General features: G+C 44.6%; 1 long non-coding RNA gene and 1 pseudogene across 1 annotated transcript; both read right to left on the bottom strand.

Moving 5' to 3' along the window:
• Positions 1 to 22211: 22211 nt before the first annotated feature.
• LOC142599291 (cyclin-dependent kinase 7-like) lies at positions 22212 to 53301 on the bottom strand (annotated as a pseudogene).
• Positions 53302 to 65426: 12125 nt separating this feature from the next.
• On the bottom strand, positions 65427 to 69434 carry LOC142599222 (uncharacterized). Its single transcript, XR_012832844.1, has 3 exons — positions 69327 to 69434; positions 68472 to 68531; positions 65427 to 65505 (listed from the first exon to the last, which is right to left on the bottom strand). It is a non-coding gene; the product is annotated as an uncharacterized LOC142599222 (long non-coding RNA).
• Between the last annotated feature and the right edge of the window lie 2655 nt (positions 69435 to 72089).

Raw genomic sequence — 72089 nt, 5'->3', positions numbered from 1 at the left:
AGATAGTGGTCAGGGCCCAGCACAGTGCAGTAATTTGTGTTTCCTTGGAATAGCCACAGCATTTTCCTTTCAAATATTCTATCACTTCATCAGGGTCCTGTAGTTGTTTGGGAGTGAAGTTCCAAACCATTGGGGGTGAGGTCTCTGGATACCTGCCCATATTGTGCCACGTGCCATGCCACCCCTGACTATTCAGCCTAGGGACAGATCTCTGGGTGGTATTCTTAAAACATTTTTTGCTAACCCTGAACAGGAGTTGAAACATTCAGGAGACCTAGCAATAGGAACATACTGGTCTGAACATCCCAAGGATAATCAAAATTCTCAAAAGCTACTGTAACCATCCTGAAGTGAAAAGGGGAGGTGAAAGAGTGGGAGAAAGTATCTCCCCTTGTCTTCCCCATAGATTAGGTGTGATTATTCATCAGTCCTGAGAGATGTCGTCTGAGGTACAGACATGACAGCAAGGCCCCATAAAAATACCAGCTTAGGCTCATGACCATTGATGTTATCATATCATAACTTGATATTGCACAGTACAGCAAAATGAGAATCCAGACCCCTCTCCCAGAGATGATAAATAGCATCTCAAGGAATACATACAGCAAGTAGGGGTTTAGATACCACAGCCATGTGACCAAGAAAAACACCATTGTGACCAGCAACTGTTTAAATAATATAATAAATACTTATAACAACTTTGTTTTAACACGCTCAGGTCAGATCTGTCGTTATCTCAACCCTTCGTGCCCCACGTTGGGCACCAAAGAAGACTGTTGTGGTTTAGCCCCAGCCAGCAGCTATGCACCAGGTGGCTGCTTGCTCCCCCCCCCAGTGGGATGGGGAGGAGAATTGGAAGAAAAAGGCAAAACCTTGTGGGTTGCGATAAGGACAGTTTACTGGGACAGCAAAGGGAGAGGAAAATAAGAACAGTACTTAGAATATACAAAACGGGTGATACACAATGCAGTTTGCTCACCCAACCGACCTGATACTCAGCCTGTCCCAGAGCTTCTGCTCCTCCCTGACTAGCCCCCTTTTATGCTGAGCATGGAATACCCCTTTGGCTAGTTTGGGTCACCTGTCCTGGCTGTGTCCTGTCCCAACTTCTGGTGAAAATTAACTCTGTCCTAACTGAGAACCAGGACACTGATTAACTACATTACAGAGTGGGCCGCAATGAAATACGTGTTATCCAAAAATAAATGAAAACAGTCTCTATCCCAAAGAGTAAGATGCTGGCCAAACCTACTGACCCAAGAGGTTTCAGAGATGCTATCTTTGGGTGACAGACTTCAAAGCCCACCTCTACGACAAGTTCTCTGTTAAAATGTTGCCATCAATGTGCAGCTTAACTATGCAGTCTCTCCGATACCACATGCTTTACTGTGGGCATGGCCCATCTCACCTCACCTCTGCCTCCCTCGACCACAGTGAGGGTCTGCCCAGGGGCTCAGGACCTACTGGCGTTGAAGTGCAAGCTGGTAACAAATTCCTGACACATTAAATAATCAGGCTGTGACAAAAAGCAATTACTGTTGCAGATCTTTTACAGATTTAGTTTATCATTAAACAAAAGCTCCTCCAAATGACGGGGTTTGCAGAACAAAGGTGCTTCGTGATTTTCAGAACAGAGACAACCCAGACAACCCAAGGTCCATGACCTCTGCCAGCAGGCAGGCCTTGAAAATCCTAGTCTATACCTACAGAGCTCTTTAAAAGTCCTGTGATCCTTCCAAGTCCTGGGTCCCCAAGAGCCCAATGGAAGAGCATCCAAAAGCCAGGCTGCTCTGGCAGGAGTTTGCTACACTCACAGCAGGTTCTGCTTTCAAGCCTTCCTCATCCAAAGGTTCGCACAAGTCAGGCAGCAAGCATGAGTGTGTACAGCCACCCTGACTCCCTCTCTAGTCTTACATCTCCTCACTGGATGAACATCATGGTCTGACAATAATTACAAGCTCTACACAAATATTTATGCTTTCCACAAATACTTGCAACCTACCCTCTCACACTAACCCACTGTGCCACCAGGCCTCCACAATGTAGAATGGCCATTTGCTTTGCTCAGTGCTACTCTTTAGGAGCTCAAGGAGCACGCAGTGCCAGCTTACCTGAAATTTGGAAACCTAGTGTACTTGAAAACAGACAGTGCAGTGATTTAAACTGTCTGGATGACAGTTGACCTGATTGGCTTCACAATAACAGCTGTGGAAAGCTGTGTGGGAATTTTTTCTGTTTAAAAAATATTCAAAGTACAGTTTCACAGACATTTATTCTGGTGGCAAGGTTGGCTTAACAGCCACCAGCTCTCCCCAGCCTTTCTCCTCTGATGGCCACTCATTCCTACCCTCACACCAGCACTTCAGTAGCACTGACAGTTGTTTCTGCTGCTGGGGGTAACCAAATAAAGCTACTTATTGGCTAAAAAAAAAAGGGAAGAAAAATGATATATCAGTCCTTCTCAGCTGCTGATTTACTATGCAATGGTAGAAACAGTTTTACCATTTCAACTGAGGTGACAGTACACAGGCAGGAGCAGAGGTGAATGCCTCACAGCAGTCCCAAATGCTTTGACCCTTCTCTGAACAGACATTTCAGCAGCATTTTTTTTTACCACCTCGTTTGAGACAAGAGCAGTAGGTTCCTGCCAGTTCAGAGGAACAATAATTTTTACATCCACACAGTGAGGAGCAGAAGCAAGCAGTAGTACAGTATGGACTATATAACAGCCCTCGTCAGTGCTAACCACTTTTCCAAGTATAGGCTGGCCTGGACATATTTGCACACTCCCATCTTATGCCAGCTTGGGGAGTACCTATGGTTAACAAGAGTTAGACAGGTTAACAAAACAGGGTAAAAGCACGTTTACCAACTTGCACGTGAGCTATCTGCTTCCTACAATGAATACTCCACCAACATATACTTAACATCTGCCACACAAGCAAATCTTGATTTTTGCAAGCTGTGATCCAACCTGATAAATCAGTGGAAGGAGATATGATGGTAATGTTAAGCACACACATAACCATTTACATACAAGACTGAGAAGTAAAGTGAATGTGTCCTGCCTACTGCTTTTGTAGAGACAGTAACATTTTTAGAAGGTATTTCCCAGAGACACTTCCAAAAATATCTCAGAGGTCACAGAAAATATTTTGTATAGCCATTAAAACAAAGTGTATCCCTGTGAGGAGTTTCAGGATCACTGCCCAAAATGGCCTATGGTATTTTAAAAATATACAAACCATTGGGAAGTATCAAACTTATCAGAACAAAGCACTCTTCCTTTTGGGAGACTTCAGCAGAAATGGTAAAAATCAAAGTGAAGAAGAGCACATTAAAAAAAAAAAGTGCATACTTAAATGAAACAAAGATTTAATAGCGTTTCATCTCTTCCCTCCTAAATGACTGCCCAGATGGAGTGGCTGGGGAGACTGCATGCCTTCTGGCCTTTCCATGGAGCAATGTGCCTTGCTGAAGCTTCTTTTCATGGGGGCCTACAACAGCTTAGTTTTTTCATACGCTGCTTGATTACTTGACTACCAGCATTATGTGGGCCATAAGGTTTGCAGATAATGTGGTCACTGAACTGTTAACAGCAAAGTCTATCAAAAACACCCAAACATCTACACTCACAACTACATGCAGCATCCAAGTATGCTGGAAGAGAAAAGCAGCCAGCCCTGCACAGCTAATATCCAGAAGTGAGTACATGCCTGCCCTTGGACTTTTATTTTCAGGAAAGAGCATAAAGCAATCAAACCATCTGGTTAGCGCACTACTCCATGAACACAAGAGGTGCCTGATGCCAGGTGTCCCAAGTGTTAGGAGCTGGGCTCAGACTATTATTAAAACCCCCCCGGTATTATGCATATGCATATTTTGCAAAAGTTTCTTCAACTAGTCACATGATTACACAGTGGTTTCTCCCTGTAAAGTAAGTAAATTCACCAAAGAGGCTTTATTTTGTCCTTTGACTTAGCTGGCTTTTTACTGCTGTTTCTTTAATCAAACTGATCATGTGGCTTAAGCCAAGAGCTTTTGTGACCAGCATACCAGTTAATCAACTGACAACCTATTTTTAGGAGCACACCTCTCCCTGCAAACTGTGCAAAATTAAAACCAACTTCAGAGAAAAGTCACTCCAGCGCAGACGCTGCCTGAACACTGCTTTCCAGTGAGGCTTTCCTGCCCTGAGCTGAGTTTTCAAAGCAAAGGGGTTGTGCCCTGCACCATAGGGCAGAACTGCCATACAGCACAAAGCAGTTCAAAACCTAGATGAGAAAGCAGTGTCTAGGACAGCTACACTGAGAGCTAAAATGCTGACAAGCTGCTGCCAGGTGTTGGCAGAGCCAAAGTTAAGCACTTGGCTGAACTGAGGATGATTAGCTTCTATCTCCATGCTCAAACATTACTAAGAAGTGGTGAATCAGTTCAGCATTAGAAAATGTCACTGCAAAATGCCTAAATTAAAGACTGCCCAACTGCTCTTCTCATGATGATTTTAGAAAAATCAAGACAATTGTTTAGTCTGACCTGAGCATTGCAGTATATTATATCACCCAGTTTCCCAGTAGTATATCTATTTTCCATTTATTAAACTTAGCATAGAACATCTGGATTTGCCAGCAGGATGAGATGGGCAATCCATCCCTCTGGTTACTTAACATCTATCATTAAAAACAGCCAAAAAAAAAAAAAAATCCCTTTTAATTTGTCTGCTACAGTTCCCAGGCCCTGGTTCTTGGTGAGGCTTTCTTTACTAGGAGAGCCTTTTAAATACCTGGTCTTTTCTTCCCACTCATCAGAGAAGGAACCCAAACCATTTACCCTCAGTCTCTCATTTGAAGGCTTTAAGACATTTCCTCCCAGCACTATAAGTTGTTTTGGGTTTTTTGGGTTGTTTTTTTTTTTCCCCTTGCACCCCTCAAATTTCCCCAGGCCCTCCTACAAAATCACGGCCACAGAAACAGCATTATCAGCCCAACTTCAAACAGCCCAGAAAGTCACCTTGCTCCTCTCCCCTGCGTGCAACCAAAGACAGGGTGAGACTGCCCTGCAGCACCCCATGCTGAAGGAGCAGCCTGTCCTCGATGCACACCTTGTCCATACAACCAGCCAGCTGGCTGCATTAAAAAAGTGTATTTTATTTGCACTGGGGCCATGCCATCTGGGTTACACCACCTTCAATAGTACTCTCCACTCTGCCAGCCCTTCTATCATCTGTGAGCTTTCAAGAACAATTTTAAATGTACTCTTGGGTTACTTGTGATTGTGCTGCTTTTGGCTGGGATAGAGTTAATTTTCTTCACTGCAGCTTGTATGGGAATATGTTCTGGATTTGTGCTGAAAACAATGTTAATAACACAGGGATGTTTTAGTTATTGTTGAGCAGTGCTTACACAGAATCAAGGCCTTTTCTGCTTCTCACACCGCCCCGTCAGTGAGTAGGCTGGGGTTGCACAAGACGTTGGGAGGGGGGACAGATGGGACAGCTGACCCAAACTGATCAAAGGGATATTCCATACCATATGACATGATCAGGAATGGCTGGGGGAAGAAGAAAGAAGGGGGGACATTCAGAGGTGACATTGATGAGATCCCCTCTCAGTCTTCTCTTCTCCAGGCTAAACAGACCCAGCTCTCTCAGCCTTTCCTCATAGGAGAGATCCTCCAGTCCCCTAATCATCCTCGTAGCCCTCCGCTGGACTCTCTCCAGTAGTTCCTTGTCTTTCTTGAACTGGGGAGCCCAGAACTGGACACAGTACCCCAGATCTTGTGGCCTCACCAGGACAGAGTAGAGGGGGAGGATAACCTCCCACGACCTGCTGGCCACAATCTTCTTAATGCACCCCAGGATACCATTGGCCTTCTTGGCCACAAGGGCACATTGCTGGCTCATGGAGAGCTTGTTGTCCACCAGGACTCCCAGGTCCTTCTCTGCAGAGCTGCTTCCCAGCAGGTCAACCCCTAACCTGTACTGGTGCTTGGGGTTATTCCTCCCTAGGTGCAGGACCCTACACTTGCCTTTGCTGAATTTCATATGGTTCCTCTCTGCCCAGCTCTCTAGCCTGTCCAGGTCTCACTGAATGGCAACACATACTTTTTTCGGCTGCTCCTCCTACTTTTGTATCATCAGCAATCTTGCTGAGGGTCCACTCTGTCCCCTCATCCAGATCATTGATGAATATGTTGAATAAGACCAGACCCAGTACTGACCCTTGGGGCACCACTAGATACAGGCCTCCAACTAGACTCTGCATTGCTTATCACAACCCTCTGGGCCCTGCCATTCAGCCAGTTCTCTACCCACCTCACTGTCCACTCATCCAACTCGCACTTCCTAAGCTTGCCTATGAGGATGTTATGGGAGATGATGTCAAAAGCTTTGCTGAAGTCAAGGTAGACAACATTCACTGCTCTCCCTTCATCCACCCAGCTGGTCATGCCATCATAGAAAGCTATCAGATTGGTCAGGCATGATTTCTGCTTGGTGAATCCATGCTGACCACCCCCAATAACCTTCTCCTCCACATGCTTATTGATAATCCCCAGAATAAGTTGTTCCATCATCTTTCCAGGGATGGAAGTGAGGCTGACTGGCCTGTAATTTCCTGGGTCCTCCTTCTTGCCCTTTTTGAAGACCGGAGTGACATTGGCTTTCCTCCAGCCCTCAGGCACCTCTCCTGTTCTCCATGACCTTTCAAAGATGATGGAGAGTGGCCTAGCAATAACATCTGCCAGCTCCCTGAGCACTCGCAGGTGCATCCCATCAGGGCCCATGGATTTGTGGATGTCGAGTTTGCCTAGATGGTCTCTAACCCGATCCTCCTCAACCAAGGGAAGGTTTTCCTTTCGCAAGACTTTCTGTCCTACCTCCAGGGTCTGGAATTCCTGAGGCCAGCCTTAGCAGTAAAGACAGAAGCAAAGGCGGCATTCAGTAACTCCACCTTCTCTGTATCCTCCATCACCAGGGCACACATCTCTCAGCAGTGGGCCCACATTTTCCCTAGTCTTCCTTTTGCTGCTGATGTACTTGAAAAAGCCCTTCTTGTTGTCCTTAACATCCCTTGCCAGTTTTAATGCCAAGTGGGCCTTAGCCTTCCTTGTTGTATCCCTGCATTCTCTGATTACATTCCTATATTCCTCCCAAGTGGCCTGTCCCTTTTGTCACATTTTGTAAACTTCCTCCTTCCCTTTGAGTTTTTCCAGGAGCTCCTTGCTCATACATGCAGGTCTCCTGCCTCCTTTTCTTGATTTCCTACTCTTCGGGCTGCACCGATCTTGACCTCGGAGGAAGTGCTGCTCAAATACTGACCAGCTCTCTTGGGCCCCCTTACCTTCTAGAGCCCTAACCCATGGGATTCTCCCAAGCAGGTCTTTGAAAAAGGCCAAAGTTAGCTCTCCTGAAGTCCAGGGTTGTAATCCTACTTATTGCCCTGCTCCTTCCATGCAGGATCCTGAACTCTACCATGGAGCCAAGGCTGCCCCCAACCTTCACATCCCCAACCAATCCTTCTTTGTTTGGTAGTACAAGGTCCAGCAGCACCCCTCTCCTCGTGGGCTCCTCCACCACCTGAGTCAAAAAGTTATCATCAGTGCTCTGCAGGAACCTCCTGGACTGTGCGTGCCTAGCTTTGTTGCCTTTCCAGCAAATATCAGGGTGGTTGAAGTCCCCCATGAGGACCAGGGCCTGTGATCATGAGGCTACTTCCAGCTGTCTGTAGAAGGCCTCATCAACTTCCTCTTCCTGATCAGGTGGCCTGTAGTAAACACCCACAACAGTGTCACCCATATTAGCCTGCCCTTTAATCCTTACCCATAAGCTCTTGACTCATTCTTCATCCACCCCTATGTGGAGCTTGATAAATTCCAGTTGCTCTCTCACATAAAGAGCAACTCCACCACCTCACCTTGCTGGCCTGTCTTTCCTAAAAAGTACATAACCATCCATGACAGTATTCCAGTCACGTGAGCTATCCCACCATGTCTCTGTAATTGCAAATTGTAATTTTGGGGCAGATAAGAATCAACATAATGTTTTCCTAGGCAGTACTGTATTTTGGAGCTAAAAAGAGACTGCAGCCATGCATGTCTCTTCCCTGACCTCTCACACTACTGGATATCAGTGAGGTGCATGTCAAAACACGGCCTGACAAAAGTGCTCAAAGCACTCAATTTAGCTGAGAAGTTTCTCTATCTCAGCCTGACAAGCTAAATCCAGACCTATCCCTGTTTTATCCTTTGATTTTATTACAGCCATATGGAGAGAATACCTTAACTAACTCAGAGACAAAGTTGACATAGTTGAGTATGAAATGCAAGGGGGAACAGAGGGATGCAAAGAAAAGCAGGCCAAATGATAGCCTTTTCTGTAACAATCCCTACCTTCTCTCTGAGAAGCAAATGAGTATTAAAAGGTCACAGGTGAAACCTGCTCTGTAAAGGAATCATTATATTGGAGCACATGGAGCATAAATGTTTGTGCAACAGAAGAAATGACTGAACAGGATTTAAGCAATGTGGTTGGTTGGCCTTGGCTGGCCACCAGCTGTCCATCAAGCTGCTCTATCACTCTGCTTCTCAGCAGGACATGGAGGGGAGAAAAATAAGATGGAAAAAAACCCCTTGTGGGTCAAGATAAAGAAGGTAGTTTAATAAATCAAAAGCAAAAGGCTGTGTGTGGAAGCAAAGGAAAAAAACCAAAAGATTTATTCTCTACTTCCCACTGATGTTGGAAAGAACAGAGTTAAAAGTTACAAAGGCTCCAAATTGAGCAACTATGTAGGCTTGTGTAACTAATGGAAGAAAATCCGACCTTGGTCATGTCAAAATCTTGCAAAGTACCTAATCTCAAACAAAGATAGCACAGAAAGTCTCGAGATAAGAATGCTGTAAATTTCTGCTTGGCAGTTTTATGGTTGCTGACTTAGAAATGTGTGCACGATTTCAAGACAAGACTGTATTCTATAATAACTTTAGGTGATTATAATACTAAAATACACACCCACTTATGAATAATGAGTATGCTAATTAGCACGGTATAAGCAAAGAACTGACATTGATGCCTGGAGTACTGACAGCATCAAGGCCACACCATGGATAAGAGCATACCACAAATGCAAAGCAACAACTGTATGTTACAACTCAACCTGGCTCTAAGCCTTCTTTGTCAAAAGAAAAAGGCTGAAGAGATCATGTAGTGCTGGCACCAATCAAGAAGCAGGGAGTACACTGTGCACCGCTATCTACTAGAGCCTTCTACTCCTGGGGGTCTGATGTGCCAGGCCATCGAATCCACACAGTCCAGTAAACATGGCTGTCCCTTTCCTCCACCTGGCTGGAGGCAGGGCCACTCTAGTCCTGGTCATAGTACTTGTAACCGATGAATGGGTTCATGTGGCAAATGTAGGTTTGAATCTCATTCTTGTTAGTCACTTCTTCCAAATACAAATCAGAAGCTCCTTCCATAAGATCGGAAGTAATATCAGTCCTCTTACTATGTCTGGGGAACTGCCCACTGGAGAGTGCAGCAGCAATTTTCCTGACAGAACCCCCTTTTCTGATTGTTTCTCCTTGCAACTCATGTGCTCCTGCCTCTAGGGTCGAGGTAGATTTTCCATCCCACTTCCTCATGTCCTCTCCGTGGTCATGCAGGTAAAACCACAGGGTGCCTCATGGTGTGTACCCTCTATATCACAGAATCATAGAATGGTTTGGGTTGGAAGGGACCTTAAAGATCATCTAGTTCCAATTCCCCTGCCATGGGCAGGAACATCTTCCACTAGACCACATTACCCAAAGCCCCATCCAACCTGGCCTTGAACACTTCCAGGGATGGGGCCTCCACAACCTCTCTGGGCAACCTGTTCCGGTGCCTCACCACCCTCACAGTAAAGAATTTCTTCCTAACATCTAATCTAAATAGACCCTCTTTCAATTTAAAACCATTACCTCTTGTCCTACTACTACTTGCCCTTGTAAACAGTCCCTCCCCATCTTTCCTGTAGGCCCCCTTTAGGTATTAGAAGGCTGCAATAAGGTCTCCCCAGAGCCTTCTTTTCTCCAGGCTGAAGAACCCAAACTCTTTCAGCCTGTCCTCATAGGAGAGGTGCTCCAGCCCTCTGATCAGCTAGATGGCCCTCCTCTGGACTCACTCCAACAGCTCCCTGTCCTTCCTATGTTGGGGGCCCCAGTACTGGCTACAGTACTCCAGGCGGGGTCTCACGAGAGCAGTGTAGAGGGGCAGAATCACCTCCCTTGACCTGCTGGTCATGCTGTTTTTGATGCAGCCCAGGATATGGGTGGCTTTCTGAGCTGCAAGTGCATATTGCTGGCTCATATTGAGCTTTTTATCCACCAACACCCCCAAGTCCTTCTCAGGGCTGCTTTCAATCCATTCTCCACCCAGCCTGTAGTTGTGCTCGGGATTGTGCCAACCCACATGCAGGACCTTGCATTTGGCCTTGTTGAACTTCAGGTGGTTCTCACAGGCCCACCTCTCAAGCCTGTTGTCCTGCTTTCGGCTAGGATAGAGTAAATTTTCACCAGAAGCTGGGATGGGACACAGCCAGGACAGGTGACCCAAACTAGCCAAAGGCAGTATTCCATACCATATGATGTCATGCTCAGCATAAAAGGAGGCTAGTCGGGGAGGGGCGGCACAGCTCTGGGCAGTTTCTACAGAGTGCATCATTGTTGTACACCAACTCACTGGCAGTAATGGACTGGAAAGGTGAACAGGCACCAACGGTGGATGAAGCAGCTGGCCAACTCAGGCAATATGAAGAAAGTCTCCCTTCCTCCCTCATCTCAACTGTGCAGAAACTGTCCCAGAAGTTCCAGCAAGTTGAAGAGAATTTGTCCTACTCCCCACCTGTGTTGTCCCAAAAGTGGGATTGTTTACCCAGTGTGCAGTATGCCAATGTACACACAGAGCAGAGGTACTTTATTTATTTCATGTCTGCGCAGAGATGGGTGCTAGGTGGTAATTCCACAAAGCTAGCACACTACACACCCAATCTACCACATATTTATCTTGTTACAGGATTAGAAAAACCTGCCTAAATTTATGCTAATTGGTTATTAATTACCGCATCATCTACTGTTGGTCAAGCATCTTTAAATTAGCACGCATGCTCCTTGAGGGGGGGGGGGGTGTGTGTGTAATTTGCATAGTCCTTTAATTGGGTAGGTGGTGGCGAACTCCCCCAGCTACCTTTCCCTTCCCCTAGTTACTGCTGATTCTTGTTGACTTCAGGCCTCTCTGGCAATCGCCCAGCTCTTGGTGCCTTCTGGGGCAGGATGTTTCCTCTTTATCAGTTTTTCAGCTCTCCTTCAAGGATACTCTTTAGCAAAGCATGCTTTTTATCAGTCTTTCGTCTCTTCTTCAAAGATATAGTTGTCAGCAAAGCAAGGTAGTGCGTTTAACCCTAAATTAAACAGTGTCTAAGCACTAACCCAAACACATTTCTGTCCCTGTAAAGTGTAAAATTCTACTTTATGGATATCACTTGTACAGAACAATATCTCAGCTGTTAGGAATAAGCATTCCTCTGCTCAAGAGAGAGGATATAGAGTGTACATACCACGAGGCAAAAACAGTCACAAAAGAGGATTTTTCCAGGAAAAATGCCACTCCTGTTTCCAGTGGGCAGTCTCCCAGACTGAGTGAAAGACCTACTCATACTTATGATCCTCTTGAAAAGCCTTCTAAGTCATTTTTAGAAGAAGTGAGTAGCAAATACAATTAGCAGGATTAGAGGGGCCCTGCCTCCAGCCAGGTGGAGGAGAGGGACAACAAGGTTTATTGGACTGTGTGGATCCGATGGCCTGGCACATCAGATCCACAGGGAGTATAAGGCTCTAGTGGACACCAGTACACAGTGTACTCTAATGCCATCAAGCATTAGTGCTGGAACCCATCTGTATTTCTGGAGTGACAGGGGGATCCCAACAGCTGACTCTGCTGGAGGCTGAAGTGAGTCTAACTGGGAGTGACTGGGAAAAGCATCCCACTGTGTCTGGCCCAGAGGCTGCGTGCATCCTGGGCATAGACTAACTCCGGAGAGGGTATTTCAAAGACCCAAAAGGATACTGGTGGGCTTTTGATATAGCTGCCTTGGAAGCGGAGGAAATCGAACCATTGTCTAGTCTGCCCAGTTTCTCGGAGGACCCTTCTGTTGTGAGGATCTTCAGGGTTGAAGAACAGGCGCCGATCACTACTACAACAGTGCACTGGTGGCAATACCAGACCAGCCGAGACTCCCTGGTTCCCATCCACAAGCTAATTCGTCAACTGGAGGGTCAGGGAGTGATCAGCAGAACCCGCTCACCCTTTAACAGTCCCATATGGCCAGTGCGGAAGTCCAATAGAGAGTGGAGGCTGACAGTAGACTATCGTGGCCTGAATGAAGTCATGTCGCCACTGAGTGCTGCTGTGCCAGACATGCTGGAACTTCAATATGAACTGGAGTCAAAGACAGCCAAGTGGTACGCCACAATTGATACAGAGTGCATTGGAAAAGGGTGAAGCCCTGGAGCACCTGCAATACATTGATGACATCATTGTATGGGGCAATTCAGCAGAGGAAGTTTCTGAGAAAGGGAAGAAAATAATCCAAATCCTGCTGAAAGCTTGTTTTGCCATAAAACAAAGTAAGGTCAAGGGACCTGCACAAGAAATCCAGTTTTTAGGAATAAAATGGCAAGATGGGCGTCGTCAGATCCCAATGGATGTGATTAACAAAATAGCAGCCATGTCTCCACCAACCAACAAAAAGGAAACACAGGCCTTCTTAGGTGTTGTGGGTTTCTGGAGAATGCACATTCTGAATTCAAATCTGATTGTAAGCCATCTCTAACATGTAACCCAGAAGAAGAACAATTTCAAATGGGGCCCTGAGCAATGACAAGCCTTTAAACAAATTAAACAAGAAATAGTTCATGCAGTAGCCCTTGGGCCAGTCCGAGCAGGACCAGATGTTAAAAATGTGCTCTACACCTTGGCTGGGGAGAATGGCCCTACCTGGAGTCTCTGGCAGAAAGCACCAGGGGAGACTCGAGGTCAACCCCTGGGGTTTTGGGGTCAGGATACAGAGGATCTGAGGCCATTACACTCCAACTGAAAAAGAGATATTGGCAGCATATGAAGGGGTTTGACCTGCTTCAGAGGTGATTGGTACTGAAGCACAGCTCCTCGTGGCACCCCAACTGCCAGGGCTGGGCTGGATGTTCAAAGGGAAGGTCTTCTCTACACACCATGCAACTGATGGCCACGCTGATTAAACAAGGGGCTTGAATAAGAAACCCCAGTTGCCTAGGAATTCGGGAAGTGATCAGGGATTGGCCAGAAGCCAAAGATTTTGGAATGTCACCAGAGAAGTTGACACCTGCTGAAGAGGCCCCACCATATAATAAACTACCATATGCTCTGTTCACTGATGTGTCCTATCGCATTGTGGGAAAGCATTGGAGGTAGAAGGCTGCTGTATGGAGTCCTACACGGCAAGTTGCAGAAGCTGCTGAAGGAGAAGGTGAATCAAGCCAGTTTGCAGAGGTGAAAGACATCCACCTAGCTTTAGACAGTGCTGAACAAGAAAAGTGGCCGATGCGCTACCTCTATACTGAGTCATGGATGGTGGCAAATGATTGTACTTTTACAACCAGCTTCTCTAGCCAGGCAGCAATATCTTGTCACAGTGGGACAGCCCAGATGGGTTTGCCTCTACGCTGCCAGTTGCTCCACTTCCACTGTTGTAACCACTCCCACAGGGCATTGGCCACCATCCATTTTTACATCTGGCCCTGCCCAGACTGGCCCAAGTGCTACTTGCCTGCCTTTGACTCCAGTTCCTATTGAAGTTCTAGCATGTCTGTCACGGCAGCACTCATCGGCGATGTGACTTCATTCAGTCCACAATAGTCTACTGTCAGGCTCCACTCTCCATTAGACTTTCATCTTGCTGATCACTCCTTGTCTCTTCAGTCAACAAATCAGCCTGCAGTGCCTGTCAGTTTGTTTTCCCTTTCTTCTCCCTGAGGGTGCTGCCTAATATCAAGCAGTGTTTGGTAGATACTGGCCAGGGCCCAGCACAGTGTGGTAAGTTGTTCCTCCTTGGAATAGCCACAGCATTTTTTTGTTTCAAATATTCTGTCACTTTATCAGGGTCCTGTAGTTGTTGAGGAGTGAAGTTCCAGACTATTGGAGGTGAGAAGTTCTCAAGATACCTGCCCATATTCTCCCACATGCCATGCCACCCATGACTATCCAGCCTCAGGGCAGATCTCTGGGTGGTATTCTTAAATAGTTGTTTAATTCTAAACAAGACCTGGAACACATTCAGGAGACATAGCAATAGGAACATGCAGGTTTGAACATTCCAAGGATATTCAAAATTCTCAAGAGCTATTGTAACTCTCCTGCAGGAGAAGAGGAAGGTGACGGAGCAGGGGAACGTGTCCCTGCTTGTCTTCCCCGTAGATTGGCTCTTGGAGGAGAAAAGGTAAAGAGTGTAATTATTAATAGTTTCCACGAGATGACTCCCAAAGTATGGAGATGACAGCAATGCAGAGTAGAAATACCAGATTAGTCTCAAAGCCAGTAATTTTATCATATCATAACCCAGTGTTACATAGTACACCAAAATGATAACCATGATCCATCTTGCACAGATGATAAACAGCGCCGCAGGGAATATATACAGCAAGCTAGGCATTACATAACACAACCCTGAGAACAAATAATACAACATTGTGACAAGCGACTATTAAACTAACATAATGGATGTTTATTAACAAATTTGTTTTTACAAACTCTGATCAGATCTGTCGTTAGTAACTAAGGCTTTTGACACTGTCTCCCATAACATCCTCATAGGCAAGCTTAGGAAGTGTGGGTTAGATGAGCAAACAGTGAGGTAGTGTACTGGGTCTGGCTGAGATGGAGTTAATTCTCCCCATAGCAGCCCTCATGGTGCTGTGCTGTGTCTTGGTAGCTAGCAAGGTGCTGATAACACACCAGTGTTTTGGCTACTACTGAGCAGTGCCAGCATACGTCAAGGCTGTCTCTCCAACATTTCTTCCCCCCCTCAGCAGCAGGCTGGGGGTGGGCAAGATCTTGGGAGGGGACACAGCCAGGACAGCTGACCCAAATTGACCAAAGGGATATTCCATACCATATGATGTTGTGTTGGTTTTGCATGGTAAGGTTTTGGTACCGGGGGGTGGGGCTAGAGGGGTGGTTTCTGTGAGAAGCTGCTAGAAGCTTCCCCTGTGTCTGATAGAGCCAATGCCGAACCAATCAGTGCCTCTGTGATAACATATTTAAGAAGGGGGAAAAAAAAACCAAAACAACCAAGTGAGAGAGCTTTTGCAGCCAGAGAGAGGAGTGAGAAGATGTAAGAAACTCTGCAGACACCAAGGTCAGTGCAGAAGGAGGGGGAGGAGGTGCTCCAGGCACCAGAGCAGAGATCCGTGGTGAAGACCATGGTGAGGCAGGCTGTCCCCCTGCAGCCCATGGAGGAAGGATGAGGGGGTGTAGCGATTCCACCTGCAGCCCATGGAGGACCCCATGCTGGAGCAGGTGGAGGCACCTGAAGGAGGCTGTGGCCCCATGGGAAGCCTGTGCTGGAGCAAGCTCCTGGCAGCACCTGTGGACCCAAGGATAGAGGAGCCCACACCAGAGCAGGTTTGCTGGCAGGACTTGTGACCCTGTGGGGGACCCACGCTGGAGCAGTCTGCTCCTGAAGGTCTGCACCCTGTGGGAGAGACCCACGCTGGAGCAGTTCGTGGAGGACTGTCTCCCGTGAGAGGGACCCCACACTGGAGCAAGGGAAGAGTTTGAGGAGTCCTCCCCCTGAGGAGGAAGGAGCAGCAGAGACAATGTGTGATCAACTGGCCGTAACCCCCATTCCCCGTCCCCCTGTGCTGCTGAGGGCTGGGGGCGGAGGTTGAAGCCAGGAGTGAAGTTGAGCCCAGGAAGATGGGAAGGTTGGGGAGGTGTTTTAAGATTTGATTTTATTTCTCATTCCTCTACTCTGTTTTGCTTGGTAATAAATTAGATGTATTTTTATCTACGTTCAGTCTGTTTTGCTCGTGACGATAATTAGTAAGTGATCTCTCCCTGTCCTTATCTCGACCCACAAGCTTTTCGTTATACTTTTTCCTCCTCTGTCTAGTTAAGGAGGGGGAGTGATAGAGCAGCTCTGGTGGGCACCTGGCCTCCAGCCAGGGTCAACCCACCACAGATGTCTGCTCAGCAATAGGAAGCTGAGAAATAGGGGGAGGAACAGGGCGGGGGCATTCATTTTTTTACGTTTGTTTTCGGGAGCAACTGCTATGCATACTGAAGCCCTGCTTCCCAGGAAGTTGTCAGACATCACCAACTGATGAGAAGTAGAGAATACTCTTTTGCTTTTTGCTTTGCTTCTACACATGGCCTTTTGCTTTTGTGACATTAAATTGCCTTTGTCTGGACCCAAGAGTTTGGGATTGTTTTTTTCCATCTTATTTTTCTCTTCTCCCTGCCCTGCTGAGGAGGGTAGTCATAGAGCGGCTTGGTGGACACCTGGTGTCCAGTAGAGGTTAAACCACCACAGGTGGACTGAGAACTGGCTGAATGGCAGGGCTCAGAGGGTTGTAATAAGTGATGCAGAGTCTAGTTGGAGGCCTGTAGGTAGCGGTGTGCCCCAAGGGTCAGTACTGGGTCTGGTCTTATTCAACATATATATCAATGATCTGGATGAGGGGACAGAGTGTACCCTCAGCAAGATTGCTGACGATACAAAAGTAGGAGGAGCGGCCAAAAAAAGTATGTGTTGCCATTCAGCAAGACCTGGACAGGCTAGATAACTAGGCAAAGAAGAACCTAATAGATTCAACAAAGGCAAGTGTAGGGTCCTGCACCTAGGGAGGAATAACCCCAAGCACCAGTACAGGTTAGGGGTTGACCTGCTGGGAAGCAGCTCTGCAGAGAAGGACCTGGGAGTCCTGGTGGACAACAAGCTCTCCATGAGCCAGCAATGTGCCCTTGTGGCCAATAAGGCCAATGGTATCCTGGGGTGCATTAAGAAGAATGTGGCCAGCAGGTCGAGGGAGGTTATCCTCCCCCTCTACTCTGTCCTGGTGAGGCCACAAGATCTGGGGTACTGTGTCCAGTTCTGGGCTCCCCAGTTCAAGAAAGACAGGGAACTACTGGAGGGAGTCCAGCGGAGGGCTACAAAGATGATTAGGGGACTGGAGCATCTCTCATATGAAGAAAGGCTGAGAGAGCTGGGTCTGTTTAGCCTGGAGAAGAGAAGACTGAGAGGGGATCTTTTTCAGCGGTGCCCAGTGACAGGACAAGGGGCAATGGACACAAACTGGAACATAGGAAGTTCCACCTGAATATGAGGAAAAACTTCTTCACTTTGAGGGTGACAGAGCACTGGAACAGGCTTCCCAGAGAGGTTGTGGAGTCTCCTTCTGTCGTGGTTCTGGCAAGGATAGAGTTAATTTGACAAGGAGCCAGGACAGGTGAGCCAAGCTGGCTGGGGGCTATTCCATACCATGTGACGTCATGCTCACCATAAAAGGAGGGCTAGTCGGGCAGGGGCGGGTTCGGCGTGGCTCCGGGACTGGCTGAGCATCAGGTCGGTCGGTCCTCGGATCGGTAAATCGTTCTCTGTTATCACCCATTGTTACTATCTGTTATCAGCACTGTTGTTGATTGTTTCCCTCTCCCTTGCTGTCCCAGTAAACTGCCCTTATCCCAACCCTCGAGGCTTTGCCGTTGTTTTTCCGTTCTCCTCCCCATCCCGCCGGGGGAGGGGTGAGCGAGCGGCACGTGGCACTTAGCTACCAGCTGGGGCTAAACCACGTCACCTTCTCTGGAGATATTCAAAACCTGCCTGGACGTGATCCTGTGCAACCTGCTCTAGGTGAACCTGCTTTAGCAGAGGGGTTGGACTAGATGATCTCCAGAGGTCCCTTCCAACTTCTACCATTCTGTGATTCTATCTCAAACCCTTCGAGCCCCACATTGGGCTCTTCTCATGTTATCTTCTCATAAGCAAGTAGTACACAGTGCAGCAAAAGGAACATTCTCATCCAGCTCCCAGAGTTGATAAACAGCACTGTAGGGAATACATAATACAAGTAAGGACTTACATGTTACAACTATGCAAACAAATAATACAACATTGTGACTAGTAACTATTAAACTAATATAATGAATGCTTACAATAAGTTTGTTTTAACATGCTCTGGTCAGATCTCTCATTATCTCAACCCTTCGTGCCCCACGTTAGGTGCCAAAAGGACTGTCATGGTTTAACCCGTCCAGCAGCTAAAACAACCACACAGCTGTTCACTCACTCACCCCCCACAGTGGGATGGGGGAGAGAATCAAAAAACAGTAAAATTTGTGGGTTGAGATAAAAATGGTTTAATAGGACAGAAAAGGAAGACAATAATAATAATAATAATATACAAAACAAGTCATGCACAGCACAGTCACTCACCACCTGCTCATCGATACCCAGCTAGTTCCTGAGCTGCAGCACTCCCCGGCCAACTTCCCCTAGCTTATATGTGGAGCATGACATCCTATGGTATCGAATATCCCTTCAGCCAGTTTGGGTCAACTGTCCTGGCTGTGCCCCCTCCCAGCTTCTTGTGTGCCTCCTGCAGAAGGCTCATGCCTCCTCGTCAGCAGGGCCTGGGAAGCTGAAGAGTCCTTGACTTAATTGTAAACACTGCTTAGCAACAACTAAAACATCAGTGTGTTATCAACATTATTTTCATACTAAATCCAAAACACAGCACTATACCAGTGTCCTCCTTTCAGCTAGGATAGAGTTAATTTTCACAAGGAGCTGGAACAGGACACAGCCAGGACAGGTGACCCAAACTAGCCAAAGGGGCATTCCTTACCATATCGAGTCATGCTCAGCATAAAAGGAGGCTAGTTGGGAGGGGTGGGGCGGCTCCAAGCGGCTCGGGGTTGGTCTGAGTGTGGGCTGAGTTTCTGGTTGGTCATCAGGTCAGTAAATTGCATTGTGTATCACCCATTTTATATATTCTGTTATAAGTACTGTTATTATTTTCCTCTCCTTTTGCTGTCCTAGTTAGCTGTCCTTATCCCAACCCACGAGTTTTACTTTTGTCTTCCCGTTCTCCTCCCCATCCCACTGGGGAGAGCTGCCGCATGGTGCTCAGCTGCTGGCTGGGGCTAAATCATAACAACCAGCTACTAGGAAGAAAATTAACTCTATCCCAGCTGAAACCAAGACACTATTATATAGGAGCATTGCTTTTTTTGAGTGTCTGCTGTGGTAAACACATGACTGGAAGCATACAAGACAATAGCCTTGGTCACAAAATGCCTGATGTCCTCTCTCTTCAACCCCATTCTTACAGAGCAGAACAACTGTATATACATTCACTGACTGCCCATCTAGCTCTCTACCTACTCTATAACTTTTGCCAATAGGAGCTTAGAGGATTGCTATTTGTTTTACTGGAAAAGGTTTCCTTCAGTGAAGGTTATCGTCTAGGCAGATGCAGTGTTTGACAAGAAGGGAATTGTGTCACTCTCAAAGCAGAGCTGGCAGAATCCTTAAAATTGTCACTGCCATACAAACTCTATTTGTTGCATCCAAGAATGAGGATACTCACTGAAAAATGCAGTGCCTGTTTTAGGGGCTGAAGGTTTCCGGGGCTTTGAAGTCCAGTCAGAATGTTGACCTAGATAAGTTGAAGGCAAAAAAGGTTTACAAGACTCCTAACCCTCTCTTCCCTATTCAGATTAACATTTTCGTACATATGCCTGTAAGAATTAGGACTGCAGTTCTCTTAATCTTCCAGCCTGCAATCAGGATGATGATGTTTGATTAGACAGACAGTAAAAACTGCTGTAACTGATGTAATTTGATAAACATTTTCTCTACACTGTCAATTAGATCTCAGTAGGAAATGTAAGTTTAATTTTCAATTGCCAACAATCAATACAGAACACAGGGTATTGGGAGACTAGTAACTGTTCTCCCTTACAAGGCCAGCATATTTCACATTGACTCAAGGTAGGAATAAAATGAAGTATCACAGGAGCAATAAGATGGTTACTTTTCATCCTCAAGCCTCAAAGTCTTCTGCTAATACACTTGCCACATACATTAGAAAACAGAATGCTGAAAGCGGTTCACAGGTGGGAAAATGACTGTGTTGGGTTTGCGTGGCAAGGTTGTGGTAGCGGGGGGGCTACAGGGAGTGGCTTCTGTGAGAAGCTACTAGAAGCTTGCATCATGTCCAATAGAGCCAATGCCAGCCGACTGGAAGATGGACCCGCTGCTGGCCAAGGCCAAGTCAATCAGTGACAGTGGTAGCGTCTCTGTGATAACATATTTAAGAAGGGAAAAAAAATACACCAGGAGCAATTGTAGCCAGAGAGAGGAGTGAGAAGATGTAAGAGGAACAACTCTGCAGACACCAAGGTCAGTGAAGAAGGAGGGGGAAGAGGTGCTCCAGGCACCAGAGCAGACATTCCCCAGCAGCCCGTGGTGAAGACCATGGTGAAGCAGGCTGTCCCCCTGCAGCCCATGGAGGATGATGGTGGAGCAGAGATCCACTTGCAGCCTGTGGAGGACCCCATGCCGGAGCAGGTGGAGGCACCTGAAGGAGGCTGTGGTCCCGTGGGAAGCCCACACTGGAGCAGACTCCTGGCAGGACCTGTGGACCTGTGGAGAGAAAAACCCATGCTGGAGCAGGTTTTCTGGCAGGACCTGTGACCCCGTGGGGGACCCACACTGGAGCAGTTTGCTCCTGAAGGTCTGCACCCCGTGGGAGAGACCCACAGTGGAGCAGTTTGTGAAGGACTGTCTCCCGTGAGAGGGACTCCATGCTGGAGCAGGGGAAGAGTGTGAGGAGTCCTCCCCCTGAGGAGGAAGGAGCGGCAGAGACAACATGTGATGAACTGACCACAACCCCCTTCCCCGTTCCCCTGTGCCGCTTGGGGGGAGTAGGTAGAGAATTCGGGAAGAAAGTTGAGCCTGGGAAGAAGGGAGGGGTGTGGGGAAGGTGTTTTTAAGATTTGGGTTTATTTGTCATTACTCAACTCTGATTTGATAAAATTAATGACCCTAAGTTGAGTCTGTTTTGCCCATGATGTTAATTGGTGAGTGATCTCTCCCTGTCCTTATCTCAACCCATGAGCCTTTCGTTATAATTTCTCTCCCCTGTCCAGTTGAGGAGGGGAATGATAGAGCAGCTTTGGTGAGCACCTGGCATCTAGCCAGGGTCAACCCACCATAATGACGATGGCTGTTGTATCAAAGTATCCCTGAGATCTATTGCACAACAAGGATGGGCATGAGGTTAAGCTGCATCAACAGCACATACTGGCTTGTTTCTCTCCATTGTAGAAGTTTGGTTACCCAGCAGTCACTTTGCAATACAGCCATGCTGGAAATCAGGCAAGAGAGCTGAGCCCAGTATCTGCACTATGAATTGTTCAACAGCCACAGGTTGACAGGAGGGCTGGTATAGTTTTTCCAGCTGGATCTCCCTCCATCTCTTATTGCAATCTTGAGGTTGCAAAGGAAATGGCATTTATATGCTCTCAGACCATTTCTCCTGGAAGACTGGAGTCTGCAAAAAAACTCCAACACTTCACATTCAGTCTATGCATCATATTGTTTTCAATATAGTGGATGTGTCCTTGGAAAGTCTTAAGGCATGTCTACTGAGAGTACATGCAAACTCATTCGTTATTACATTGGCATATTAACTGGAACAAAAAAGCATCTTGTCCTTCCCTTATAATGATACAGTTTTTCCAACATTTATTATAGGGCTGGCAGACTATCATATGTACATCTAAACTCCAGGTGAAAAAGCTGTATTTACAGTTTTCCCCCTTAGGGTGTGCATCTGTACAGGATAGCATGTGATTCAGCATAAAGGTTCTGCAAAATTAGTCTGTGTAAATCTGTAGCCAGCAAGCAGTTTTGACAGTTAGTACGAGCACAAGTCAAAGTAATGAGACAGCAAACCACAGAAAGGAATCTTCTTGTTTTGTTTAAAAACACTTTTATTCAAAAAAGAAGTAGGGTTAATGAAACATCAGTTTCAGTAATGAAATATTAAATTCACATTTTACATATGAAAAATATTACAAAATAACCATTCAGTGACTATTACAGCATTTTTCAACAGTTGGGACTTGGGCCATTGGATCACTCATTTTCATCCACCATCCACAGCAACCAAAAAATCAATTCTTTTGGTAATCCTGAAAAGTGTAAATCACATTGTTAGCAAAGTAAAGGGGTTCAGTCCCCTCAAGGTTTTAGTACTTGTTTAACTATTCTTTAGATCCATCTACTCTGAGCTGGTTAATGCTGTTCGCTGCAGCAGCAGTACATGATGACTGTTTCCAATGGATCTATGAGAGAGTGCTAGATTCAAAGCCCATTTGCATCAATATGTGTACTCCAAATGAGTCCCAAATTCTATAATTAAGTGTTAATTGCATTTGGAATACATGTAAATATTTCTCTTTGTTGGTATAAAAAGCTAGCCAGTTAATTCTACTTGTAAACCTAAGAAAGGCAAGCTTAACCCTGCCCCACCACACATACACTCTTAACGATCTTTGTTATGTGCTGTCACTACCCAGCAATAAGCTAGGTAATGGAAACGGTCATCATGTACTGCTGCTGCAGCAAACAAACCCAGCAATAAGCTGGGTAGTGCAGAAAGTAATTGCCCTTTTAGTCTCTGCCTCATTCTTTAATCATGTTTTTGTTAGTATCAGCTGTAGAGATTATGAGGACAGCAGTACTTTTCTGATTCTATTCCAGCTCCTGTACTCTCATGTGCTACTTATTTATAATGTAGGTAGAGTAAATCATAGCTGCTTTCTGGGATAGATATGAAGCTTACTATGAAAGGATCTGTTTTTGCCTGCCCTATCAGCAGACATCTCCTCTAAAATACACTGACATTCAATTATACCCATGAACTTTAAACAAATGCCCAAATAATATAAGTTCTTAACCTCAGATATGAATAGAATGAAATTTTTTTCAAACCAATGTAGAATAGTTCTGAGATTAGATAGATTGCCTATACTTCATTAACTCAGGAAAGAGTTTAGCACTGTATCTTTTATATTCTCTGTTTTGCAAACTTATGGCTCTGTAGAAATGCAAATTAATAGGACTAGAAATTGGTGTCCTAGGGAAGGAGTGCTGCTTTTGATTAAGTGTTTTCCAGAGTGGAGAAGATGGACAATGATGTCATCGTAGCATCAGTGTCTCTACATACCTCACTGATCAGAAATAAGTGGTAGCAAAAGCTAGAAATTATGTATGCTTAATACTTTTCACAGGCAATTATCCATCTAGTGATAGTTTTCCCGTGACAATAAAGGGACTGTTTTTTTGAGAAGTACAGCTGCTGCACATCTAAGTTTGGTGAACATGCCCCACAGGCTACAGGGTTTTGTTCTTGTGGAAAAGCAGCACTTATGGAGATGGCATAAATTCTCTCTCCTGGCAGCTAGCCCCTGGTGACAACATTTTATAAGAGAGCACCCACCAGTAACCACTTCAGTCCATTCTGCTAAGTTCCAGAGTGCTACCTCAACAGGGCTATGGGAAAGAGAATGTACTGTGCAAGATGCATGTTGTACTTCAAATTTTATTTAAACAAAGACTGTAGGATTGTTCTTCCAAACAAAAAGCATATTCAGATTTTAACTTTAGATGATAATGACACGTAAGGATGTCAAATGAAATCCAGGGTAGCAGATTTGCTAGCTCTGACATTAGCTCTCTCTTTTAGTGTCAGTTGCCACTAGAAGATCTACCTTTGAGACCCTCAGGTTCTGTCAGCCCAGCTAAGGCAGTAACAGAACATAATGGATTTTTTTGATGTGCTTCAAGAAGCACTTAGAGGAAATGACACTACTTTTTATACTAATACTCAAATGTCTCAAAAAGTAATGCTGACTTCATAAAGGTCTTGGTTATATCCAATCTCAAAACTCCTGTCACTTAACACACAAGTCTGACTTCCCCTTGCTGAAGATGAGCCTTTTGGAAAGACGTTAAAGCAATTAGTGTTCTAGTTTTGACACAGCTCTGGAAACTCTGCTCATTGTCAAATGCAAGACTTCAAATAGTTAAGTCACAGAACTCAAGGAAGCAGTTCTTCCTCTTTCCTGTCCTTTAGTTAACAGGTATGTTTTAGGGTATATACTCCAAAACACTAATCACAGACCCTCACATGGTGGTTGCAAAAGGAGCTAAAGAGCTTTAATTAATTACCTAAGCTATGGTATCTTGACAAGTTCCCTGTGGTGGGTTGACTCTGGCTAGGGGCCAGGTGCCCACCAGAGCCACTCTATCACTCCCCCTCCTTCACTAGACAGGGGAGAAAAAGTATAACGAAAGGCTCATGGGTTGAGATAAGGACAGGGAGAGATCACTCACTAATTATCGCCATGAGTAAAACAGACTGAACTTAGAGAGAAAATTCATCTAATTTATTACTAAGCAAAACAGAGTAGAGGAATGAGAAATAAAATCAAATCTTAAAACACCTCCCCCCACCCCTCCCATCTTCCCGGGCTCAACTTCACTCCTGGCTTCAACCTCCTCCCCCCTCAGCGGCACAGGGGGACGGGGAATGGGGGTTACGGTCAGTTCATCACACGTTGTCTCTGCCGCTTCTTCCTCCTCAGGGGGAGGACTCCTCTCATCGTTCCCCTGTTCCAACATGGTCCTTCCCACGAGCTACAGTCCTTCACGAACTGCTCCCACATGAGTCTCTTCCACAGGGTGCAGACCTTCAGGAGCAGACTGCCCCAACGTGGGTCCCCCACGGGGTCACAAGTCCTGTCAGCAAACCTGCTCTGGCATGGGCTCCTCTCTCCACAGGGCCACAGGTCCTACCAGGAGCTTGATCCAGCACGGGCTTCCCACGGGGTCACAGCCTCCTTCAGGTGCCTCCACCTGCTCCGGCATGGGGTCTTCCACAGGCTGCAGGTGGAATCTCTACACCCCCTCATCCTTCCTCCATGGGCTGCAGGGGGACAGCCTGCTTCACCATGGTCTTCACCATGGGCTGCAGGGGAACCTTGCTCTGGCACCTGGAGCACCTCCTCCCCCTCCTTCTGCACTGACCTTGGTGTCTGCAGAGTTTCTTACATCTTCTCACTCCTCTCTCCGGCTGCAAAAGCTCTCTCCAACTTGTTTTTTTTCCCTTCTTAAATATGTTATCACAGAGGCCCTGATTGGCTTGGCCTTGGCCAGCGGTGGGTCCGTCTTGGAGCTGGCTGGCATTGGCTCTATCAGACACAGGGGAAGCTTCTAGCAGCTTCTCACAGAAGCCACCCCTGTAGCCCCCCCGCTACCAAAACCTTGCCACGCAAACCCAATACATCCCACATGTCAGTTGACCCATGGTACTGAGGTCAGCAAAGAGCATGCAAATAGCCAACTGATTAAATTTTAATTTGAGATTAGAATCTTAAGCTGATAAACTAATGCATTTTAATTTGACACAGACTAATATCCTCTTTTTGGCTGAGACAGAGTTAATTTTCTTTCTAGTAGCTGGTAGAGTGCTGTGGTTTGGATTTAGTATGAGAATAATGTTGATAACACAATGATGTTTTACTTGTTGCTAAGCAGTCAAGGACTTTTCAGCTTCTCATACTGGCCTGCCAATGAGAAGGCAGGGGGCACCCAAAAAGCTGGGAGGGGGCACAGCCAGGACAGCTGACCCAAACTGACCAAAGGGATATTCCATACCATATGACGTCATGTTCCATATATAATTGGGTGGTGGGCTGGGAGGCAGTTCAGCTTGAAAACTAGCTGAGTCTTGGCTTTGGTTGGTGAGCAATTGTGCTGTGCGTCACTTGTTTTGTATATTCTTTTTTTTTAAATATTATTATTGTTATTATTGTTGTTGGTTTTGTCTTCCTTTTCTGTCCTATTAAACTGTCTTTATCTCAACCCACAAGTTTTACCTTTTTTTTCTTTTTGATTCTCTCCCCCATCCCACTGTGGGGGGAGTGAGCGAACGGCTGTGTGGTTGTTTTAGCTGCCTGCTGGGTTAAACCATGACACTAAGAAACAACAGGTCAAAGTGTCTAAAAAGTAAGTTAAATTCTAATAATTTAGCTGTCTCTCCAAATTCAAGAGGAAATGCACTTTCATGGAGGCATCTCCATTCCAAAAAGATATCACTCTTGTATCAAAACAGAGTCTAATACTGGCAATAACAAAAAGCTGATGCTAACCTGACAGTTGTCAAGAAGACCAACTCCAAGCTTAAGAACCAGTATTTGCCTCTCTACTAGAAGGTCTGACTAATTTAGTGTCAGATACTGGCCTTGAGTCCTCAGAGTTTTTCTTGCTGTGAAGATATGAAGTACGTGCTACTGTTTGGGGAAGACTGAAGGCTCCATATAGAAGTAAATGTTAGGGAATAGGCTTGCATTTTAAAAGCATCACAGAAATGTGCTTAATCTTCCTTACTCAGAGCGATCTTAACAGCTAACTTGTTTAGTCTAAGAGAGAGAGTGCAGAAATCTCTCTTCTGAACCTGATTTACATTCTCCAGTCTGTCATTCGAAAGAATGGCACGCTATGTTTCTCTGTCTCTCCCCCCACATCCATTTTTTTAAGTAATGTAAAGTTAAGTTATTTCCGCCTCAGTAAGATGTCTCAAAAAAATAAAGGGCCTAATAATAGCCTATAATTTACTGGGTAGTACCACACTCGATTACAGTAATTAATGGAATTAGATATTTCTTCTAAGAAATAGATTCCTAAACATCATAAAAGAGTCTTCTTTTGTACCAACTCTGTTAGAACACAGAACTAAGTCATTCTCCCCTAAAGTATTTATCCTAAAACATAAATCATTAGAGGACTTCAACTGGTGCTGGTGCCCAGGGATGTAGTCCATTCAGAGAGTTTTTGTTCTGGATACTGGAAGTATCACATTCTCTCTGAGCACATAGCTCCTATTCTAAAACAGGTGAAACATTAAGAAGTTACCTTGATCTATTCCTTCTTTTCCTTTTTAAATTTAAAAAAGTGCATTTTGTTGCTCCTTTACAGCTTCTGCAGGACAGTTGAGTCTCGGCAGCTTATTTCCTGGAGTGGGTCCTGGTCAGTTACTGAAATACTTCTGTTTCAATGCTGTGGTGGGTTGACCCTGGCTGAGGGCCAGGTGCCCACCAGAGCCGCTCTATCACTCCCCTCTTTCATTAGACAGGGGAGAAAAGGTACAATGAAAAAAAAACTTACGGGTCGAGATAAGGACAGGGAGAGATCATTCTCTAATTATCATCACGAGCAAAACAGACCGAACTTCAGAGAGAAAATTCATCTAATTTATTATCAAGCAAAACAGAGTAGAGGAATGAGAAATAAAACCCAATCTTAAAAACACCTCTCCCCACCCCTCCCATCTTCCCAGGCTCAACTTCACTCCTGGCTTCAACCTCCGCCCCCCTTCAGCGGCACAGGGGGACGGGGAGTGGGGGTTACGGTCAGTTCCTCACGCGGTGTTTCTGCCGCTTCTTCATCCTCAGGGGGAGGACTCATCGTTCCCCTGCTCCAGCGTGGGGTCCCTCTCACGGGAGACAGTCCTTCACAGCCTTCTCCAACGTGAGTCTCCTCCACGGGGTGCAGACCTTCAGGAGCAAACTGCTCCAGCATGAGTCCCCCACAGGGTCACAAGTCCTGTCAGCAAACCTGCTCTGGCGTGGGCTCCTCTCTCCACGGATCCACAGGTCCTGCCAGGAGCTTGCTCCAGCGCGGGCTTCCCACGGGGTCACAGCCTCCTTCAGGTGCCTCCACCTGCTCCGGTGTGGGGTCCTCCACAGGCTACAGGTGGAATCTCTACACCCCCTCATCCTCCCTCCATGGGCTGCAGGGGGACAGCCTGCTTCACCATGGTCTTCACCACGGGCTGCAGGGGAATCTTGCTCTGGCACCTGGAGCACCTCCTCCCCCTCCTTCTGCACTGACCTTGGTGTCTGCAGATGTTCTTACATCTTCTCACTCCTCTTTCTGGCTGCAAAAGCGCTCTCTAACTGTTTTTGTCTTTCTTAAATATGTTATCACAGAGGCACAGATTGGCTTGGCCTTGGCCAGCGGTGGGTCCGTCTTGGAGCCGGCTGGCATTGGCTCTATCAGACACAGGGGAAGCTTCTAGCAGCTTCTCACAGAAGCCACCCCTGTAGCCCCCCCCGCTACCAAAACCTTGCCACGCAAAACCAACACAAATGCCTTAACAATAATGGAAGAAAAATAACTAAAAGTAATTAATATAAAGCATCAGAACACCACATATAAAGAGGTTATAATGAAATAAAGCACTGGCAATTGCGACTTCAAAACTACTTGGGCACTTTTGTACTAGAAGGTGGCCTTGGGGCAAATCAAGATTTCATGTTCTCAATGACTACCACAGCACTTTGATTTGTAAGCCAAGTGATAATTGTGCACTGTTATTTTTAACTAGTGCTCAGGCATCCTAACAGAACTCTAGACTACATTCCAGGAGGACTTGTACAAACAAGTTTCTAGCACTGAAGAGCTTACATTCTGAACAGACAGATGAGACGAGAATAAAGAAGAAAGCAGAGAAAAAGAAAGATTAAAAGAATATATCCTAAGTCTTAATCAGATCCAGGACCTGGACACCATCTGTTTTACTAGCTTTTAAGATAGGCCTTTCCCCAAAATTTCTTTAACTGTGCTTTTTCTACATTGTAAACTGCAAGAAAAACATAGTTTGAATTAGAGCAGAAGACAAACACAAGTAAGCAGGGTTAATTCCATGTAGTGGAATTACATACTCGATTTTAAATTTTAGCAATTACACAGCTTCCAGAAACTGTGGTTAAGGAAAAGAGGCTAAGTTGTCTCTTAGGTAATCATTACTCTTGCTTATACCAGTTAGATAGTATTCAATGTGGGTGTTGTTGGTCTCTTCTCCCAAGTAACTAGCGAAAGGACAAGAGGAAATGGTCTCAAGTTGCATCAGGGGAGGTTTAGATTAGATATTAGGAAAAATTTCTTCACCAAAAGAGTGGTCAGGCATTGGAACAGGCTACCCAGAGAGGTGGTGGAGTCACCATCCCTGGAGGTGTTCAAAAATCATGTAGACGTGGCACTTCGGGACATGGTTTAGTAGACATGGTGATGTTGGGTTGATGGATGGACTTGATAATCTTAGAGGTCTTTTCCAACCTTAAAGATTCTATGATTCTATGATTCTATAATGCTATCTATAAATCAAGCTAATACAGTAAGTGCAAGTTGTTTCCTGCCTTAAAGCTGTGATGCTGTCAATAAACACACTAGACTAGACAAATCATATATATTCAAAATTCAAGTCACCATCCTACAACATGCCCTGTAAAATGACTTCATACATATGAACTAATATAGCAAATGTCCCAAACATACCAGAATTTATATTGAAAGTTCTTACAGATGGTGACCAAAAAAATCTGTATATGCTCTGAAAAGATGCACTAATCCTCTGGATTGGGATCTGCCTTGTCTAAAAAGCAATGAGGGAGTCCTGGCCTTAAGGTGACAGCTCTGTTTCTTGCATGCTTCCCTAACAGTATAAGCTGACAGAGATACAGTTTTGAAAGTCAATTGCTGTATCTTCTTCACAGCAGAAATCATATTCTGAACTAGAACATTGTCATGGGTCTGGCTGAGATGGAGTTAATTCTCCCCATAGCAGCCCCCCTAGTGCTGTGCTGTGTCTTGGTAGCTAGCAAAGTGTTGATAACACACCTGTGTTTTGGCTATTACTGAGCAGTGCTGGCACACATCGAGGCCGTCTCTCCAACATTTCTCTCCTCCCTCAGCAGTAGGCTGGGGATGGGGAAGATCTTGGGAGGGGACACAGCCAGGACAGCTGACCCAAACTGATCAAAGGGATATTCCATACCATTATGACATCTGCTCAGCAATAAGAAGCTGAGAGAAAGGGGAAGGAAGTGGGGGCGTTCGCTATTTACAATGTTTGTCTTCCAGAGCAACCACTATGCATACTGAAGCCCCGCTTCCCAGGAAGTGGCCGGGCATCACCTGCTGATGGGAAGCAGAGGATAAATCTTTTGGTTTTGCTTTGCTTCCACACACAGCCTTTAGCTTTTGCTGTATTAAACTGCCTTTATCTTGACCCATGAGTTTGGAGTTGTGTTTTTTCCATCTTATTTTTCTCCCCCCCCTGTCCTGCTGAAGAGGGGAGTGATAGAGCGGCTTGGTGGACACTTGGCATCCAGCCAAGGTTAAACCACCACAAACATTCTGAAATATTTTCATTCAAAGTCTTTCGTTTCTCCCCACCAAGGAGTAGTGAAATTGAGATCAATTTTACCCAAGCATAATGGCAATGGATGTTCAGATCAGAATGTTGGTTTAAATCACCACAGAATTCCACATTAAAAAAAAAATCAAAGATGTTTAAATGAAATTGAAGAAGAAACTGGATAAGTTAAGGATGAAAACCTTTCAAAACCAGGGAATAAGATATGCTATGTTAAGGCTTAAGTTTCAAGCTTTAGGTAACTGAATTTTGAATGTCAGATATAATGACTGTCTGAAGGCCATGACTCATGCACTTTTTAGTTGTCTACCTTTGCTCTACATTGGGAATGGAGATGATCAGTCAGCATTATTCGTGTCTTTCAGAGTTCTCTCTATAAAACACCGGAAATATGTTTCTAGTATTTCATAAACAGAGCTATATTACATTTCATTTCAAACCTGGCTTACTGGCTTCAAAGCACATTTATCTGATATTAACAGTAGGTTAATGAACATTAGGACATAAAGAACATTAGGACATAACTATACGTGAGTAGCTGTAACCCTAGTACAAGGATTAAATACGAATAAGCCTTGCAGAAGATCAAGCAAATCATCACCAGCTGCACTGAAGATATACTGAAGTGCCATTCCAGGGAAAGACTTATATGTGACATAATCTGGAAGACTCATCATCCCCTACAAAGACAAAAATAGAATGTACATTTTTCAAGTTAGAAAGTTCAGCTTTTCACAGAAAGGGAACTTCATATGGCTGTCTTCACAGCAGAAGCAAATTATCTTTCAAAACACCCTGCTAATACTTGGTCACTGAAACAAAATAAATGTAGGAATAGTAGGTCATAGAGACTTTTTTTATATAATTGTTACAGTTGTTTCACACTTTCCCATTCCAAGTGATCTGTCCTTCCCTTGCTTCAGTAGTGACCAGTACAAAACTGCTAACAAAGAAAGGAAGTATGAAAGAGCTTTAGAGTGGGTGCAGACAAATGAAGTAAAACTAGTTTTAGCTTTTCTCTTGCAAACTGACATGGTGGAAGAGACAAGATTCAAAAAAGAGCCAATCTGCATTTTCTCTAAGTTAATAATACACTGTCCTCCTCTTCCAAGTTAGCTGATCATGAGTGTTTTGAGCTACTTTTGAAATGCACAATTGATGAAGCCAAGGAGTTAAACAACAGATGAATTGCGTACCTTTTTTTTCTCCCTTAGGTACGAAATGAATCCCATTGTATTCAAATTCTATCATAAAAATTATCCTGTTGCACACAATTATCCAAACATCAGTATTTTAAATCTCTAGTCATCACACTTCAGTAAGTTTATCCAAGCAAAATAAAATATTAACACTGAAGTGAAAAATGTGCTCAATCAGTTATAATCTTGACAGTAAAGGTTTCAATTCTTGAAATGCATGGGTTTGCAAATTAATTTGGGAATGCATCATCTCTGTTGTGCTAGCAAATCTCCTATTCTCTCCTTTTCCTCACCTATATCTTAAATCTTCCTTTCCCAAGAAAGTGGAAATGTCATTGCAAAAATATTCATGCATTTCATTTTGAATCCTGGAACAACAACAGAATTGTCTGGGGCTAGTACTGTCTTATGTGGTATTTCTCTGTATGGCTATAGCTCCATTTGGTGACTGTGTATCATTTAAGGTAGCATCCGAGCACCATTCACACAGAGGAAAACCAGTGCAGAAGGGGAGCAGAGGTGGGATGTGATGTTAACCAGCCCAGAGAGAGCTTCCACAACTCAACAATAAAAGATGACAGTCTGATCATGGAATTCAGGACTCCCTGTGCCCATCAGTTGGTCCAAGTCACTCATCCGAAGAAACCATGCCTTACTTACTGTCAGCCTGCCTGATAACCATGGTTATGTAGGTCATTGTGTGCCCTGACACTAAGTTTGGCCTGGTATTAGTGAATTACTGGATTTACTGTTGTCTCGACCTGGATAATCGTACTACTGATTTGTATTTGTTACTGTACAGTTACTCTGAGATAAACTGTTTATCCCTACTAAAGCTGTTGGTCTGGTGCTTCTTACTGTATCCCAAAATGATAACTTAGCCAGGCCAACTTAAGCCCCTACAAATTGTTCCTACTTCTGAAGATGCTTAAAGCCTTTAAGGTTAAAGCAGATGAATTAATCAATCATCTCAAGATCATTAAGCAACAATTGTAATTTCACACAAATAGCCATGGGAAACTGTGGACACACAGAGAAAGGAAACCAAGAAGTTTCATTACTGTTGCTTAATGCTAACACTGCTATATCGATCAGAGATTTGCCAAGAGAAACAATAAATCTCAGCTGCTTATCCTCTGCTTTGTGATATCAGGCAGCTGCCTTCTGAAAATCTACTCAAGTATTCTAGTATACCCTTTAATTTCAAAAGCTAAAATAGAGATTATCAAGTAAAACTAATGTCAATCTGTTAAACAAAAGGACTCACAGGCCACTGTTCTTCTGTTGGAGTGCCCAATATTTCAAATATATCTTTATCAATGATCTGGATGAGGGGATTGAGTGCTCCCTCAGTAAGTTTGCAGATGACACCAAGTTGGGTGGGAGTGTGGATCTGCTTGAGGGTAGGAAGGCTCTGCAGAGGGATCTGGACAGGCTGGATCGATGGGCCGAGGGCAACTGTATGAGGTTCAACAAGGCTAAGTGCCAGGTCCTGCACTTGGGTCACAACAACCCCATGCAACACTACAGGCTTGGGGAAGAGTGGCTGGAAAGATGTCCAGCGGAAAAGGACCTGGGGGTGCTGGTTGACAGCCGGCTGAACATGAGCCAGCAGTGTGCCCAGGTGGCCAAGGCCAACAGCATCCTAGCTTGTATCAGGAATAGTGTGGCCAGCAGGAGTAGGGATGAGATTGTCCCCCTGTACTTGGCACTGGTGAGGCTGCACCTTGAGTACTGTGTTCACTTTTGGACCCTTCACTACAAGACAGACATTGAGGTGCTGGAGCATGTCCAGAGAAGGGCAACAAAGCTGGTGAAGGGTCTAGAGCACAAGTCTTATGAGGAGCAGCTGAGGGAACTGGGGTTGTTTAGCCTGGAGAAAAGGAGCGTTACCGGAAAGTGGCAAAATAATTCACTCTCTAAGACTTCTTTTGAAGTTTTAGAAAGCAGGCATTCTTTATTGCAGCGCTGGGTGCACGGGGGATAACTCCACCTAACGTGCACACCCAAAAGACAAAACTACCAAGTATTTATACTATGTTAATAGACATATTCAGTATATTTCCGAGTAGTGCTTATCACATTCATGGATTTTCCGGGAACTTGTTAGCATATGCTAATGTCTTTCGCGGATGTTTGTTGGCACCTCCAGGTGGTCGTCTGGGGTCTTCAGACTCGGTCCTGGTATCACCTATACCTTATCCCTCAAGGCTGGTTTTGTGATCACCTTGTAACTTTCTTATCTTTGCGCATCTGTTCTTCCAAGGCCGAGCTGTTTAAAATGAGATTGTTCCAGAGCTTCTTATCTTACAACTAATTATTTTCTAAGTTACAATGGTTTCCCTTTTGTTTGGTTACATCTATTGAGCAATGGCTCTAATTGCTTGAAATGATATTAATATTTCAATATTCACAGGTATCAGGAGGCTGAGGGGAGACCTTATTGCTCTGTACAACTACCTGAAAGGAGGTTGTAGTGAGGTGGGTGTTGGTCTCTTCTCCCAAGCAACAAGTGATAGGACGAGAGGAAATGGCCTCAAGTTGCGTCAGGGGAGGTTTAGATTGGATATTAGGAAAAATTTCTTCAGTGAAAGTGTTGTCAATCATTGGAACAGGCTGCCCAGGGAAGTGGTTGAGTCACCATCCCTGGAGGTATTTAAAAGATGCGTAGATGTGGTGCTTAGGGACATGGTTTAGTGGTTGGACTAGGCAGTATTAGGTTAACAGTTGGACTTGATGATCTTAAAGGTTTTTTCCAACCAAAATGATTCTATGATTCTATGAAATATCCTTGTCAGCTGGTCAAGATCAGAGTCTCCTGGCAAAAAAGGAACCTGGAAGTAGGCATTTGATTGAATTAACTTCCGAACTTCTGAGAGCAGCTTTGAGCTATACCTCAGAATTGTAGGGCAAAACATCTTTGTATACCAGCTGCCCACAAAGATATACACCAAATATTTGAGGCTTTCTAGTGATATCAAAATAGATTTCAAAGGTTTCTTGCAACGTGGGATTGATATGACTGACCTGATAGCATAGAGCTAAACATAAGAATAAACCACCACCATATTAATGTAAAATAATTAAACACAGGAAAGATTTTAGATCTGAGTTGCCAGTTTAAAATCTGTCACAGTGATCTTTCCAACATCTGCTCCCTGAAGTTAGGTTTTATTCAAAGCATTTAAAGTGAATTGCAACTAGATTACACAAGCAGCAGTTAGACTGATGGAATGAGATCACAGCATGAGAGAGAGTAGTGATCCATTAGGATAGAAACTGCCTAATTAGTGTCACATCTCATTTAAACTAGGCAGATGACAAAAGAGGATGCTTGCCTGGTTCAACTTTTAGCTTGTGCATCAGGCACACAATGCAAGAAAAAAGGGACTTTTTGTGAACAAAAGTAAAATTATGAAGAGTTAGAGGCAGTATTTAACTAACTAGAACAGAAAGAGCATAATGAACATCCCTACTAGGCAGCGTACTAAATTTTGGTGTCATGTGTGACTGTTCACTCAACTCCTGCTTAGATTTTGGCTAACCCAGCTCATGCTAAAGCCTGATGTACGCTGGGAACAGCACCATTAGGACAAAGTGAGAGCACCACATAGGCAGGACAGGTGGCCAGGAAGAGCTAAAGGACTATTATGCAGCCATGATCACCTGCAAATTGCTGCCTCCAGCAGTTTCCTCAGAATCCACTAACTTATGGAAATGGTATAGACCAAAGCTCCAAGCTGGAGGGTATAAAATATCAGCTTGCCCAAAAAGCTTTTGAAGTGGATCCAACAGCAGCTGGACTGCTGAGGCTTTCATACTTCCCGGTTTGATGCAGGGGACTATCAATCATAGTGATAAAACTGAACCTTAACACATTTTCTGCTTTGTGAGAAACCAAAGAATTCAACAATTTCTTATTTGCTTTCTGACTTCCCTTGAGTTTATCCAACTTTAGCAGGTCTAATGCATCTTAATGTACACATCACTAGTGCTGCATGTGCTGTGTGATGGTGATATCCGGCATCAAAATTAAGAGTTAATCATGATTCTGTAGCTAAGAAGTTACAGATAGTTTTTCATAGTTCCATAGTTAAGAATGTCACAGATGATAGTTTTGCAAATAGTTGCTAGGTGCTGCTAAGGATGGCTATTGTACAGTCCTACCATTATGTTAGTTAATATTCACCCAAACAATGTATCAGTTAAGACGTGATTGTCAAGAGGTAGAAGAAATCATTAGTCTGATCAACAGACCCTGAAGAACCATTTGGAAGTGCCAGAAGTATTGAGAAACTAGGGGAAAGGTAATTCGGGCCAGGGTCTCCGCGATCACCAACCCATGAGCCCCCTACCCAAATTATACCACCTACCCAAAAGATAAAGGCGGAGAAAAGAACTGAGCATGTGTTCTAGTTTGCATGCTAGGCAAAGAAATCTGAACCAATCACTGTAACTGGGAGTGTACTAATTTGTAACTTTTGTGTATAAATATGACAAGAGAACTGGCATTAGGGGTGCTTGATTTGTGGAAATCCACTGAGCACCCAGGCCTGAATAAAAAGCAATCTCTCTCCTGTGTGTGTGAGAATTGACTTATTGCACACTGGGCAACGAATCCACTTTTTGGACAACAATGGCACTCAAGATGATCTGCTCCATAACCTTCCCTGGCACCAAGGTTAGACTGACAGGCCTGTAGTTCCACAGATCCTCCTTCCGGCCCTTCTTGTAGATGGGCGTCACATTTGCTAACCTCCAGTCAACTGGGACCTCCCTGGTTAGCCAGGACTGCTGATAAATGATGGAAAGTGGCTTGGTGAGCACTTCCGCCAGCTCCCTCAGTACCCTTGGGGGGATCCCATCCAGCCCCATAGACTTGTGTGTATCTAAGTGGTGTAGCAGGTCACGATCCATTTCCCCTTGGATTATGGGGGCTTCATTCTGCTCCCCGTCCCTGTCTTCCAGCTCAGGGGGCTGGGTATCCTGAGAACAACTGGTCTTACTACTTAAGATTGAGACAAAGAAGGCATTAAGTACTTCAGCCATTTTCTCATCCTTTGTCAATATATTTTCCCCCACATCCAATAAAGGATGGAGATTCTCCTTAGCTCTCCTTTTGTTGTTAACGTATTTATAGAAACATTTTTTACTGCCCTTTACTGCAGTAGCCAAATTAAGCTCTAGTTGGGCTTTGGCCCTTCTAATTTTCTCCCTGCATAACCTCATGACATTTTTGTAGTCCTCCTGAGTTGCCTGCCCCTTCTTCCAAAGGTCATAAACTCTCTTTTTTTCCCTGAGTTCCAGCAAAAGCTCTGTTCAGCCAGGTCAGTCTTCTTCCCCGCCAGCTAAGAGCTGCATAATAAATGGTCTACTTCAGTAAAACATACTTAAAGACCATTACATCTGTTCACCTTACTCAGGAGTGTCATAGTAGAAGCTTGATGTTAACCTTCAGCTTCATTCCAATATTGTCAACTAACCACAGCTTAGAACAACATCGGCACATCTTCTGCTCATTACGAATAAACCCACAGTTAAGGTACTGGTGAGAATTATTTACAGTTATTGGGAAACAATGTATAAGGGACAGAGTATGCATGTATCTATCATGTCAGATTTCTAGAATGATAGCAAATGAAAACTGATAGAAGGCTGTGTGAAGGGATAACACTTGGAGGACTGGAAGAGTTATCTACTCTACTGACCTTCCCCAAGGCAGGACTGTGACAGTTTGTTGCAATTTTTAACCTAGCTGTTCTTAAAGAATTCCAATGATTGTGGTGGTTATGGAACCTCAGTCTATTCCAAAATTTCACTTTCCTTACAGTTAGCAAGCTTTTGGAAGCTTCCCCCCCCTTCTTCCTTTCCTAAGAAGTAGCCTAATTTCCTTTTCTTCCTGCTGTTAGCAGGAGAGAGGAAGTCCATACATAAGAATCGAAATGCACTGAAGAGCATATACAAAATGCTTACATTTAAAGACTTACCCTGAGGATCAATTCAGCTAAAATACAACCAACAGCCCATATCGACACCAACACCATACATTCTAGCACCAAACAAGAATTCTGGGGCTCAGTACCACCTGAAAAGAAAACACATTTTGGGAAAATCACCTGAGTTTGCTGATGTCAAGCACTTGTATATTGCAGCAATGCAAGAACTACAAAGAGGATACTGCTCCTGTCTGTATATTTTTCAGACACTGAAGAGCTATACTCTACCCTGCAAAGTGTTTTGTTTAAGAAAGACTGAACAAAATTGTGTATTCCTCACCATGGACTCACATATAACCACAAACTAACTACAGTTTCAGCTGAGTTGATTAACAAGCAACAGAACTTCAGATGTGCAAAGGAAAAGTATTTAACAGGCAGGTTTGCATGTTATAAACCAAAATTTTCTTTAAACTTTATGTTCAAGAAATGACACAAGTTAAAGACATAATTCCTTTCAGCTTTCAAAAATCTCAGTACCAACAGACCTAAGAATAGAGATTAGTTTTGTGCAAAATGAATCTTGACAACAGTTGTTTAAAGCAGCTATTCCACTGCCTAAGAACAATCAAGTTAAATGCAATGATCTGATACACACTGCATTTGAAACTACTGTATAATTTTTGCCTTTTGAATAAAGGTGTTAAAAAAACTTCACCTGAAGAGTTTTGGCATTACACCAGACAAAAGGAAATCTCTTGTGTATTCTGCACTCCTGCTTTTTAAAGGAGTATATACCTTAAATAAGCATGCCATAAATAACATCAATAAATATTTTAATTGGCTCAAGCTTTTGTCTCATAATAGTTAATGTGACTAGCTACAAAAAAAGACTCTAGGTTTCATGATTAGCAGAAAGTAACAGTTATCTTGCTCTGAAAGCTAGGCTTAAGACAGATACATATTATTTCCATGTGTTTCAAAAGAACATCATACCACAGAAAAACCCCATGGATGCAATATTCTAGCAGTTCTTACAGAGACTTTGCTATAAAAATGCTCTTTGGAGTGATGGCGTTTGTCTTCCCAAGTAACCATTATGAGTGATGGAGCCCTGCTTTCCTGGAGATGGTTGAACACCTGCCTGCCCATGGGAAGTGGTGAATGAATTCCTTGCTTTGCTTTGCTTGCATGTGAGGGCTGAGAGGCTGGGCAGCCGGGGGCCTTGCACAGCAGCTGGGGGCCTGGTGCAGCAGCTGGGAGTCTTGTGCAGCATTGACTTTGGGTGGTGAGAAATTGTGCTGTTCATCACTTGTTTTGTATATTATTGTTATTGTTATTATTATTATCTTTCTTTTCTTGTTTGACCTATTAAACTGTTTTTATCTCAACCCATGAGTTTTCTCACTTTCAATCTTCCGATTCTTTCCCCCATGCTGCCGGGGGGAAGTGAGTGAGCGGCTGCGTGGTGCTTAGTTGCCAGCCAGGGCTAAACCATGACAGAATGGTTCAGGTGTGTGTGATTTTAGTACCAGCTCATCACTTAGTATACTTTAATATCACACTTGAACATGTTTGATGCTATTATGCTTAGCAATTGCACTCCAAGATGCTGATCTATGACTGAGGTTCTATGCTCTGACTGAAGTACCAGAAAACTAATATAGTAAACATAATCTGTTTCTTGAAGATCATGCTGACATCAAGTATTTAAGAGTAAAGGCATTATCAGCTGAGAACTCACAAAAATTATCAAACTATTCAAACTATTTTTAAGGCATGATCATTTTACATAATGAAAGTCACCTTTCTAACATGGGTAAATGTAAACCTGTTAAAGTAGTGTCATGGTTTTGTCCCACCCAGCAGCTAAGCACCATGCAGCCGCTCGCTCCCCCCCTCCCCCAGCAGGATGGGGTAGAGAATCGGAAGGGTAAAAGTGAGAAAACTCATGGGTTGAGATAAAGACAGTTTAATAAGTAAAGCAAAAGCCACGTGTGCAACCAAAGCGAAACAAGGAATTCACTACTTCCCATCGGCAGGCAGGTGTTCAACCATCTCCAGGAAAGCAGGGCTCCATCACTCATAATGGTTACTTGGGAAGACAAACACCATCACTCCGAACGTGTGTTGTCCCCCCTTCCTCTTCTCCAAGTCCCTTATATACAGAGCATGACATCATATGGTATGGAATATCCCTTTGGTCAGTTGGGGTCAGCTGTCCTGTCTGTGTCCCCTCCCAACTTCTTGTGCACCCCCAACCATCCCACTGGCAGGGCGGTGCGAGAAGCAGAAAAGGCCTTGGCTCTGTGTAAACACTGCTCAACAATAACAAAAACATCTCTATATTATCAACACTGTTGCCAGTACAAATCCAAAACATAGCTCCATACTAGCTACTATGAAGAAAATCAACTCTATCCCAGCCAAAACCAGCACAAGTAGTATTTTCAAAAACCATTTAAAGATACTGAAATAACAGATGTCTTAAAAAAATATTTTCTGTTTTCATAAAATCAAACACTAAACTAATATTGGACTTGTGTCTGAATGCATCTAGAAGCTGGAAAACAAAATACATTATGATGAAGCATACTCTGATATTTCCAGTTTTCTAAAATTCTGCACCATTTTAGTCTGCATGTGGATTTTCAGCTTGCAGCAGGGGAGGACAGGCACAGGGCTACCTATTGGGAAGACCTGATAATTAGAGGACAGTATGAGACTCTGACATCTCAGTTCTGTTTTGACTTTGATTTTCTTTTATGTAACCCTTTTTACATTTACAAATTTTATTGTTTCAGTTTTTCAACTTGCAATACAAAAAAATCCTTATTCAGTTTAGCTTCTTAACTCAGTCTCCCCATTAAGTATGGTAATAACATTTTACACAATTGTAAACTCCCTCCTTCCTGGAGTCAGAAATTTTAAGAACAGTGTTATCTTTACCATGTTAGCTACAACAGATATTCTAATGCACACCTTGTCCTCTCCCTAAGCTTAGCTGTTCTACAAAACTTCTGTCCTCTTCTTGAAACCAGACTAAGTTTTCCCATGGATTCAGCTTTGTGTATCTGTTTCCTGCAAGTATGCAGTATTTAAATTAATTTAAACTAATTTAAGTGTTAGGCTTATCAGCTTCCTTTAAAAAATTTTCTTATGCGTGTATTCATCTTTGTAGTAAGCTTTCTAGGACAAATAAAACTCTTTGTAGAATATCCATATGGCCCTTTCTTAGGATGAAACTATAACAATAGAATCAGGTTTTAATTTGAGATAACACAAACCTGATGCTGAGTAAGAACAACAGATCATCTTGTCTGGTATTCTACCCTCAAGATCAGGAAGGTATGCCCTCCATGGTGTGGCTCATTCCTTACAGTCTCAGTATGACGACCATGTGAATTACCCAATTGCAGGACAGTTTGCATAGTTCATAACAGCAGTAACTGTGTTCATACTCTCCCTCTGCAGAAACCATGGTAACAGGAGATACTATATACGTGAACATACAGACTTGGCTACTTTTTGTAATTCATGCCCCTTACACTTCCAACATCCACAGCTGTTTTATCAGGACTGCTAAGAGGGGTACATCCTTGTCTATTGCCTTTAGTACCTGCTTATGGACCTGCTGATGATGATTTTTTTTAATTCCTTTTTGAACTGCTGATGCTACCTGCTTCTACAATGCCCATGGCAACAAATTCTAGAAATTCACTACATGCTGTGTAAAGTAGTACAGATTTTTTCCCTCCTCCAAAAAATATGTTTTAAACACATCTCCTATTTCTAGTACTGTGGGGTTTTGCAAATATCAGTTCTGCATGCACTTTAACTACCATCTCAGTTTTTTTGTAGATCTCTCCATGCCCAGCCTTTTCCTCTCCAGAGTGAGGAAACCCAGACTTTTTCATAAAGACGACACTCCATCCCTTTACCATTTTAGTTGTCCTTCTCTGCACATTCCCTAATTTTGATAACTAAAGCAATCACTTTGAAAGTAAGTTCACAATCCAGAAGATAACACTTCCACTCTGAAAAGTTAAATAAAATATCTGGAAAATTAATATTTGGTCTAATATTTATGGCAGAGCTTCAAATTATTTGCATTAGCTAAATTTAAAATATCTTTATCTCCAGCTAGGTATTTGTAGCTGGAAGTCAACTTAAACCCAACTGAAAACATAGAGGTTTTCCTCCCACCAACAGAGGTTTTAGATATCAGCACTAAAACCTTTGCTTACGAAAGCCTGCTTTGGGCTGTCACCAATTTCATGTGAAGCAATCAGGTAAATTAAGCACTACGCTCATTTGCACATCTATCAGCAAGGTGCAATACCAGGTAATCTAAATCTCCACAATTCTCCCCACCATTAAATTTCCACATAGTCCCAGGCTAAAAAGTAAGAGTATTTAAAAAAAAATTACTTTGTTATTGAAATAGGTATTCTGCCGTGTGTATTGGGTTTGCGTGGCAAGGTTTTGGTAGTGGGGTGGCTTCTGCGAGAAGCTGCTAGAAGCTTCCCCTAGGTCTGATAGAGCCAACGCCAGCCGGCTCCAAGACGGACCCACCGCTGGCCAAGGCCGAACCAATCGGCGACAGCGGTAGCATCTCTGTGATAACATATTTAAGAAGGGAAAAAACCGAACCTAGTGGGAGCTTTTGCAGCCAGAGAGAGGAGTGAGAAGATGTAAGAAACTTTGCAGACACCAAGGTCAGTGCAGAAGGAGGGGGAGGAGGTGCTCCAGGTGCCAGAGCAGAGATCCCCCTGCAGCCCGTGGTGAAGACCATGGTGAGGCAGGCTGTCCCCCTGCAGCCCATGGAGGAAGGATGAGGGGGTGTAGAGATTCCACCTGCAGCCCGTGGAGGACCCCATGCTGGAGCAGGTGGAGGCACCCGAAGGAGGCTGTGGCCCTGTGGGAAGCCCACGCTGGAGCAAGCTCCTGGCAGGCCCTGTGGCCCCATGGAGAGAGGAGCCCATGCCAGAGCAGGTTTGCTGGCAGGACTTGTGACCCCGTGGGGGACCCACGCTGGAGCAGTCTGCTCCTGAAGGTCTGCACCCCATGGAAGAGACCCACGCTGGAGCAGTTTGTGAAGGACTGTAGCCCGTGGGAGAGACATACGTTGGAGAAGGTCGTGAAGGACTGTCTCCCTCTCCACGCTGGAGCAGGGGAACGATGAGAGGAGTCCTCCCCCTGAGGAGAAAGAAGTGGCAGAAACAAAGTGTGATGAACTGACTGCAACCCCCATTCCCCATCCCCCTGTGCCGCTGAGGGGGGGCGGAGGTTGAAGCCGGGAGTGAAGTTGAGCCTGGGAAGATGGGAGGGGTGGGGGGAGGTGTTTTAAGATTTGGTTTTATTTCTCATTGCTCTACTCTGTTTTGCTTACTAATAAATTAGATGAATTCCCTCTCTGAAGTTCAGTCTGTTTTGCTCGTGATGGTAATTGGTGAGTGATCTCTCCCTGTCCTTATATCGACCCACAAGCTTTTCGTTATACCTTTTCTCCTCTGTCTAGTTAAGGAGGGGGAGTGATAGAGTGGCTCTGATGGGCACCTGACCTCCAGCCAGGGCCAATCCACCACACCATGACAATTGTTTTACTGCCCATTTTGGGCTGGAAAAAATAGCTCAACTAAAATTAAGTAGCATCTCCATGATCCAACTAACTGTAAATTTCAGTTTGAAACTGTACCAACAGTACTTGAGGATTGATTCTAGAAGCAGCATTCCTTTTACTTACACCAATAATATTTGGATGGCTTAGCTCCTGTAACAAATATATCTCCCTGAGGGCTGTTCTGTTGATTCCTACATTGAAAAAAAATAAAAGATGAGACACAGAACAAAATTTCAAACTTTGGATTAAGCTCCAAAGATACCTCTCATTCTGTTACTCACTAATGATTTAGTACTACAAACTACTTCCTCACCACTCAACAACTTGTTAAATAACAAGTACAGAGAATCATAGAATCATAGAATGGTTTGGGTTGGAAGGGACCTCAAAGATCATCTAGTTAAAACCCCCATGCCATGGGCAGGGACACCCTCCACTAGATCACGTTGCCCAAAGCCCCATCCAACCTGGTCTTAAACACTTCCAGGGATGGGGCATCCACAACCTCTCTGGGCAACCTGTTCCAGTGCCTCATTACCCTCACAGTAAAGAATTTCTTTCTAACATCTAATCTAAATCTACTCTAAGTTTAAAACCATTACCTCTTGTCCTAGTACTACATACCCTTGTAAACAGTCCCTCTGCAGCTTTCCTGTAGGCCCCCTTCAGGTACTGGAAGGCTGCTATAAGTGGTCCCCAGAGCCTTCTCCTCTCCAGGCTGAACAAGCCCAACTCTCTCAGCCTGTCCTCATAGGAGAGGTGCTCCAGCCCTCTGATCATCTTTGTGGCCTGCCTCCGGACTTGCTCCAACAGCTCCATGCCTTTCTTATTTTAGGGGTCCCAGAGCTGGAAGCAGTACTCCAGGTGGGGTCTCACCAGAGCAGAGTATAGGGGCAGGATCACCTCCCTCGACCTGCTGTTCACGCTTCTTTTGATGCAGCCCAGGATATGGTTGGCTTCCTGGGCTGGAAGCGCACACTGCTGGCTCATGTTGAGCTTCTCATCAATCAATACCCCCAAAGTCCTTCTCCTCAGGGCTGCTCTCAATCCATTCTCCATCCAGCCTATAGTTGTGCTTGGGATTGGGCTAACCCACGTGCAGGACCTTGCACTTGGCCTTGTTGAACTTCATGCGGTTCGCATGGGCCCACATCTCCAGCCTGTCAAGGTCCCTCTGGATGGCATCCCTTCCCTCCAGCGTGTCGACCACACCACACAGCTTGGTATCATCAGCAAACTTGCTGAGGGTGCACTCGATCCCATTGTCCATGTTGCCAACAAAGATGTTGAACAGTGCCGGTCCCAGTACCAACCCCTGAGGAAGGCCACTCGTCACTGGTCTCCACTTGGACATTGAGCCGTTGACCACAGCTCTTTGAGTGCGACCATCCAGCCAATTTCTTATCCACCGAGTCGTCCATCCATCGATTCCATGTCTCTCCAATTTAGAGACAAGGATGTCGTGCGGGACAGTGTCAAGTCCAGGTAGATGACGTCAGCTGCCCTTCCCTTATCCACCGACGCTGTCACCCCATCATAAAGGCCACCAAGTTTGTCAGGCATGATTTGCCCTTAGGGAAGCCGTGTTGGTTGTCACCAATCACCTCCTTATTTTCCATGTGCCTGAGCATAGTCTCCAGGAGGGTCTGCTCCATGATCTTGCTGGGCACAGAGGTGAGACTGACTGGCAGGTAGTTCCCTGGGTCTTCCTTTTTACCCTTCTTAAATATGGGGGTTATGTTCCCCCTCTTCCAGTCAGCGGGAACTTCACCAGACTGCCAGGACTTCTCAAATATGATGGAGAGTAGCTTAGCCACTTCATCCGCCAGTTCCCTCAAGACCCACGGATGCAACTCATCAGGTCCCATGGACTTGTGCACCCTCAGGTTCCTTAGATATTCTCGAACCCAATCTTCTCCTACAGTGGGCGGTTCTGCATTCTCCCAGTCCCTGCCTTCTGTGACCTGGGCAGTGTGGCTACAGCCCTTGCTGGTGAAGACTGAGGCAAAGAAGTCATTGAGTACCTGTCGCGTGAAAGGGTACAAGTCTGATATGTGGCTGAGGGAGGCCCTCCCGTTGAGTCACGAGGTTCAGAAAGGACCCCCTTGCTTTCTAAACTCCTTCTCAGAGAGGAGCCTAGGTGCGGCTAGGTCCAGTCTTAGTCCCAGACTTGGTCAATGGTTTATGTCTAAAGGATTATGTGTGTAGACACTTATCAGAGTCAACGTTTGCCTGTCAGAGCCCCACCAAGGACTTTCACTGAAACAGTTTTGCAAAGTTGAAAAGAAAAAATAGGTAATTTATTGAAGCGACAGATATAAAAGTTCGGAATTGCCATTGATAAATGCACTAACTGCAACACTTTTGAGCTCAAGTTAATAGTTCAGCGCTTTTGTTAATGATAGTTTTCCCGGGGTAACATCCAACATAATCGGAGGCGCGAGTCTTACCAAAGAGGTGTCCCTGCTTGGGGAGGAGAGAGGTCCAGGCCCGTTGACCCGTCCGGATAGTTGGAGTTCTCGTCCTCAGAAAAGAGGATTCTAAATGCCAGATTTATACTTTTGGCGAGGTGGGACTAAGTCAGGTATTGTGTGTCGATTGGCCCTTAACAAGGCTTGTTGTGCAGTTGATGGGGGCTGGGGGGGGAAGTGGCAGAGAACAAAGGCATTCAGTACAGAGGAGCGGTGGTCTGTTTAGTTTTACCAAAGTAACGTCAAGCTGTGAAGGCTCCCCCTCACCCCAGGTGTTCACTCAGTTGATTAAGGAGCAGACCCGTCAGGCGCTGCATCTTGTTAAGATGAACAAATTGCTCATCTCCTGCCCCTGTTCAGGTCCAGTGCTTATCAGTGCAAGATAAGCAAGTTGCTCAATCCCTGCTCTCGCCCAAGCTGGACTCCCCCAGGGCCCCTTCTGCTGGGTCATAGTGGCCCTGTATTCAGCACCAACAAGCCTGGACAAGTCCAGCATCTCACATTATCCACCCCGTGACTTTAGTCACAACTCGCCAAGAGTATAATCCATATAATTTGGATTTAGGCGGGTTGAGGGATCCATCTCTCTCTCCCGTGTTTTCATTCTCATAATTTTCGATAGGGGATGGTATTAAAGGGACATATTCAGTATCACAGACTTGAAGCATCCTGACTTGTGCAGTTACAGCTCTAGTTATCATAGTTTTCATACATGACAATCCAATTCCAACAATAACAATCATTATGATAAACATTAATGCATACTGGATTAGATTCTGAATCCATCCACTCATTTTTAATCCAAACCAACTGAAAACTTTTGAAATCCACCCAGTCCACTGCCAGTCTCCTGGTTTCATTTTCTCACAGAGTTCGCGGGTCTGGTCTGCAATTTTTTCATCTCATCCATTGCTTCGTGCAAGGTAACAGACACATTTGGGATTGACACACAACAAGTTTCATCGGGATAGGTGTTATTTAGCCACCCACAAACGCCGTTCTCCTTCAGTAGTAGTATATCCAAGGCCAATCAATTTTGTAAGGTCATCTGTGAGGTTGCTTGTAGCTGGGTGTTGCTAGCCTCGATGGCAGTTCGTGTCCAATTAGCAAGAGTCTCTACTTGCCACGTTAGATTTTCTATATAAAGTCAATTGTTAACTATTACTGTCCAGTGACCCCAGAATGCTTTCATGGCTAAATTTATCCTCATTCCCAGTGTATAATAACTTGGCCATGACGTGGGGGGTAATACGTTTCTCTTTGTTCTGTACCCTCTTACTTTCGTCAATGATTGAGTGTAATTAAAAGCTATTGTAGGACATAAACTTGGAAGTCCTAAAGTGCATTCCAACCCATCCCAATAGGGTTGAATGTAATCCGATATCAGTCCATCAGAACATACCCATATGGTCTCAGGTGGTGCAGGTAACATTAGAGTGGTACACGTACTGTTTTCTACTACGCTACGCGTGGAGTGTCTGTTCCTATAATGTCTCGTAGGGATTCTACATTTACCAGAATTGTACACTGACCAGACAGTGATGTTTCCAGGCGTCACCTCCTTTTTACAGTCTGGTGCTGGCCCAGGGATTGGAGCACTATAATTATGGCACAGACATATACTTCGTAAGGCATGATAGAGGTCTGAGGCAAACCATACCCATAGATAATCATCAATATTGGAGCAATTTATTTTGTTGGTACAATTCCATAACCTGTCTGGTCCCAATGGCGTGGTATATTGGGGTCTCCTCACCCATTGTTTAAAACGTTTTTTGTGATCAGTGGTGGTCCATATGCAAGATAAATTATTAGATTGTGGGCCACAGTCAGATCCATACTTAGAGGGAAACTCAATACACCATTCAGCTTCTACTGGGACATTATATTGGAATGTAATAGGCAAACCCCAGAACGGCCAAGGAGGCTGATTAAGCCAAGGTACCTCAGTGCAACTGATATTTGCAGGTACATTGCTCTGCGTGGGTTTATCCAAGGATTCTGTGGCCAATATTGCATAGTGCAATTGGTATCCCATACATTGCTAAGGTTAAGGCCCAAGGGATATGTATAGTTTAAAGAAGTAGTATTTTCTACATTCATCCATGTTAAGTCTTGTATTAGAGTGTCATTTCTTTTCCACAGATCAGACAGTGCTCCACTTAGGTCAAGAGGAATCACCATAAAAGGGAGTCCCTCTGCAGGGGTTGTTGGCATCATTAAGCAAGTAGTACCCTGAGTCCACTCCATCATCCTAAAAAAATCCTTGCATTAGCTTAAAGGCAGTGTTGTCCTGTAACATCTCTAAGGTTCTTTTACTTCTTCGATCATAGTCTCTATGGATCACACACACAATTACTATACCTAACATGTACATATATATTAAACTTATCCTAAAACTACTTACACATAATAGGCTCATAATCAAAACTTTGGTTACTACTTAACAGTAAATAGTACAAACAGAACAGCAGTAATGATAAACACAGTTAAGCCTGGAATATATTCCAAACCAACATTTTACTAAACACACAACTTATTTCAACTATGGCCTCAAACAATATCACAGTTTTGTTAACCATGGCCATATTAAAACTTTGGTTTCCAGATAAGTATGAGAATTAGAAATAGAAATACGCAACAAATAAAAATCAGTAGCCCTTGGGGGCACTCTAGATTGGTGTAGGGGAGTCCGTGATCCCAGGTGCAATTTCCTGTCATTCGGAGTACCTGTGAACACAAAAGAAGTGCTCGGTCTTGATTTGACCGGCAGATATTAGGTTAGAAGGTGGGTACTGTCCACCTAGTGCTGATTCGATGGAGTTTTCCAGAACTGTCTTTCGCTTCCCAAGCATAAAGATTCTTTGGAGTTGTTAGTACCATTGCCACTGGCCCAATGTGAGGCATTTTAACCAGCACAGGCTGGCCTGCATAAAAGCCAGTAGGGTATTCCCCAGGTTTTACATCTGCCTTTGGCACTAAAGTTGTGGCAGAAGCACAAAAAGCTTTCATCTTTGGGCAACCGTCTCCGCTCCATCTATTGTTTAATTGATAGATGGCACTGGACAGTCATAGATGCCATCCAGATTCATGAGTTTTAGCAAATCGCTTGACCAAGCCATTTGTTCGCTCCACAATACCATTGGCTTGGGGGTAGTAAGGAATATGGAATACCCACCGGATGCCTTCTTCCTTTGCCCAGTCTTGTACTACTGTAGCTGAAAAATGTGACCCGTTATCACTTTGAATCTCTTCAGGAAGGGGAAGTGTACGAAACCATTCCTTCAGACTATGGACTGTGTTTTCCCCAGTGGCAGCTGTGACAGCTGTAGCCATGGTAACTCCTGAAATGACTTCCACTCCCACCAGTATGTATTTTTTACCCCCTGAGGGTCGTAGTGGGCCAATGTAGTCGATCTGCCAGGTGTGCCACAGTGTTTTCTTGTCCCGGATATGCAGGGGAGGTGCTTTACTTGGATGATCTTTGTTAAGTCGCAGGCGACATTGTGAACAGGCAGTTACTACTTGCTCACACAGTTTTACCGATATGGGCCATCCTCGGGCTATACCTTCTCGATACAAATCGGCTCGCCCAGTGTGGCCTCGTTTTATGTGCAACCATTCAAGCAAGCGTTCGCATTCATGCTCATTACTCACGACATCAATTTTCTGTAGTCGTGTGAGGCTATCGACTTGTTGATTGAACTGGGCAGCAATAGAAGCTGATCGATCATGTCCTTTCACCCATCCCATATGCAGCAGCCTTTGTTCTCCTATTTCTAGCAATTGTTTCCAGCTGTCAGTTTGCCAGACTGGGACTCTGTTTACCTGCCAGTCATTGACTGCCCAGTGGCCTACCCACTCTGTGGCTCCTTTAAAAACAGCATATGAGTCGGTGTAGATATGGCTGGCACCATGTCGGGCGGCTAGTAGGACTGCCCTAAGCTCCCCTACTTGTGCACTTCCTTTACCTGTTTTGCTTAACTTTTCCCCCGTGGCCACTTCCAGTGCCACGGCCTTATAATTCCACTCATTGTTTTGCCTGTAAGATGATGCATCAGTGAACCATACCCCTTTAAGGTCACTGCCTTCCTTCAGAGGAGGTGCCTCCTGAATTGGAGATTGTTTGCTTGATGGAGTTTGGAATAACAATGTGCTGTCTATATCTTTCTGCAATTTAGATACTTTAATGCTGCCTTCCGTAATAGGCATGATGTCATTGATACTTTCCAGGTAGGCGTACCATTTACGGACTGTAGGCTTCTGGGCAATGCCTGCAGGTGGTGCCGTACCCTTCCGAACTATATCCAGAAGACGGAAAGGTCCCCGAATGATCACACTCTGTTCTTTTCTTATCTGTTGCACTTGTTGCACTGCTCGCACTAAGGATAGCAAGCCTTTTTCAAGGTCTGAATATCTCATTTCGGTGTCATTGAAAGAATGGGAGCTAAACTCTAGTGGTCTCTCTGGCCCTTCTGGTCCCTTTTGCCATAGGTTACAATGGGAACCATGTTCACTGAATCCCCACTCTACGTGGATAGGGTCAGTCGGGTGTAAGGGGCCTAGCTGTTGAAATAGCCGCAGTTCTCTTATTAACAATTCTAACGCAGTCTCGTGCTGTTTAGTCCATTCCCATGATTTACCTTTCCTGAGCAGATTGTATAAGGGACGGGCAATAATAGAAAAAACAGGGATATGTTTGCGCCAATAGCCTAAGGTTCCCAGAACTTGCTGTAACTCCTTTATGCTAGATGGATTCTGCCCATGCTTTGTTTTTTCCAGGGTGTCGGGGGGAATAGAGGCAGCTCCTTTAATCCACCAAACTCCCAGGAACTTAACCTCCTGGGCAGGTCCCTGACACTTGGATGAGGGAATGTCTAGTCCCAAAGTCATCAATTTTTCTTGTATACCTTCTATGGTATGCCCGACTTCCTCTGAGTTTTCTCCTCCTGTCAGTATGTCATCAATATATTGATAGATCGTGATACCCTGTGGGCTGGGAATTTCTGATAAAACCTTCGCTAAAGCATTGTGAGCAATGGTGAGGGAGTGTTTATATCCCTGAGGCAGCCTATTAAAGGTGTACTGTACCCCTTTCCAGGTAAAAGCGAATTGGGCTTTATCGTGTTCCTGGAGTGGGATCATAAAGAACATATCTTTGACATCTAAAGTTGCCATCCATGGGTGCAATGCTCCCTGAATTTGGGTTACTAATTCTGCAATGTTTGGTACAGCTGCTGTTAAAGGTGCAGTATTGGCATTCAATCGCCTATAATCAATTGTAAGCCGCCACTGTCCATTTGGCTTTTTTACTGGCCAGACAGGAGAATTATAGGGGGAGTGTGTGTGAGTGATAATACCTCTTTTTTATGAGATGAAACTGAGGTAATATCTGAGAGAAGAGGCAACAGCATCTAAAAACCTCATATTAAGAATGATCTTAGCTGTGCACTCAGCACCACCCCAGATGGTTAGCAGGCTAGACATAGACATGCTGGCACAGAAGTTTCGCCGTTTGAGAGTCCTGCTGTTGTCATGAAGCTAGTATGTGAACCCTGCACGATCATACCTGTGCTCAGTGTTTCAGTGTGAGGTTCGTCTTGGTCTTTGTGGTTTCCAGGGAGTAATGTGATGACCATTATGTCAAAGGATGTCCAAGGTTGCCCGCTGGTCTGGCCCGCTGAGCCTTCAGGTGAGCGCCACAATTTGAAATGGTTCTGCGACCGGTTCACCCTCACCTGTCAGAGCTGCTCCAGTGAAAGGAGAAGCTCAGTGTTTAGTAAGCAGCAGAGCAGAGCTGCCTGAGGAGCTCTGTGTTGGCTTTCAGCCAGCATGTTGCATGTGAGCCCAGCCATGCCTGCCATATACAGAGTTCCTTGGGCAGTGCTGCTCCCGAGGCAGCGCCTCCACCTAGCCTCTCTCCAGAATGGGAGCTGTTAGCATTTCAAACTATTTCAGCTGGACTGCAACCGTGCAAGACAGTAATACTTATGTCAATAGCAACCATCCCATCACTTGTCATCTCTTGCAAATGAAGTAGGACAGTATTTGGATGAGAGCCCTTCAAGGACAACTTGCATGCTGCAATTTGTGGTGACACTGACTGACTAAGCAAAGTCAGCTTGTGGAATGCCGGACTTGTCCAGGCTTGTTGGTGCCAAATACAGGGCCATTATGAGCCAGCGGAAAGGGCCAGAGGGGTCCGACTTGGGAGAGAGCAGGGATTGAGCAACTTGCTTATCTTGCACTGATAAGCACTGGACCTGAACAGGGGCAGGGGATGAGCAATTTGTTCATCTTAACAAGATGCAGCACCTGACGGGTCTGCTCCTTAATCAACTGAGTGAACACCTGGGGTGAGGGGGAGCCTTCACAGCTTGACGTTACTTTGGTAAAACTAAACAGACCACCGCTCCTCTGTACTGAACGACTTTGTTCTCTGCCACTTCCCGCCCCCCCAGCCCCGATCAACTGCACGACAAGCCTTGTTAAGCGCCAATCGACACACAATACCTGACTTAGTCCCACCTCGACAAAAGTATAAATCTGGCATTTAGAATCCTCTTTTCTGAGGACGAGAACTCCAACTATCCAGACGGGTCGACGGGCCTGGACCTCTCTTCTCCCCAAGCAGGAACGCCTCTTTGGTAAGTCTTGCACCTCCGACTATGTTGGATGCTACCCCAGGAAAACTATCATTAACAAAAGCGCTGAACTATTAACTTGAACTCAAAATAGTTGCAGTAAGTGCATTTATCAATGGCAATTCCGAACTTTTTATATCTGTCGCCTCAATAAATTACCTATTTTTCTTTTCAACTTTGCGAAACTGTTTCAGTGAAAGTCCTTGGTGGGGCTCTGACAGGCAAACGTTGACTCTGATAAGTGGCTACACACATAATCCTTTAGACATGAACCGTTGACCAAGTGTGTGCGAGTGATAATACCTCTTTTTTCTAAATCTGTTACCACCCCGTCAATGCCCGAATGTGCGGCTGCTGGCAGGGGGTACTGCTTTACATTAGTAATTCTTGATGGGGGTAGAGGTATAGACATCTCTAATAAGTTTATAGCTTTAGTTTCATCCTCTTCAAGCCATGCTATTTCTCCATCACCTCGTCCGGCGAAACTCCAGACTGACCCATCAGGGAGTTTCCACACTCTGCCATACAACACATCAAAACCCAATATGTTGGTGTTTGCAGCACCGACCAGTACTTCAGTGTGGGTCAATTTGCTCTCGCCTGGGAGCCACAAGGCAATTTTTGCTGTGGGGCATTCCTTTACAATCCCATCAATCCCTGTAAATTTTACCTTACGGCGACCGGGTTTCACATTTAGGCATTCCGCAGTCTCCTTGGTGATTACTGACATTTGAGCACCCGTATCAATGAGGAAATATATAAAAATTCTCCTTGGTCCTACTGGAATAGCAATGACAGGTTCGTGGTGTTTATCAAAGAGCCATTGTATAGTTAGCACTTGCCGGGCAGGGTGGCTCACTGTCCTCCCCGGGGATGCAAGTTTTTTGTTTGAGTATCTACTAAATCAATCAGCTCCTGCTGCGGGGCTGAGGGCAAGGATCTAACAGGAATTGATTTATTTCCAGCCGTCTGACTTCCCCCCCACTGAATCAATTCTTTGGCTTAGTGATTGTACCAGAGCTCGGAGGTCAGCAGTGGATGTGCCATGTAGTAACTGTCTGGCACTCCCATCGCCAAGGCTCTGCGCCACAGATCATTACGTTCCTTATCAAACTTTAGCTTGAACTCTGATTTAGGCTTAGTGGTGTGGACCTGACGAACTCGTCGAGGGGGTGGTTCTGGCGGTTTCCCAGTGGTCGGTCCAATCCAACCCATGCGGCGCCCATAATTCACTCTCTCTTGTACAAACTCGCTCCAGGTGGGAATTGCCTGATCCCTGTAATTGTGTCTCCCAACTCGGGGTGCACGGTAAGGTACAGCATTAGCCTCCCCGGTGGCTCTGATCCTATCCTGGACATTAGCTACATATGTCTTTAGGCTGTCCGGGAGGCCATGGATAAGGGGAGTTAACCTTGCTGGGTCAATAGGTGCTAGCATTGGGGATTTCCTTAACACATCCCTCTTGTACATTGCTTGTATGCAGGCTGCCTTTTGTACAGACACAGCCAAGTCAGAGAATCCTGATGTTTTGATAACAAGGGGATCTCCTCTTTCTTGCGGGTCTATGCCGCCAGCCCAATAGGCAGCCCGTGTCGTTAATGAATAATTATGATTGCCTGGTGTAGTGGTTAAAAACACTCCAGGGCCCCAATAGCCTCCTGCTTCTTCCTCGCTTAGTAAGATTCAGTCCCCCCCCCGTAAGGGAGACTCACCACACGTATTCCGTCTCAGACTCCTCCGGGTTCCTGGAATACTTTTCCTGCAACTTTGCTAATTCAGCAGGAGACCAGGGAATGGTGCGTACAGTAGTACGAACATCATCATCCCCCTCATTTGTAGTTTCAGTTTTAATCAGTGGTCGTATAGGCACAGGTTCTGGGGTAAGATCAAAATCTTCCATCGGTTCATCATTATCATTATCATACCAGATGTCTCCATCCCATGTCTCGGGATCTGCACAGTGTATTAATTTGCGGATCTGTTTAGCCGAGACCGAGGATGGCGTTTGATTCAGTAAAAGGTTTAGCTTTTCCCGCAGTTGTTTTTCTCGCCTTTCCACTGAGGCTAATAGCATTTTAAGTTCCCTATTTTCTGTTTTTAAGCTTTGGTTTTCGATCACGAGGGCATCTACTCGAGTTTCCAATTTCTCACCTTTTTCCTTTTCAAAGGTCAATGAAGTTTTCAATACTTCATTTTCTGATTTCAGAGAGGCATATTCTACATCTGCAATTCGTTCGGGGGGAGGGGACTCTTTAATTTCCCTTTGTGCACAAGATAAACAAGCCCCCAACACTGCACAAACAATTCCTTTGCCTTTACCTTTTTTAATCTTTTGCTCACTTCTACACTGTTCTATCCTCTCTATCACTTTGTCCTCATCTTTCCAAAATTTTTGGGCCCATTCTATTCCCACTTGGGATGGTGCACACTTATATTTTTGCAGCAGTTTATCCATGGCAATCCTGTCCGTGACGCCAATTTTACTGTCGCGTGAAAAGGTACAAGTCTGATATGTGGCTGAGGGAGGCCCTCCCGTTGAGTCACGAGGTTCAGAAAGGACCCCCTTGCTTTCTAAACTCCTTCTCAGAGAGGAGCCTAGGTGCGGCTAGGTCCAGTCTTAGTCCCAGACTTGGTCAACGGTTTATGTCTAAAGGGTTATGTGTGTAGCCACTTATCGGAGTCAACGTTTGCCTGTCAGAGCCCCACCAAGGACTTTCACTGAAACAGTTTCGCAAAGTTGAAAAGAAAAAATAGGTAATTTATTGAGGCGACAGATATAAAAGTTCGGAATTGCCATTGATAAATGCACTAACTGCAACTATTTTGAGCTCAAGTTAATAGTTCAGCGCTTTTGTTAATGATAGTTTTCCCGGGGTAACATCCGACATAATCGGAGGCGCGAGTCTTACCAAAGAGGCGTCCCTGCTTGGGGAGGAGAGAGGTCCAGGCCCGTCGACCCGTCTGGATAGTTGGAGTTCTCGTCCTCAGAAAAGAGGATTCTAAATGCCAGATTTATACTTTTGGCGAGGTGGGATTAAGTCAGGTATTGTGTGCCGATTGGCCCTTAACAAGGCTTGTTGTGCAGTTGATCGCGGCTGGGGGGAGAAGTGGCAGAGAACAAAGGCATTCAGTACAGAGGAGCGGTGGTCTGTTTAGTTTTACCAAAGTAACGTCAAGCTGTGAAGGCTCCCCCTCACCCCAGGCATCACTTAGTTGATTAAGGAGCAGACCCGTCAGGCGCTACATCTTGTTAAGATGAAAAATTGCTCATCCCCTGCCCCTGTTCAGGTCCAGTGCTTATCAGTGCAAGATAAGCAAGTTGCTCAATCCCTGCTCTCGCCCAAGCTGGACTCCCCCAGGGCCCCTTCTGCTGGGTCATAATGGCCCTGTATTCGGCACCAACAAGCCTGGATAAGTCTGGCACCCCACAGTACCTCAGCCTTCTCCATATCCTGCGTAACCAGGTCTCCCATTTCATTCTGGAGGGGACCCACATTTTAACTCATCCTCCTTTTATCACTGACATACCTATAGAAGCTTTTCTTGTTGTCCTTGACATCCCTGGCCAGATTTAATTCTATCAGGGCTTTGGCTTTCCTAACCTGATCCCTGGCTGCTCGGACAGTTTCTCTGTATTCCTCTCAGGCTACCTGCCCTTGCTTCCACCTTCTGTAGGCTTCCTTTCTGTGTTTGACTTTGCCCAGGAGCTCCTTGTTCATCCATGGGGGCCTCTTGGTGGTTTTGCCTGACTTCCTCTTTGTTGGGATGCATCGCTCCTGAGCTTGGAGGAGGTGACCCTTGAATATTAGACAGCTGTCTTGGGCCCCTCTTCCCTCCAGGGCTTTGTCCCATGGTATTCTACCAAGCAGATCCCTGAAGAGGCCAAAGTCTGCTCTCCTGAAGTCCAGGGTAGTGAGCTTGCTGTGTGCCCTCCTCGCTGCCCTGAGGATCCTGAATTCCACCATTTCATGGTCCCTGCAGCCAAGGCTGCCCTTGAGCTTGACGTCCCCCACCAGCTCCTCCTTGTTGGTGAGAATAAGGTCCAGCATGGCCCCTCTCCTCGTGGGCTCCTCTATCACTTGGAGGAGGAAGTTGTCATCAATGCATTCCAGGAACTTCCTGGATTGTTTGTGCTCTGCTGCGTTGTCCCTCCAGCAGATGTCAGGGTGCTTGAAGTCCCCCATAAGGACCAGGGCTTGTGAGCGTGAGGCTGCTCCTATCTGCCTATAGAGGGCTTCATCTGCTCAGTCTCCCTGGTCAGGTGGCCTGTAGCAGACCCCCACTATGATGTCCCCTGCCCCAGCCCTCCCTTTAATCCTGACCCATAGGCTCTCAGTCAGCTCCTCATCCATCCCCAGGTGGAGTTCCATGCACTCCAGCTGGTCATTGACATAGAGGGTGACGTCCCCTCCTCGCCTGCCCTGCCTGTCCTTCCTAAAGAGCCTGTAGCCTTCCATCCCAACACTCCAGTCATAGGAGCTGTCCCACCACGTCTCTGTAATGCTAATAAGGTCATAGCCTTGCAGGCACGCACACATATCTCCAGCTCCTCTTGTTTATTCCCCATGCTCCGTGCGTTTGCGTAGAGGCATTTCAGTTGTGCCCCCAATGAGGCTGACTTATTGGCTGGGGTGGCTGGAATACTTTTGATGTATTATCCCAGTGTTACCCCGTTGGTTCCTGTTGCATCCGGGGCCCCTGGCTCGTCTCCACTAGGCTTCGAGCATGCTGCAGTGCATCCAGCACGTCTCTGAGCAGTAGGCCGAGGGCCCTCGCCAGCGCCCCGTTCCTCCAACCTGGGCACATCATCCCACAACATGTCGCAGGCAAGCCTGATGTTATCCCCCTCCCCCTTCGAGCCTAGTTTAAAGCTCTGTCGATGAGCCCCACTAGCTCCTGGGCAAAGATCCTCTTCCCCCTTTGAGAGAGATGAATCCCGTCAGGGTTCATCAGGTCTGGTGCCGTGTAGGCCACCCCATTGTCAAAGAACCCAAAGTTATGGCGTTGGCACCAGCCACGGAGCCATGCATTTATGGACTGTGTCCGCCTGTTCCTCCCAACATTGCTGCCCTCAACTGGAAGGAGGGAGGAGAATATTACCTGCGCCCTCAAATCCTTCAGTGACTGCCCTAAGAGCCTGAAGTCCCTTTTGATCACTTTCGTGGTACGTGTCTCTGCTTCATCCCCACCGACATGGAGGAGCAGCAGTGGGTAATAGTCAGAGGGCTGTACCAGGCTGGGGAGTTTCCTAGTGATGTCCTCGGTCAGTTTGTTTCTCCCAGTGTCGCTGCCCACAACTGGAAGGAGAGAGGAAAAAATAATCTGTGCACCAGATTCCTTTCAGCAACCATCCCAAGGCCCTGAAGTCTCTTTTGAGTGCCCTTGGACTATGCATTGTGGCTTCATCGCCACCCACATGGAAGAGCAGTAGTGGGAAATAGTCCAAGGGCCATACCAGGCTAGGAAGTTTCCTAGTAATGTCCTTAACCCAGGCCCTAAGAGGAGGGTCTTTCCAGCATATCGGACCCTCCATACCCCTCAGAAGGGAGTCGCCTACAACTATAATCTGTCTTTTCTTCCTCGTGGAGGCGGTCATGATAGAGGTGGTGAGCCTTTCCAACCTTGGTGACACCTCTGGTGTAGATTGACCATCATCCATGTCCTCCATTGACTGGCCTTCCACAGCCAGAGCCTTGTACCTGTTGCACCTGGGAGGGTGAGGTGTGCAAGGAGGAGGTTTGCCTGCCACCCTGAGTATGGACTTGCTTCCATTCACTCCTTTGTTTTAAGCTACTGCCTTCATCCTGGCAGGGGGAGGATACAGGGTCTCCTTGATTTTGGGTTTTTTCTGGTGTCTGTCCCTGTTTCTGTCTCAAGGAGGGCAGAGCTTGGCTCCACCAGTCTATCTCTTCCTCAGTCTCTCTGATGCTCCTTAACCTTTCTACTTCCTCTCGTAGCTCTGCCACCAGGCTGAGCAGATCGTTCACCTGGTCACCCCTCACACAGCTGTTCTCACTACTGCCATCCATTCCCAGTGACAGGGTGGCTGCATGTTTTCGCAGGAGCTCTGGGTTGCCACATCCATTCTGGCAAGTGCAGAGGACAGAGCTTTCTGCTGGGTGGATACCATTGCCATAGCTAAGAAAACTGCTGCAGAATAAAAGTGGACATATACTTTTTCCCAAAGCAAATAAAGTCTACACCACATGTATTGGGTTGTGTGGCAAGGTTTTGGTAGCAAGGGGGCTACAGGGGTGGCTTCTGTGAGAAGATGCTAGAAGCTTCCCCTATGCCAAACAGACCCAATGCCAGCTGGCTCCAAGACAGACCCGTTGCCGGCCAAGGTTGAGCCAATCAGTGACGATGGTAGCACCTCTACAATAACACATTTAAGAAGGGGAAAAAACCTGCAGCAGAACAACAGTGGAGAGAGGAGTGAGAATATGTGAAACAACTCTGCAGACATGAACTTCAGCGATGAAGGAAGGGGAGGAGGTACTCCAGGCACCGGAGCAGAGATTCCCCTGCAGCCCGTGGTGAAGACCACGGTGAGGCAGGATGTCCCCCTGCAGCCCATGGAGGTTAACGGTGGAGCAGATATCCACCTGCAGCCTGTGGAGAACCCTATGCCAGAGCAGATAGATGCACTGGAAAGAGGCTGTGACCCTGTGGGAAGCCCATGCTGGAGCAGGCTCCTGGCAGGACCTGTGGCCCTGTGGAAAGGAGCCCATGCTGGAGCAGGTTTGCTGGCAGGATTTCTGACCCTGTGGGGGACCCATGCTGGAACAGTCTGTTCCTGAAGGACTGCAGCCCGTGGGAAGGACTCACATTGGAGAAGTTCATGGAGGACTGTCTCCTGTGAGAGGGACCCCACGCTGGAGCAGGGGAAGAGTGTGAGGAGTCCTCCCCCTGAGGAGGAAGGAGCAGCAGAGAGGTGTGATGAACTGACCACAACCCCCATTCCCCATCCCCCTGTGCTGCTAGGGGGTAGGAGGAGGTAGAGAAATAGGGAATAAAGTTAAGCCCAGGAATAAGGGAGGCGTGGGGGGGGAAGATGTTTTTAAGATTTAGTTTTATTTCTTATTACCATACTCTGACTTGATTGGTAAGAAATTTAATTTTCCTGAGTTGAGTCTGCTTTGCCCATGACGGTAATTGGTGAATGATCTCTTCCTGTCCTTATCTCGACCCATGAGCCTTTCGTTATACCTTTTCTCCCCTGTCCAGTTGAAGAGGAGGAATGATAGAGTGGCTTTGGTGGGCACCTGGCCCCCAGCCAGGGTCAACCCACTACAAATAGCATTATTTAATAAGGCAAGGCATATATCCTTTTATACCACAACTGAGTATAGAAAAGCTACAGGGGCCAAAACCTGCTCACCCTTGCTTGAATCCTTTAATAGCCAGATTTTATAGAGAAAAAGCCTGGGAGGGAGGGTGCACTTTGGCAGTCACACTGACTGCGCTGCATCAAACCACAATTCCTGCAGGGTAACAATTCCTCTTTCAAAAATGCTAGTATGCATGGCTTGTACAAAAACTGACCGGCAAGCAAATGCTTCTGTAGTATGTTGTGCAGCAAGAGTTCCAGCTGCACGAGCTGAAAAACAGTGTTCTCCCAAAACTTGGGATCTAATTCAACGTGTAAGACTCTAGCAAAGTTTTGGGTAAAGCTACGTGGATTACTTTATACTCCTGCTTTGCCTATTTTAATTACTTATTTTAGAATCAAGTTGACAATGTCTGCTTTCAGGTAGGCAAAGCCTTAGATTCAGAAAAAAGTATGCCAGGTTACCAGACAACACAGTTATCTGATAACACATGGAAACCAGACATCATTATTTTTAATAACTTCTTTGAATTAGAGCTAGACATTGTATAAGCCAACTGTCCTTGAAAGACATTAGTCCACTGAAGGCCAGGTGGATCACAACTGTGTCATCCCAACTAAGACACTCTGGGATAAGTGCTCAGTTTATCTTTAAAAATTCTTCCCTTAGAATGGAATTGGAGAGTTGAGAACAAAGATTCTTCACCAGAAAGTTGGTAACCTGATGCAGGATCCCTTAAGGATGACAGCCTACACATGTACAAAATTCTACTACACCACACAGGCTGTAAGAGAAGACCACATTTATTGGATTTTTACTTGCAATATCCATGCCTAAAGGCACATGGCTACTGTGGTGGTGCAACATCCCTCTCCCCTTCTTGAGCCGCTCGGTACTTGGTGCAATTTCTCCCCCCTTTTCTGGGCCACATGCCTAGGCAGCAGACCAGAGTGTTAAGGCGCTCCCTTAACGTGCCTAGTTCTTGCTTCGCCTGGACACAGTAACAGCCTGATACATCTGTACTTGGACCATGATGCTCTTGCTCTCTTATTGTTTGGGAACAATAATGATAATCAATCACCTCCTGACAACCTGATGCACCTGTACCTGGGTCACGGCCCAAAGAGAGTGATGCCAGAAAAGTTCTGAGTCTGCACAACTGGTGGAAAGTACCAGAATATTTCACCATCTGAGCTGGGCGGAAGTAGAAAAGTACCTGACAAAAGTCAATTATCTCAGACCCTATAAATAGCAATTCTAAGTGAGACCCTTTGAGCTCTCCTGGATTGCAGTGGGCTGTGACCAGCATCTTCCCCTGAGCTGGGATGCCTCTCAGGCACAAACTCCTTGAGGACTGTCTGCAGGCAGAAAGCCAGGGTGAAGTTGGCCTCCTTGAGTCTCAACTATCACCTGTTGAGGAATACTGATACATTGTATTTACCCTAAACTCAAAGAGGGAAATTTTAACTATAAGCTAGCTTCCTTCATCCACCTCCCTACCTATCTATGTGTTTAAATATACACATTTGCTTTCACAAGTGTGGGTGACAAATATCACTGAGCCCAAATATTTCTGCCTGTCTGTGTGTACCTGCATGTTTTATGGGGTTTTTTTATATATCTCTCTCTCTCTAAACTTTGATTTAAGATACCTTATAGTAAGTTAGTGTGAATCTTGTCATCTTCTGTAATTAAGTTGCTGTTTTGATCATAATATATTTTACTGAATTACTTAAATCTTTAAAGTTAGTCAATTGTTGAGTGCTGCTAAAATTCAACCTTTGATTTAACTCATCCTATTAATAAACTTTGAATTGACTAAATTGTAACTGTGTCAAACACGTTCATCCACAACACTAGTCAGAGCACATGATCAAAAGATACAGACATAATGCAAACTGGCAGCATAAAATGCTTTGTAGCCACAAAGCTTTATTATACCACTAACTCCCCAGGGAGAAGTTATGACAAAGTAATTGGCAGTTGTCTTAGAATGATTCTAGTAAAATTAATGTACTCTGTAAACTTAGGCTGACTTGAAGTCCTATCTCAATCATCTACTGCCCTGAAATTTTCAAGTCCAGAATGCTGTCACTGATATTTCCAGATGATAAAAGTTAAGGAGATATTCCAATACAAAAAAGAATGTTTTTCACAACAGCTGCTACTAGTAGCAACCATACAGGAACAGTATTATAATGAATGCTAAAATGGATTGGTGTATCAAAGAGAGTTACTTACTATTTGTATGGCTATACAAATAGTAAGTAACTTTAATTCACCTAGTAAAGTAGGCCCTTTAATTCACCAAAGTACTGTAACATATGTTTTTCATCCCTCAGAGTACAACTAATCACCTACTTTTAATACAAAAACTTTTTCTCTTCAGATATTATGAAGCAAAACACTTTATGAAAACATAGACATTTTTAACAGTTATATGCAGTTAAATGACAAAAGTGATCTTAGATCTGTGAAATTCTGTCACAAAATTACCATCAATTCTGAAGAACTTCATCAAGAGTAACATTCCCAGATTGAAGGAAATAAGGTATGGCAGGAGGAAAGATTCAAAAAGCAAGCTGCTAGCAAGGATTAATAAATCCTGAGTTTTGGAAATGTGTGTTTTGTTTTAAGGATACATCTGTTTAATAACCAAAATTTCAAGTTACAGACCAGGTAACCCTTCAGAAACTCAGAAATGTAGTAAGACTGAAGCTAGTCTGTTTTCCTGGAGGAAAAAAAAAAAGTATTAAGGACAACTTAACTAGATCATTTAAACAAAACACTCTAAAAACAAAATCTTCCTCCATTACCCATTAAGTCCAAAAAAATCATTAGGCAGATCAAAAGCAACCAGACACTTGATCACACAATGGGAAAATATTCTGATACTCACCTTTTTAATAGCAACAATTTGGTTGGTGTTCTTATCCCTTGCTTTATATACAGTAGCAAACTAAGGAAAAGAAAAAAAAAAAGGCTCGCGCGACTACAGGGGCATGCAAATCACGTGCCAGCGCAGCCTCATCGGAGGCTCCACGATTCCACGGCAGACAGACACGGCCCCCGAGCCACTGAACCCAGCTCCTCAGGCTGGAGAGGTGCCCGCACCAGGGCCTTCCCTCAGGAGGCCATGAGATCCTGGTATCAGCACGGTGGTGGGGGACAACCTGCCGGCCCTCTCACCCTATAACCACGGTATCACCCCACCTCGCAGCAGGGCCTCACCCCTGCGTGCAGAAGGCAAGACGGGGCTAGGCCAGCCTGCGGGCCGGGTAGAGGCCGCCAGAGCCGCGAGGCTCCCCTCCAGCCACAAGATGGCCATCACCAGAGCCGCTTGACCGTCCCTCACAGAGCAGCCGGGCTCAGCCGACCCTTCAGAGGGGACCCCCCACAGCTGGCGAGCTGGGGGGAAGCTGAGGAGCTGTCCCTCTCCCAAGAAATCAAGTTTCTCGTAGTGCTTGGCGCGCGCCCACGCACACATCACAGCCGGGGCTGGAGGATGGGAGACACAGACACACATGAGAGGAAGACAGACGCGCGCGAACACACCCACATCACCAGGCCCCGCCCCTGGCAACCGCCGCCGGCACCACATCTCTCACAGCCCCGCCCGCAGCTTCCCGCCGGCGCCGGGCAGCGCCTCGCGAGAGCCGCCTGGTACTGTCCTCAGTTCCCGGTAACTCGTAGGAGGTGCAAAGGGGAAGAGGGTTGATGAAGCAATCAGCACCGTTATCACCGGCGGAGGAAAAGAGGCTGGGGCACAGCCCGGGAGGGGAACGCGCAGCTGATCTTCAATAGCACAGGTTACAGAACTACACGGCCCCTTGACTGAAAACAGTGTGACCGACGCTAAGGCCATTGGCTGTACCAGCCTAAGATGCACAGGCACAGCCCGGCTCACATCAGTCTGCCAGGTGAAAGGCTGTAATTATGGGCTATGCATATTAAGGACTATGCAAATTAAGCCTAGAGATCAAGTATATTGTGGACTTCTAACTGTAATTGGACCCAAAGGGCTCTCTTCTGAAACAGTTAATAATTTAAATAAAAATAGGTTGCTCTGGGGTTATTTTTTCCCAACCTCAGATCTGATATTCAGTTGTATAACTACTAAGAACAACCACACAGTCTTAATAATCTTTGAGAATAGTTCAGTGTCCCTTTCCTGCCCATAAAATCATTCCTGATGAGAAATCTAAATCTTTTTAAATAGAAAAAGAAAACAACTCAGTTATATTGGTAAGTTTGCAAATGGCTAATAAGAAAAATATTTTAATGGTGTGGACATCAAATGCTAGTTAGATTTTCTGTTGATGGCTTTCTCAATCACAAATTAATATATAATGTGTTGTGTTAACCTTCTCACCCTTCATATGGGTTTTTATTAAAGCTATTAGTATACAATCATAATATTAAGGAAATGCTTTTATTGTGAATACAATACTTCATTTTTCAACAGTGGCAAACAATCTTCCATACTTATTCTGGACCTCCATGCTGTAAAATAAAAGCAGACAGTTAAATATATTGCACTAGAAGAACAGGAAATGGAGATCAAATCTTTTTCACTGTTCTAGATTAACAAACAGTTCTAGTTTTAATTTCTGATTTAGACATTGATTTTTAATCTATGTAAGAACATGCATGGAGTGTCAAAGTATCAGCATTTACCCATAACTCCATTTTTTTCAGAGGAGAATACAAGATCAACACTTGCAACCTATAATTATTGCTGCTTCCAGTTCTCCCACTCTGAAGAAACCTGACTCTTACTCACTTTAGAAAGGTCTGATAAACACAGCAGTAGTAAACAGAACTTTTAGAATTATTTTCACTGCCCAAATTCCAAAGTGCAAAGTAAAAGCAAAACCAAGGTCAGCCATTACAATCTTTATGAGAAATCAGAAAAGTACTCAATTATTTTGCCAACAAAATTATTTTACAACTTACCTCACATTAGAAAATTTATGCTAGATGTCAAGAAGTGTATTAATATGGAAAAGAAATAATTTTATTTCTAATTATAATACCCTACTGATATACATGCAGGAAAACTGATTTCCTCTAACATGATCACACTGTAGGTATCTTTATCATTTAACAAAGCTATGAAAGTGTCTTTTCAGTTCAAACTCACACCCATCTCTCCAGTTCTTCAAATTTTGTGCATTTTCCCTTTTTAAGTATCAGCGTTTACAACTGAAAAACTGTTACAGAACAAAAGCAGGTTTTTCTTGCCTTTCATGTACAATGCCATATTTGCAAATATTGCAGAAAATATATCAAGTTTAATAAAATGTTTCCACTACTAGAAATACAAGAGTTAACTTACTAATAAATAACTTATAAAAACTACTTTGAAAAATATTTTGAACTTCAGTCACCTGGTAATAGCCTTTGCTGGTCTAAGAACAAACTCTTGTGCTCCTGTCCAGCATATTCAAATTACACATTAAACAGCTGTTACAAAACAGATAGTGACTGTGATTAATGTAGGCTACGACTGTTGCTAGCTATCTGCATGTCTGTTTTAAGTCTGTATCTCTCTAATCAGTGATACCACAAGCTACTAGGATTTTGTAGTTTGGGTATTGTGCATCAGAGCTGAGAAAACTCCGAGTATACACTTACTAAGAACTACAATGTAATACCATATTTTAAACTTTGAAGAAGGTGTAGAAATAAGATAAATGCTAGGTAAATACAAACAATACACACCAATAAATGAAACTTACTTGAATATATTCAATCTCTTCATCTGATATAAGTTTCCTTCTGTATTTCTGAGGTAAGGTTCTTGCTAATTCAGAAGTGTCTGGTATACCTTGTACTTTAATAACAGGTGAAATATTTTGAAGTGCCAGTGATCTGCCTCCTACAGACTCCTGTGCTTTTGAAGCCTCGAGAGATGGCACACTTGCCTGTAGAGATTCCTGTACTGAAACCCAGATTGTAAAACCATTTACAGAAATATAACAAGACTGTAAATTAATTAATGAGCAGCCAATAATAGCTACCAGTTATTGACAATTTTCTTCATTATAACAAATACTTGGAAGAGTTAAAAGATACTCTACTTCTCACAAGCTGTTTTTATTGTTGTTAAATATACCAAGAACATAGTGAAAAAATTCTGAAAGTAAAAGAAAGCATATTTGAGTGGTAGAAATACTGATGTGGAAACAGAAGATAAATCAGCATATATCCTAACAAAGGCTTTTTCACTGGGAAGCTATACTTACAGAAAAAGCATAAAGTATCAAGTGTGTGTGGAGGGGGTTACGTAGAAAGATAACTAAGATAAATAACTAACATCCACTAAGATGATGCTTTTTGTTTACTGCAACTGTAAAGACAGACAAGTGAAAAAGAGGTAGAAGCTTATAGAAAGATAAAGCTCACGACTATGACACAACAACATGCAGTACAATGCTGTACCCATTTTTAATATTACAAAATAGCATCATATCAAATTATGTTAATGATGTGGAGAATTAACCCCACATATTGGGCATTAGCAATCAAACTTAATGAAATACAGAGACCAAGGAGTGCACGAAGTACTTTACAGGTAAGGGCCAGGAACTAGGCTTAAGAAATTCACATCAAATAAGTTGCCTTGAGTTTAAGGATAGGAGAACCAATGACAAAAGGGCAGTGTTATCAAAGTCAGCACTGAAAGAATTTTGAACCTTAGGTCTGTCCCACCATGGCTGATTTTGCAGTGGAAACACACAATTACCCCACCAGGCAGGGCTGAATCTTATAGCAATATGTTTACTTCAGAAGCACTTAGGCCTCTGTATATAAGATTAAAACACCTGATAAAGCAGAATACTTCCACAGGAAGTCCCTCCCAGTGCTCCTAGAAAAATGAGCAAGACAAATGCAACATCTAAACAGCTGGGACATAGGGACTATATAATTATAAAATAAGCAGCATCAAGACTGAGCAGACCTGGATGAATCAGAGAATGCAAGGAGTTAAAATGCCAATGTTGCCTGCCTCTCTCCCCCAGCCTCCAACAAGATCAATGAGGACAAAGGAGAGGAGTCAGTTTTAGCCATAGTGAGTCAATTGCAGGACAGGGATGTCAAACACCTGCAGCAATGTGTTTTTTGGTAAACAAACAAACACCCCAAAACCCACCATTGAGAGGCATATTCAGAAGTTCTCAGTCAGAAGACTATATCTGAAAGTTGCAAGTTGATCAGGTGATTCAGGAACAAAGGAAAGACCCAAACAAAGTAAGGAGGAAGAGAACCCATCAGAAGGAGCACAATCTGAACAGGGGGCATGCCATCAAGCAGAAATTTAAGAGCAGGAGGCAAAGGGAACAGAAGATGAAAACAGAAGAAAACAACACACAGATGATAATAGCTTTGGCTAGTAATGACTACAAAGTATTTTTCTTTCAAGAAGTAACACACCTTATATATGAAAAACAAGAAAAAGTTTCTCCAAATTTGTTTTATATACCACATAAACATTTAGAGATTTGCCTCTTTCCTCTATTGTATGTTTCAAAGTCTGAAATGTAGTTAGAATACAAGCATCAGCAATTTAAAAACCTAGAGTCAAGACTCAAAAATACCCAATGTAATACTGTTGCTTAAGCTCAGACACAAACCCTACTACAGTTTTCCCTTCCCTGTTTGAGATAATCATGTTGCAGTAGTAATATGATAATAGAATTTGGCTGGCCTTTCAAGCACTCACATCCCTAAAAGTATAGTCTTGATCTGCAGAGCTCTGTTTAGCTATGTAGGGGCAACAGTCTGGTATGGTGAAACACAGTTATTGCTACAGCATTCAAGCAAAGTGAGGTAGATTGCAATTTACTAGTGAGATAACAGAAATCGATTAAGGTATAAAAGTCTAACATACTTAAAATATATAGTCAGAAAAATCTTCTGATGCAAAGATAAACATGAGCTAAGTAACATGTTTTTAAGCCTTTGAGAAAGCAATTCACTAGCATGAGAGGTGGTGCAATTGGCTGAACTGGGCACAAGATGCAAAATTCTGACTGAAAGTTATTGCAGAAAATGGTTCCTGAAGAATTCACAGGTAAGTCAGAATTGGCACTGATGTGAACTGTACATACTTTGCAATGTTAATAGATAAACTAAACTAAAAGCTAAATCCCAAATGTGATAATGCTATGGCAAATACATGGTATGGTATCATTTCTAAACAAGTGAGAATAACAACAGAGCTTCTTAAAACATCTACTACTTGAGTTTCAAATACTTTATTGACTCAAAAGGAATATTAAAACAACATACAGCTCATTAACTTTGATGTCTAAATGTAACAGTATTGGGGTTCCTATAAATATAAACATAGCTATAGGTATAAAAATTAATGTCAAGGATTGCAATGAAGTTAATTTTTGTCTCAGCATTAATTAATAGCACAAGGAAACACTTCTTAAAATGTACAGTGGAATGGCTCGCTCAGCTATAATCAGGGTTTTAAATACCACAGACATCGTACACTTCAATTAGGAAAAGAAAGGATGAGGAAAATGCAACATCATTTCTGCAAATATCACTGAATACCTAAGGCCATTTCAAACTGACTTGGGCACTATCACTTCAAGCAAATATTAGTATTTTCAAAAATAGGACTTTGTATATAAGTCAGAAAACAACACCCGAAATCTTTGTGAATCTGCCTTGACCAAGAAATAGAGACATGCATGTATTATGTATATTCCCACAGTTGTATAGTCTGAAAAGGAAGAGTCAAAGAGTTGCCTTCAAACTAAAACAACTATGGTTCAGAAACCCTGCTCAAGTCACATAGTCCAAGCAGAAAAAAATGTGTGTTGGTTCTTATATAAAACAGTTAATGCAAAGAAATGTGGCACAAGTTGTATATATAGATGAAATACTTACTTTTAGGTCTGGGACTACTTTTTCTGTCCGGGAACTTAATTAACGGATTATGTGGCTTGACTACCTAGAACAAGACAAGATAGTAGGAGAAACAGGGAGAATAAAATATATTTCTAGACAAACATTAACTTTACAATAATAAAATGTAACATACAACATATTAAACAACCACTTCTATACTGCTGCTTTGTGCACCACTGCTCTGATAAACTTACTAAAGTTCTATTTTTATCCAAGGAGAAATTTCACCTTTAAAGGCATTCCTCTACCCTAGTGTCCAGAACAGGAATAAGCATTCTCTTCCTTTTCTCACAGTAATCAGTGCATATGCAGAAATAGCTACCACAGTAGCATAAATGGAATGATAAAGTTTTAGCACATGGAATTGCTAGCTGTGCTCTGCCTGTACATATTTGTTCAGCTGGCTGGATAGGATTGACTAGTTCCATTAGGAAAAAGACCATAAATTATAAAGCCTGGTGTTGAAAGCCACTCTGCTTATTTTTGAAACATGTCTTTTTAAGACAATTCCATGCTTCACCTTGAAGGGAAGAGGGATGGCTTAGAGATGCTGGCTAGTGCCCTCCCAGCGCATAAAAGGGGCAGCCAGCAGACTGCCCAGTAGCATCCTTCGGTACTAGGAGAACCAGGCATCGGAATCAAATGAGCTGCACCATCGGGCCGGCCCTGCCGCATGTTTCTTCCCCCGCGCCAAAGACACCAGCCTCTCCAGCGGCGCCTCGTGCCTCGGCCACCTCAGGCCCAAGCGGCTGCGCGTAAGACAGGACCCGCCACCCGCGCCAGACTCCCAACCACCGCAGATCGCCTCCTGAATCACAGGCCAAGCGCCATTACCTGAACAACCCTAGTGGCAGCCGCCATCTTACTACCCATGGTGACGCTACAGCGCTGTGGCCCACCGCCTGCGCCTGAGGGCCACCAGGCCACGCCCACTACGGGCGGGGGCCGGAGGAAGGGTTGTTGGAGGCAGTGCCAAAATACAAATACAGCAAAATATAGGGGCAACGCATTAAAAGTACAAAAATGCTTCAAGTAGCTCGGCGTTTAATTTGAAATCGACCAACACACAACCGATCCACCTTTTAAAAGCTGACACTCACTTATAAAGAGCGCAAATGTTTTTATTTAACATATTACTGTGGTGGGTTGACCTTGGCTAGACACCAGGTGTCCACCGAGCTGCTCTATCACTCCCCTTCCTCAGCTGGACAGTGGGGAGAAAAAGATGATGAAAGGCTCATGGGTTGAGATAAGGACAGGGAGGGATCACTCAAGAATTACCGCCACAGGCAAAACACACTTGACTTGGGGAAATGATTTTAATTTATTACCAATCAAATCAAAGTAGGGTAATGAGAAACAAAACCAAATCTAAAACCACATTTCCCTCCACCCCTCCCTTCTTCCCGGGCTCAACTTCAATCCCTATTTCTCTACCTACTCCCCCAGAAGCAGTGCAGGGGTGTCACCAAAATTCGGGAATAAAAGAAAACTCCTTAACACCAATTTAGCATTAAGAAGCAGGCATTTCCTTTTATTGCAGCGCTGGGTGTCAGGAGGATAGTTCCTCTAATCAGGCACACCTAATGCTGGTTCTCTTGTCATATTTATACACAAATGTTACAAAGAGGTACACTCCCCATTACAATAATTGGTTCATATTTCTTCACCTAGTATGCAAACTAGAACACATGCTCAGTTTCTTTCTCTGCCTCTATCTTTTGAGTAGGTGGTATAATTTGGGTAGGGGGCTTATGGGTCGGTAGTCGTGGGGACCTTGGCCCAAATTACCTTTCCCCTAGTTTCCCAATACTTCGGTGTTGGTAATTGTTCACTATATGCCTCAGGAAGATAAGGATGCTCCTGGAGGCAATTAGTGTCCTCCCTTTCTGAAAAGTACGTATATAAAGACCTTGAAGTGTCTTGTAGCTCCTCCTTTTTCTCATGATGTGTAGCAGGTGTTCATTCTAAGAATCATTAGCCTTCTACCTAAAGTAATAATGAATAGTTTCTTATCACATATAAGTAGGCCTTTGTTACAGGCCTACCTTTTTTGCTACAGGGGGACAGGGAATGGGGGGTTATGGTCAGTTCATCATGTCTCTACTGCTCCTTCCTCCTCACACCCTTCCCCTGCTCCAGCATGGCATCCCACAAACAGGAGAGTCCTCCATGAACTTCTCCAACATGGGGTTCTCCACAGGCTGTAGTTCTTCATGAACTACTCCCATGTGGGTCCCTTCCACAGGCTGCAGTCCTTCAGGAACAGACTGCTCTAGCGTTGATCCCCCACGGGGTCACAAGTCCTGCCATAAGATGTTCTCCAGCATGGGCTCCTGGAGAGCTTCATTGTTTCTCTCACATATTCTCACTCCTCTCTTCTTGCTGCTATTGCACAGCAGTTTTTCCCCTTCTTAAATATGTTATCACAGAGATGCTACCACCGTCACTGATTGGCTCAGCTTTGATCAGCAGCGGGTCTGTCTTGGAGCTGGCTGGCACTGGCTCTATTGGACATAGAGGAAGCTTCTAGCAACTTCTCACAGAAGCCACTCCTGTAGCCCCTCCATTACCAAAACCTTGCCACGCAACCCAAATATAATGCCTTCCTTGTCTTGAGAGTTAAGCCCCATTATTTAAGAAGAGTGATATTTTAAAAGTACTGAGTATTTTATATGTATAATTGCAATGTGAAAGTGAACATAAATGGAACCTTGGAAATATCTCTTCCGATATTTATCTAAATTCACTTCTCAGTTTCTTATTGGTTATATGTTTCTTCCCCACACTATGTAGGATCCAGCTTATGGATGCTCTGAGAAACGAAGTGAAACAAAATAATAATGACTCACGGTAAGTTGTTTTTGGGGAAAGGATGGCTAGAATGAAAGGACTCAAAACAGTTTAATGCGACACATTTCTACATTACTTCATTGTACCTTTTTTAAGAGCGAGCTTTCTTCTAGTTTTGACTGGATTATATACAGTCCACCTTCTGGCTAGAATCAGCATGATCAGACTACTTATACCCAGGCTGGATTTATATTTGGGCTCTGAATTAACCAACCTTTGATTACAGAGGTCATAATTTTTGATTCACTAGTGAGAACTGTTTGTAGCTAAGAGTTTTTTGTCTTTAATGCATGAATGTCCTGGCTTTGGCTAGGATAGAGTTAATTTTCACCAGAAGCTGGGACAGGACACAGCCAGGACAGGTGACCCAAACTAGCCAAAGGGGTATTCCATACCATATGACATCATGCTCAGCATAAAAGGAGGCTAGTCCGGGAGGGGTGGCACTGCTCTGGGATGGTCTGAGTGTTTGGTGGTCGGGTGAGAAATTGCATTGTGTACCACCCGTTTTGTATATTCTAAGTACTGTTGTTGTTATTTTCCTCTCCTTTTGCTGTCCCAGTAAACTGTCCTTATCCCAGCCCACGAGTTTTACCTTTGTCTTCCAATTCTCCTCCCCATCCTGCCAGGGGGAGAGGGGGCAGCAAGCGGCCATGTGGTGCTTAGCTGCTGGCTGGGGCTAAACCACGACAATGAATTTGTAATAGCATTTGTAATAGCTGAGCACATATTATTATAGGCTTG

This window comes from Balearica regulorum, chromosome W, assembly GCF_011004875.1.
Source record: "Balearica regulorum gibbericeps isolate bBalReg1 chromosome W, bBalReg1.pri, whole genome shotgun sequence".
NCBI lineage: Eukaryota > Metazoa > Chordata > Aves > Gruiformes > Gruidae > Balearica > Balearica regulorum.
Note: the sequence above shows the minus strand (reverse complement) of the source record. Positions and strands in the feature narration are given on the sequence as shown.